We start from the raw sequence: 72,089 nt of genomic DNA on the forward strand, positions 1-72,089 counted from the left end.
TAATTAAAACAAAACAATAAATTATTAATACTTTTTCACAATTCCCAATACACTTTACAACCTTTTCTCCACTCTCAATACACTATACAACATTTTATTAAAACCCGTGCCACTCCCTCCTAGGAAGTTCTTTCATGGACGGAGGGAGTATAAAATACCATTAATAAAAGGGGTTACTGCCATAAAATACATCAAGTTTGTCAATTTTCTGGTTTATATCATCACCTTTTTTTTTGCCGAGAAAATACATGAATTTGTAATTTGTTCTGAATTGTCCCACCATTTATAATTTCGCCCAAATTAATCTGAAGTGGTAGTCGGATTGCCAATGTGACAGCCGGAACTGCCAACGTGGCTGTCGAAATTGCCAAATTACACGTACACACACTTTTCTCTCTCTCTCTCTCTCTCTCTCTCTCTCTCTCTTCTCACACACACACACACACACATACACAAACACACCCACTGCGCCTCACACACACACACACGCACAGCCCCACCCCCTTCTTCATCGCCGCCGCCCTCTCATCCCATAACCACTCCTTGTCTCTCTGTCTCTCTCACCGCTTCCGCTTCCCCCCCCCCTCTCTCTCTCTCTCTCTCTCGACCGACATGCATTAGGCACGATGGTAGAGCCGCCGCCGCGGCCGAGCCGCCTACAGTCACTGCGTCTCCCTATCTTTTTTGCCGCCATTCGTCGGAGACAGCAGCAGCGTCGCTGCCTTCTTCTTCCACTGACAGCAGCACCTCCCCCCTCTCTCTCGACCGACGGTAAGAGAAAATTCTCGACAACAACAGATAAGCCTCAATTATCATCCACATCAAATCCATTTTGGGCGAAATTAAACCCCAAATTGAAATAAAGAAACAGCAGCAGCAGGAGAAAAATATAACCTGAAAAACAAGGTGATAATGCAGCAGCTATTCTCTTTCTTGTCTTGCATTACTTCTTCCTCATTTCTCTCCAGTTTTCCCGCCGAGCCGTCACTGGAAATTTTGGGGAAAAGGGTGGCTGGATTTAGGGATCTAGGGTTTGGGAGCCTAGGGCTCGGCGGCGACGGCTCTACCGTCGTTTCGATCGAAGTAGGGAAGAGACGAGCGAGGGAGAGGGAGATGTGCAGCGGCGGTCGTCGCTTCGTCGGCGGCTGCTGCTATGGTTGTGTATGTGTGTGCAGAGGAGAGAGAGAGAGAGGCGGTGAGAGAGAGAGAGGGGGGTGGTTATGGGATGAGAGGGTGGCGGCGGCGCTGGCGGCGACGCTACCGTCGCCGGAGAAGGAAGAAGGGGCTGGGGGCTGTGCGCGTGTGTGTGTGTGAGGCGCAGTGGGTGTGTGTGTGTGTGTGTGTGTGTGTGTGTGTGAGAGAGAGAGAGAGAGAGAGAGAGAGAAGTGTGTGATTTGGCAATTCCAGTAGCCACATTGGCAATTCGACTGCCACCTCAGATTAATTTGGGCGAAATTATACATGGTGGGACAATTCAGAACAAATTACAAATTCATGTATTTTTTGGCAAAAAAAGTGGGGGGGGGGTAATTGCCCCTAAATACATTATCTTTCCTCATTTTCTGGAATTGCACATCACCTTTAAAATCCGCCTCATAATACATAACCTTTCTTTTTCTTCTGGAATTGCACATGGTCAGCCAACCACCAACCGTAAAATGACGTGAATGCCGGAAATGCCACATATACACGCCGAAAAAGAATTTAATTGATGCGGCATCCATGTAGGATTTTTTTTTTGCTATTGAATTCGAATTTCCAAAATATAGAATTAAAGCATTAATTTCTCAAATCTCCAATTTTCCCCAAAATTCCCTAGTTTTATAATTTACCACTTTTTACAATTGCTCTAGCGTCCAGACTTGAATTTCGATCTGCTCCACAATTGTCCTAGCGTCTAGCGATCTGCCCCACACTGCCCTAACTCCAGCGATTATGATGTGAACCTCGCCGGTAACCTCTTGAACTTCACCGGAATGAACAAATAAGTACGCGCAGACAGAACTTAGTTGGTATCAGTTTTCCAGATTTCGTAAGGGTCAAAATTTTCCAGGTTTCGTAAGGGTCGAAATTATCTAGGTTTCGTTCTGTCTTCTTTCAAGGGTAGACGTTGCTAGGGTTTCTGGTTTCCATATATATTCTTGTGAGTTTTCTAGGGTTTCTGCGTCTTTGTTTTTCAGTTCGCATGTGTCTGTTCATTCTAGGGTTAGGGTTTCAGTCTTTTCATCCTTGTCGTATGTCCATATACCTTCCTGTGAGAATTTTTTTCCGACCATGTCTAACAAGGAATTTCCATCCGACTGGAGTATTACCGACGCTGATTTGATGTATATGAAGGACGAGATGCAGAGAATGGTAAAGGATGCATTTAAGCCTCTCCATGAGAGGATGGACCAGTTTTTTGAGCAATCTCATTCCACTTCGACTCGAGGCGGCCGTGGTCGAAGTGGCGCAAGGGATCATGAGGATATCAAGTTGAACAATGTTTCTTGTGGAAGGGAGTGGGATGATTGGATCTATGAGAATCAGGGCACTTGGAGGCAGTGTCAACCATTTTCTAGTGGTTCCTCGTTTAAAGGGAATCAATGGACAAGTGAGGCGCTGCCACGTGATGACAAGAAGCAGTTCTTTCGGTCTCGGACCGAGGGTGTGAATTCAGCACATCAAGGTACTCCGACAGTTTCCGATGGTTGCCATCGAGTTACAACGTGGTTCATGTATCAGGGATTCGGACATCGTATGAGTGAGAGTTCGGGCTCACCAGTTATGATCATGAGAGATGATCGTGAGGTGGTGGTGACTGCGGGTAAGGAGGCCGATCCTGATATGCCAAAATTGGAGGAGACCGACGAAGAAGTGGCAGTTGTGGTGCAAGTCGATAGAGAGGTTGTTGCTATCAAAGATGAGGCATGTATGAATCTAACGGAGACGAAGGTTGCAGTGGAAGTTGTGGTGGATATCAAGGATGAGGATTCACGTGAGGAAGTGCTTGAGAAGTCTACTTCATCTATTTTCGACGCAACAGGCTTTGCCTGCAAGCTATGGGTATTGAACAGGAGCAGCGCTGTGATGGTGCAAATAAGTTCGAACTGACCTTTTTCACGCTACATCAGCTGCAATGGCAGAATAATTTTGGCGACACCATGCTGATGAAGTTGGTGAGGGGTCCTGAAAGGGAAATCTTTGGTGATGCAGCGCCGATGCTAACTACATGGCTGTTCGGAAGAGAGAAGAGGCATGGAGGTATTTTCAACAACACTTTCGGCATGTTCAAAGTTCAAGAAAATTCAGCGTTTGAGCCGAAGCATATGGTTTTTGATCCCGGCAAGATGAATGATGGACAAGAGAGAACAGCTAGGGTCCATCAATCGTTTCTTGCAATAATCGAAGATCTGATTTTTGATCCCGGCATTGGCATTCACGACTTGGATTTGAGGACAAATCCTCTTCAAGAAGAGGGGAATGATGCAGCCCGCGCAGAACTAAGTTCGCGCCAGAGCGGACTTTTCAGAGCAGCGAAGTCATGCACTCGCCAGAGAAATCAAAAGGCCAGAGCAGAGAAATCAAAAGGCCAGAGCAGCGAAGTCATGCACTCGCCAGAGAAATCAAAAGGCCAGAGCAGAGAAATCAAAAGGCCAGAGCAGCGAAGTCATGCACTCGCCAGAGAAATTAAAAGTGCCAGAGCAGAGGAGTCCGCAGAGCAGCGGAACCGAGCAGAGCAGCGGATCTGACAGAGGAATCGTCCCGACAGAGAAATTGTCCCGAGCAGAGGAATCATCCCGACATAGGAACCTCGGCTTTGCCAGAGCAGAGGAATCGTTCCGAGCAGAGGAATCGTCCCGACAGAGGAATCGTCCCGAGCAGAGGAATCATCCCGACAGAGGAACCTCGGCTTTGCCAGAGCAGAGGAACCGTCCCGACAAAGCGAACTTCCAGAACAGAGCAGACGGCACTAGAGCAGAGCGGACGTGCATAGCAGAGCGTACAGAGCTGGATTTCTAGCTAGGGTTATTTTAGCTTGCTGATCAAATTTCTTTGTTTCCTTGTTTTTAAGTTTCCTTGTTTGTAGTTTATTTCCTTCATTAGATTAGGGTTTTAGTTTGCCTATATATATGGCTACATGTGAACGAAAAACCTAACTAATTTTGATATATGATATTTGTGAGTTAATCTCTCTTGAGAACTACGAGTTCTTCCTGAATTTTGCCCAAGCAAATTCAATTTATCGGCGTATCGGCGAGTTCATCATCCCTCGTCGTGTGTCATTCAACGTCTTCGAGTTGCTGTACCGATCACATCGTTGGGGTTTAGAGACGTTCTCTAGGAAACTTCGTAGATTAGGTCAGGGGTTTTGGGACAAAATTCCACACTTTATCTTTACTTTATTTCTCGTTTCAAGTCTTCCGCGCGTATTTATTTGTTCATTCCGGTGAAGTTCAAGAGGTTACCGGCGAGGTTCACATCAGATTACACCAACACCAAGAAAGGCTACAGCTCCGATGATTACACTTGCTCTAGCGATTACACCAACACGAACCAGCGGCGACGGCTCCGGCGCACGCAACGAACCGACGACCAAGGCTCTGGCGCACGGGACGAACCAGGCATGGAGACGAACGTGTCGCCGTTGATTTAACTTAGATTGTGATCTTTTCCCTAACATCAACTGCTAATTTGCATAGATTCTACAAACTCAATTAAAGCGAACAAGCTGACAATTTGAATTATTCATTATGCATTTGGCGTGGGTTGCTTTCTTTATCCAGGGCCTACTATGCTGAAAATTTAATTGATATAATCCTTTTTTGGCTGGTTTAAATGCATTTATTGTTATCGTGTTGTTGATTATGGTAGAACTGCAGGGATGATGAGAAATTGCTGTTCTAGTGAGGGAAGGTTGCGATTAGCGATGTCAGGAGGCCAACCATCGGGTTCGGCGCAAGCCAATAAAGATCCATCCGTTCGACAATTTGTTGCGAATGGGGAAATTGTAAAACTAGGGGATTTAGGGGAAATTGGAGATTTGGGAAATTAATGCCTTAATTTTATACTCCTTCCGTCCCACGAATCTTGACACGTTTTCCTTTTTGGGCCGTCCCACGAATCTTGACACGTTTCCTTTTTTGGTAATAATTATTACATTCTCTCTCCTACTTTATCACCTTTATTATATTCTCTCTCTCATACTTTATCACTTTTATTACCTTCTCTCTCCTACTTTACAATTTTATACTTTATTAATTACACACTTAAAATACTAATCTACAACTCCTTAATTCCCGTGCCGAACCCAAACGTGTCAAGACTCGCGGGACGAAGGGAGTATTGTGGAAATTCAAATTTAATAGCAAAAAAAAATCTATATGGATGTCACATCAATTAATTTTTTATTTTTTTTTCCGACATGTATATATGGCGTTTTCGGCATTCATGTCATTTTTCGGTTGGTGGTTGGCTGACCATGTGCAATTCCAGAAGAAAAAGAAAGGTTATGTATTATGGGGCGGATTTTAAAGGTGATGTGCAATTCCAAAAAATGAGAAAAGGTAATATATTTATGGGCAATTACCCCAAAAAAAAAATTGATGATATAAACCAGAAAATTGACAAACTTGATTTATTTTACGGCAATAACCCCTAAATAAAATATACTAATATAAAATGCTCTAAATAAACTATTCTAGATAACAAAACGTAGCTCAATTGATAAAATGTTTCCCCTCCAATCAATAGATAAGGGGTTCGAATCATCAAAGGGGAAATGAGGAAGCATTGTTAATCCTCTTTTAAAAAAGAAGAAAAAAAAAACTATACTAACACTGTAATACATGATAAAATTTAAAGAGTCAAAGGGTAGATCGAATATACATGATACTACAGGAACATTTTTGATTGTGTTGCGTAAAAATTCTTAGCTCATTCCACGAATAGCTTCGTGCTCTTGTCCACTCGATGCTAGCAAGTTGCTTATCGATTTTGAATACTTCTCGAACTGCATAAACAATTACAATTCAAGGGGAAGAAAAAGACAACATTGAGCAGACACAAATTAACAAAAAGAATAAAGTTAATTCTTATATTATAGTTTGAACTTTGACTCCATGGTGACACCTGTTAGCTCAAATTTACTTAATGGCTCGACTCAAAATTTCTCGTTAATTGAAGGTGAAGTGCATCACTAAAAGTTTTTTTTGTTTTTTGAGAGGAAAAACTCAAATTTTATATATCGGAATGAGCAATATCTAGGAGCCATGACGGGAAGTCATTTCTCCAGATCATTACATTCGGAGAGGAAATATTGTCATTTTTTTCAATGGATACATCAGCTTCATTCCCATTCCATTATATGCCAAATCCGCTTCTAGAATTACATATCAGCTTTAGTTGGCCGGAAATTTTGACTTGGACTATTAAGTGAACAATGAAGATAAGTATATAGTATTATACTCACATATTTGTAAATTCGGGCTAAAGAGTCACCATATGTGAAAGTCCGAGCTATAAGTTAAGAATAACCCACAAAACATAACATAAATTGCAGAGTCTACTCCAAATCAGTGGCTAGTTGAGTTGCCCTATTCCACTAGGATTTCTATGTCTTCACTACAAAACTCTAAGTTCAAGATTCACTTGCAACATAAATTATCAGCAAAAGAAAGTTCACACTGATATTATTCTCACGAAAATAGTTTAAAATAATAAAATATAGACTGGTTGCATTCAGAATATGAACATAGTTATAGCAACTCACACAGTTAAGAGCATCTATGAAAATAAGTACCTCTGACAAAATTTCTTCTGATTTAAGGCCTAATTCTCGAATTTTAGTGTCTGCTTCCTCCCTCGTATTTTTTCTCTTCAAATTTATAGTATCCGACTGCAAAATGTTGACATACGTAAAATGTAAAACTGGTCACAAGTCCAAAACACAACACGAGCCACCAAAACAATTCATATATAAACCTACCTCAGCAACCACAGATTCCACCTGTTTCTGCCTCAATTCTAATGCACGCCTCTTTGATTCCACTTCAGATTCAACATTATTTACCTCCTTATCTGCCTCTTCTTGGCGTGCAGCTTTCTCTTTCTCCAGTTGCCTCTTGAAATCTTTTAGCTGGTCCGCTGAATAACGGTCCAAATTGAGGAATCAGATTGAAGAAACGATGATAACAGAAAACAGTTTAAAATATGTCCCACCTTTTGATTGCAATTCCACAAGTCTTGCTTCCAGTGATTTAACTAGAACATCTTCATCACTAAGCTTACTTTTGAGGACCTTCACGTCTTTCTCAACTGACTTTGCAGAACTTACCTGTTGGTAAGACGGCCATAACAATTCACGTAACAAACTTAAAATAGACCACTTGATTACATGGATAATTGTTTTAACATGTTCCAAATGCCAGTTGGGACGATATAATAATTTCAGAAAAATATGGAGTGTAGGTATTGGACAAACAGAAAAGCTAAAACCTGCTCTTGTACAGCCTGCATCTGACTAAAGTGCTTAGAGATTTTCTTACAAGCCTGAGGATCAGAAAAAAAGATCTCATCAATCTCACTGCAGTTCATAAAGAAAATACAATGAATAAATATATTTGTTTTTCAAATAATATCATAAATAGAACTGTAGTAATGCATCTACATGCTTCACAGTATGGTCCAGTCAGCATTTTTTCTATAGTTTCAACCATTAAGAACTCATTTGATACATGGTATGGGATACGGGATAAGATGTGATATATTTGATTGTCTTTTACAATATGTTATATTAATATCATGTTTGGTAGAATGCATTAAAATATAATTGTTGTTGATATGTGTTAAGATTATATAAAGCTAATAATGGTTATAATTATGATTTGTATGGTATATAGAATCACCCAAATCTGTATAATATTTTCGGACTTTTGATTTACAAAGGGCTGTGTGGTTTGTATCAAACAAGATATTAGGGTGTTATATATATGTATATATATATATATATATATATATATATATATGTATATTACCCTAATCATCCGTACCAAACCAACCATAAATGAGTAACATAGAAGTTCTTAACACAGAAGACCTTAGCATAGGCCTCAAGCTTGGCAGTCTTATCCTGAAATGATTGTGTTGCAGCTCTTTCAGCATCTTTTGCCTCAGCTAGGGCCAACTTTTTCTCCTCCAAAGCCCTCTGAAAATTTTTAAAAAGAAATAAAAAAGATAATCTAGGATTCAGTGCAGTCCTTACTATCATCAGTTCACCTACTAAGGATGAACATATTCAGGTATGAAATGCGATATGTAAATACAATTCCCAGACGGAAATTTAGAACTTCTTGTTCCTCTTTTGGAGTATGTAAAGATAACCCATTCAAACTCAACAGATGACAATGCACAAACAGAAAGAACATGAACAGCGAAGAAAATAAAGAACAACAAAAGGTGGAGACCATAAAGATCAGGCTCAGTCATAATGGAGAATTGACAAGTGCACCTACTTTGGTCACAAATTAACATCTGCTAATCTGAAAAAAAAACAAGACAATAGAAGTGTAATTCTTAAGGTGTAAGCTAATTCATAAAATCACACAGCAAGCATAATAGGACTTGTTTGTGCATATCAAAGTCAAAGACTAATAATAAACAATAGAAAACACACAAAATTCCTATGTGACCTAAAACCAATGATGATTCGTCCCTCATAATGTTACTGACCTATTAAGTAAGTAGACCACAAAAGCAAAACCCAATCAAGATTCATGTGAGGAAAATGACATTATTATTATGCTTAAATAGCTCTATCATGAACTACAACTTGTGGTTCATACAACTAAACTATGTCTGGCTGAAAAATCTGGCTTTCAAAGGTACAGCGTTGCCATGTAATATGATGCCAGGCAGCTTCCAATGGAAGCAGCATATAATCAAACGCAACTTAGCTAACTTTCGTTTGAAAATATTTTGAACATCTACAGATATAAATTATACTTCATCAAATTTAGTAGAGATTTAGACAACAAATGATATAGACATTACCTGGAGCTTGTCGGGTGATTGTACGATTTTAGAACGTAAACTAGCATTTTCTTGAACACTTTGAACCAGAGCAAATTCTGCATTAGAGATCTGATAAGAAAAGCATCCAATCAGAAGGATCCTGGTTTATTGTGTCCACATCAAGCCTTTAAATAAGATGGGGACAAGGTGAAAACTAAAGCATGTATTCCAAGAAAAAGCTAATAGGACTTTGCTCAAAATATGAAAATCACAAAGGCAACTGTAAAACTGTAAATGGATAAAGCAAAACCTTATAAAAAATGTATCGCTGATCAGAGTATTTCACATAAAAAAAAAACAAGTTAACAATAAAGAGACACACCAAGCAAGATGCCAAACCTTCTCATCAGTTTCTTTGCCTTTCTCCTTCAATTGTTTAATCGTAGTCCTCAAAGTTGCTTGATGCTTGTTGAGTTCATCAACAGTCTGATGCAGTTCCTTAATCTTGAAACTCACTTCTTGTACAAGCGGCAGCTCCTTCTCTCTCAACTCCTCAAGCTCTGCTATCTCCGCTTTCAGCTGAGATATATTAAGATAATTAACATATAAATCCAGTGTACCAATAAATTCCTGTTCAAACACCAGCATAAACGTCATAAAGTACCTGCAATATTCTAGCTTCAGCAGCTAGCTTCTGCTGCTCAAAATGCTCCAGATCATCGAAAACAGGCTTCAATTGCTCCATTTTTGCGTGCCTAAACAGATAATTAGTGCAAATTATGCACCACTCCAATTCCTAACAGTTATATCAGTACTGAATTATGATAACAAACTGGTTTCGTGATCACCGGGGATTAAAAAAAATGGGGGTAATTGCACATAAATACACGAACTTTCACCAAAATTCTGATTTCACACATGAACTAAAATTTTTGACTCCAAAAACACAAACTTTGAATTATCTGATTTTTCACAAGGTTTTTAATTTTTGGCGAATTATGTGATCGTGGCTAGCTAAAGTCGCAAATGAAATCTTCCGTGACTAGGTGAAGTGGCATAGACATCCAAAACTACGTCGGTTGTTTAAGCCATGTAAACATTTCAAGCATCCACCTCAGTATTATTTTTGAGGCAATTGACAGCCGTGTGTAAAACCAGAACAATTGACAGTTCATGTATTTAGAGGTACGATTTTTAGTTCATGAACAAAACTAGAATTTGGTAAGCGTTTGTTTATTTAGGTGCAATTACCCTTAAAAAAAAACAACAAAAAATATTTCCACCTGTGGAGGTGAAAATTGAGGAGGGCGCCGAGGAAGCATTCGGTGCGGTCGGGATCCGGCTTTATCAAGTCTTTCGGGGTGAAGGATTTGGGACATCTTATAGCCGCCAAAAGCTGTCGAAGTTTGACGAACAAATTCATGATCCGAACCGAGTGCATGTGGTGTTCGGGGTTTTCAAGATGCTCCAGCGCCTCGAATTCCATCTGCTCCTCATCGTCCCTGTAGATTCATAAACAATAACTTGAAAGCAAGAAATGTACAATTGATTGGAGATTTAGGGTTAGGATGTTCAGCTTACTTGAGAATGTCCATATAGATGAGTATATGAGAATAGAGTTTGCAGATGAAGTCGGGGTCGGGGCGGTGGAGGTCGGCCTCCGACACGGCGGCGATCTGGGACTCCGCCAGTACCACGACGATGTCGTGGCGGGGAAGCCTGGGGTAATCGAATTTCGACATTACTTACCAGAATTTCTCCTTCGTTACACCAACTGTTTGCGTTTAGAGCGGCAGCGATTATGGTGTGATGTGATTGGAAATCTGTAGCACAATTCAACTGTTCAAATTGAAATTCAGAAGTGCATTCAGAAGATCTAGTGGTTGTGCACCGGGAGAGACGGTCGGGGGCGGGGTTTTTCCCGCTTCTTCTAGAATGTGGATTTAAATTTGTTTTTGCAACTACTCCGTCCCTACTAGCATCAACCTTCCCTTGAATTCTACAATTCCACATCACCTTTAAAATTCGTCCCTAAATACACCATCTTTCCTTTAAATTCTACAATTGCACATCACTTTTAAATCCGTCCCAAAATACATCACCTTTATATTTTTTTCTATTCTTACACATGACTAAAAATTCCTCAAGAAATAAATTAAAGTGTTAATTTATAAATTTAAATATCTTTTTATATATAATTCTTTATAAAGTTTAAAATTATACTCCCTCCGTCCCAATAATGAAGTCTCCTTTGTTTTGGGCACGGGTATTTAGGAGAGGTAAAGTTGATGTTAAATTAGTAGGGACCACATAATTAGTGCTTTAATTAATGTTATTTTATTTCTTAATTAAATTGACTAATCAAGTCTAGAGCTATGCGCCTCTCTCTCTCTTTAGCCCCAAAACTTCCTCCTCCATCTGGAATCTGCCGCCGCCGCTACTGAGGGGCCGGCGAGTCGCCGCCCTTATTCTTTCTTCGGTCGGCGTCACAATTCCCCCTTCCTCTTCACTGTCATTCTCTCCATTTCTCTTCCTCACACTCAATTTCTCAAAATCGAGCCCAAAATCAAGCAGCATAAACCAAGAAAACCCAGATCCAGTGAAGCATTACCATCAAAATGTGGCCGAAAATTATGAGCGGAAAACGAAATATAGTTGTCCAAGATCCAATTTTTCTGCCCTCTCTCTCTCTCTCTCTCTCTCTGTAATTAGCTGTTGGCCTTGAGAGGAAATTTAAAGAAGACAACCAAGACGAGGAGAAGGTAGAGGAAATTGTGGTCGCAGAAGCCCTCCGGCGACTGGAAGTGGATGAGTCGCGGCGGAGTGGACGCTTGAACGGTGCGGCGGTGAAGCCCTCTGCGCTCGATTTCCGGCGAGGCAGCAGGACCTCCACCTTCGTCCCTATATTATTCGAGCAGATCTGCCGCGGTGCAGGCGGTAGAAGGCGGTGCTGGAGCATGGTGGAGGCGGCGGAGGCGTTGGCGTTGGAGTCGGTGCATTTCGCCTTTTGCAGAGGGCAGCGCCGCCGCTAGAAAAACGGGCGGCGGCTGGCTGCGCGGATGTGTCTGGGAGAGGGAGTCGGTGGAGGCGGAGAAGATCAGAGGCGAAGGCGGCGCGCCTTGTCGCTGCGGTCACCGGGAGAGAAGAGGAACGGTGGTGGTGACTGGTGAGGCGTCCGAGAGAAAGAAGAGGCGAAGAGAGAGAGAGAGTGTCAGATTTGGGAAAGAGAGTGAGAGAGAGAGAGAGAGAGATTAAAGTTAAGAAAGAGAGAGAATAGCTAATTAATTGAAGTAATTGTAGTGTAATTTATGCCAAAAAAGGAAAGAAGACTTGAATATTGGGACGGCCCAAAAAGGAATAGGAGACTTGAATATTGGGACGGAGGGAGTATATATATATATATATATATATATATATATATAGTTGGATTCTTGTAGTATCCAAGCTTATAATAAATCTGTAGGTCCAAATCTAGACCACACATTTATGACATTTGGCGCATCAAGATGGTTACACGTGGCAAAGAGCTTCCAAGCATTTCAAGGCAAAATCTGGAGATGAGCTTACATAGTATACTTAGTGTGGAACATGCAATTATTGTCCACGTTAATAAAATGGTAACACATACGATCATAACATTCAAAACGACACAGTTTTGCAAATCTGGAAGCCACGTCATATAAAGTGGTAACACCTAATCTAATTAAAGTGTTAAATATAAATTTAAATATCTTTTTAGCAGCGGAAATATAATAAAATAAAATTCTTTATAAAAATAAATAAAGAATTTTATTTTATTATATTTCCACTGCTATAAAGATATTTAAATTTATAAATTAACACTTTAATTTATTTCTTGAGGATTTTTTAGTCATGTGCAAAAATAGAAAAAATATAAAAGTGATGTATTTTAGGGCGGATTTAAAGGTGATGTGCAATTGTAGAATTCAAGGAAAGGTTGTGTATTTAGGGGCGGATTTTAAAGGTGATGTGCAATTGTAGAATTCAAGGAAAGGTGGTGTATTTAGGGACAATTAACCGTTATTATTATTATTAGGTGCTCTCTATTCCATTATTATTATTGTCTTATTTTTCTTTTTGGAGTATCCCATTAATATTAACTTATTTTTATTTTTAGTATTCCCTCCATCCCAGTTCATTAGTCCAATTTCATTTGGGCACGGAGATTAAGAAACTTGGTTTTTGAGTGTAAAAGTGAGTAAAGGTGTGTTGGACCACATTATTTATAGTGTAAAATCATTACCAAAAATAGAAATGAGACTATTGGAGTGGGACGTCCCCAAAAGGAAAATGGGTGATGAGAGGTAAGAATCTATCAGCAGCACAGGATATATGACAAGCGTTTACTTACATATATATGCCTATAAATTGCAGAGTTGTACTAACTGCGCAGGCATGATAGTGGAACTTGAAGACCAGTCTTTGAGAGAGAGAGTCTGCGCTGGCGAGACTCCCTACACGAACAAGTATAACTTAATAGCGTAGACTTGATTGAAGACCGGCTAAAAAGGCACATAAGTGGAACTCTGAGATTATTACCTAAGAGAGCAAGCCTGCGCAGCCAGAGTCACTCACATGAACAAAGAGAATGAGAGAACGAAACTCCAGCGCAGATATCTAATGGCCCGACCAGCGCAGCGCCGACCCGCAACACCTCAATCATAAAGCTGCAAGTTAGTTAGGATTGAGTAACTTTTTGGATAGTGACCGCCGCCAATGTTAGTACGTGCAGAATACGTGAGAAATGTGAGAAAACCATTGTACCATTTGCCCTTGTAATTCTTATATATACTCCATGTAATCCTCTTTGGAGGCTGGCTGACAATTTGAATAGAAATATCTGATATTCTCCAAGTGTTTAGAAGTTCTAGTTCATATTAAGAATTCTCGAGCTCACAGGTCGATTTTCTACCCCATCTTTGCGTGTTTAAATTAGGTGTTGGTTTCATGTTTTACCAACTGGCACCGTCTATGGGAATTTGGGCTAAGGCGTGAGTTTTATGCGTTTCTGGGTTGTGTTATTCTTGTTCCCTGAATTTTATAGGTTCTCAACGTAGATCTGTGGTGTAAAAGTGAGTTTTGGGATCAATCTCTAAATAGGTGTTCAAATCTGAATTTCTTCGATGTTTTGCATGATAAACCCTTAAAGGAATGAAATTTTTTTGCTCTCTGTTGGGTACACAGAATGTCTGCTATGCCTCTTGTAAATCAGTCGTTGGGTCATCGTTGGGTCTATGTGATTTCTGACGTGTTTCTTATGAGTTAGCTGACCGTTTCCTTGCTTTCCTGTTGTGGGTGAGTTTTTCTTGTGTTTGAGGAATTTTTTCTCGATTTTTGCACTACGATGTGGTTGTGAATCATCTTTGGTGTTGTGCTCTGTTCTGTAAGTCGTTTTGTTTTAACTAATGATCGTTTTTTATGTGGGTTATATGAATGATGCTATTATTTTGGAGCTAATGATAATGGTTATTTTGGTGATTGATACTGTTCTCTTTGGAAAGAAGAGGCGATTATGGCTTTTCTGGGTTTATTTTCCAGAAAAGTTCGATGATCTTCATGACTGTTCTTCAGAATGGTTTTTCTTGTGTATCTATTTCTTTGACAAGTCCGTACTTTTGATCTTGAAATCATCTTGTGGGCCGGAGTTCGTGAGTTTTCTAAGAAAGTTTGTTATTATCTAGAGGGTTCTATGTGGGTTTTATGAGCTTCATGATCGCAGAGAATAATTATTGCAGACAACGAAGGAGTTCGGCGTGGGAATGTTGCACAAACTCTTTTCTGCGTACAATTAACTCTATTTTTTCTGTTTATTATTTCTGCACACAAGTACTAAGCATGGGGACTAATGATCCTCATCGAGATCTTGTCAAAGATTTCGAGGCGGTTGCGGATAATCCAGGCAGTAAGAAGGCAGGGATTTCTTCAACCAAAGGATTTGATTTTTCAGAACTAACACCACCAGATTTCGCTACGACCAACAACCTCATCCCAGGAACAGCACAGTCTCTTATTGGAACGACAACCCTGACTAATACGGCAACTATGCCTACACCAGGACTTCTCAACGTCACTATGACAGAGCAAGTGATGGCAATGCTGAACTATGCTGCTTTGCGTCAATTCATGGGAATGCCACCTGCTTCTATCACACCAATAACTCCTCCGGAAGAGGGACCGATCGCCCACAACAAAACCACCATCACGCCTGCGCGGGGAAAAGGGGTTGAAGATCCCAATATTTCAAAACTAGTCACCCAGAAGGGGGCGGAAAATGTCGAGAAAGAGAAGGAAAAAATTAGCCAGAAATTCATTGCCGATAGTGTTCAGCTAGAAGATGTGGGTGATTCTACCAGCCGAACCACTCCACAACGTGGTTTGGGAGCTCAAAGGGAGAACTCTAAGTTGAAAGAGAAGGTATCATTCTTGAAGAGCTAGTTGAAAACCCTGGAAACTGAGTTAAAGGGACATGATCAAGAGACCGAATTAAATAAAAATTCTGACCAAGAGGAGGGGACATTGGAGGAACGAAGAAGGGAACCTTGGAAGAAAATCTGGCGCAGACCGGAAAAGACCTTCACGGTTTCACCATAAGGGGAAGTGAAGGACGTAAGGACACCCACCGCATGATACTGCGGCTTAATGCCAGCTCTTTTTCTGATGAGATTTTGCTGGAACCCTTGTCGATCAACTATAGGCCGATTACACTGGATTATGATGGAACTACAGACCCTGAGGTGCACATAGCCCGTTTTGAAGGCTTAGCCACTCTACACCAATATGGAGAGGGGATTAAGTGCAGAATCTTCACAACCACTTTGTCAGGAATGGCTCAGAGATGGTTTCATAACCTCAAAAGTGACTCTATCCATTCATTTGGTGATCTCTACCTCATTTTTATGAGACAATTTGCCAGTTCAAGGCAGGTAGGAAAGGCAGCAATCTCCCTAATGGATATCAAGCAAGAACCACAAGAAACACTGAGAGAGTATGTCGCCAGGTTTAACATGGTTGCACTGGACATACCTGAGGCGGAGTCGCAAATCAAATGGTATGCATTTGTTCGGGGGTTAAAACATGGGCCTCTTTTTGAAGCATTACAGATAAAGGGATTTTGATGATATTATGGCAATACTACCTGGGTACTTACAGTTAGAGGAAGCGAAAGTTACGCGAAGAGCGGAATTAGAAAAACATAGGTCGAAAAAGAGTGAGGGCAACACAAACCGCAATGACAAATATTCACTATGTGAATTATCATTCATCCAAGTCAAATATTATGCTTCAAGAAATTGAAGGCAATAGACAGACGTTTCCATAACCCAAGCCAAGTGTGTAAGAGTTTGTACCACAAGACACTGCACACACTGTTGACATATACGTGCCACCACAACTCCATTGTAGTGGGAGGGTTGTGGGATAACCCGATCGATTTATGTTCTTGGGAGAATCTTTAGATTCGGTCCCTGATAGTGAATATAAGAAAATCGACCCAGATATCTACTTGGAATTAATGGGAGACGAGAATGTAGATTCCTGGCATACCTCAATGTAGCAATCCATTAATATTATAGGTTGTATACTAGAAAAATCTTGCTACTAGAATGTCGTAAAGCCATAGGTTGCAAGTGAGTATACAAGAGAATGATAAAGTCCGAATGAGCATGGCCGTAGCTTTTAAGGCTAGACTGGTGGCAAAAGGTTATACCCAGTATGAGGGTATAGATTATGATGATGTTCTTTCGCCAGTTTCTATGCTCAGAAATTCGGATCATTTTACCCATAACAGCTCACTTAAACCATCAAGGTCTGGCAAATGGATGTCAATTTTTTTTTTCTAAAACTGTTACCTTGGAGAAGGTAGGGACATCTATGTGCAGCAGCCTTAAGGTTACATGGGGGAGGAAGAGAAGCATCTCGTGCCATCGGTGATGTGGTTTACCTTGCATTTTATGAGATAGTACCATCCTAATTGGCGACAATATGGAGTTATTATCAGACATAAAGTAGTGGTTATCCGAATAGTTTCAGATGAAAGACTAAGGAGGTATAGTATACATCTTTGTGATCAAGGTTATAAGGGATCATTAGAAAAAGATGTTGGACTTATCTCGAGTGTCTTACATTGATACTGAGAATACTCGTTTTAATATGCATACTGCCAAGAAAATATTACAACCTTTGAGCTATGGCATTTCTTTATCTAAAGACATATGTCTTAAGATGCCTATTGAGGTTGAGGAAATGAAGACAGTATTCTACGTTTCCGTAGTGGATAGCCTCATGTATGGATTGTTATGTACGAGATCTGATATTTGCTATGCAGTTAGCGTGATTGTAAGATATCAGTATAGTCCTAGTTAAGGACACTGAACTGTGGTGAATTATATTCTCAAGTCCCTGACTAGAGAATAAGGATAGTTTACCAGGTTAGACAGTTTAGTTCTTTTTTGGATTATACGGTTTCGGATTTCCAAGCTGACCAGAACAAAGAATAATTACCTCGAGCTATGTGTTTTCCTTGGGAGGTAAAAACCATTTGGTTTGACCACTACCTCCAGGATCTAAGGGTGATTCCTAGTTTGCGTGAGAGCATCACCTTCGTAATACCTCAAGTGCAGTTGCAAACTTTAAGGAATCCAAGAACCACAAGGGGTCAAACACATGGAGAGTAAGTACCAATTTATGTGATTATTCGTAAATCGAGGTTATGTGCTCATAGAATAAATTCTCACATATTGGAGAAACCTACTAATCTTTTCACAAAAGGCTTATCGCAAATGGTCATTGAAAGATGGGAATGCGATTGATGCCACCCACTTAGGAGACTTTAAGTATAAGTGGGAGAAGTGTTAGGTGATTGGTAGATAGACGTATTGTATACTAAAAGTTTGCTTTAGTATAAGTGGGAGATTGTTGGATTTGTATACTGAAAGCAAGAACGTTTTATGCTTGTATACAATGTTTCCTAAGTTCACTATTTAATCTCTTATCTGATTGTGTTCATGATTGCATATGTATGTCATTTGTCTCTATATAAGTTGATTATATGGTGTGTTGTATATCACAGAAGACCATATAATTGGAATAACCTTAAGAGATATAAATTGATCACAGCCGAGATGACTCTAGGACGAGTCGTTGGTTTAGGCTGCAGTATAGATGGAATGAGTTTGTCTTGACTACTTGTCTATACTGGTACGTCGTAACGTATTGATAGGATCACAGTGAGATGTATTCTTCTATCTGACATATGTGAAGAATCAAGATCTTGGTGACTTAATAAGATCTTAATACTAATAAGGTTTCAAATATATATGTTGATTCGTGTATCACTTTGATTTACTATGGGTGAGAGTTATATATTAACTTGAGTACTCTATCTCTTGGGTGATAGCGGTTAATATATGATATTTGGTTATCTGTATTATTACCCGTATCCGGTATAGGATAATGACATCCCCTTAAGGAGCTCAAAAGGTTTATTACGTTAAACCCTGCTGGTTGATTAAGTTCATACGCAATAATAAGGGTTGTGTCACACCCCAATTTCTGAAGGAATAACTATAACTGAGGTGCAACTAAATCATTGAAATGAACAAGGGAATAACCTTATGAAATCCGAATACCAGGGATAACAATCGGGCATCGCCCATTTGGATAAAAAAAAAAGACAGATATCCAATTGATACAACACAACAAACTTCAGGATCACAAGTTTAGTTTCATGCTTCAAATAACCAACATTCATTAATCAAAATACTTGAGAGTCAAAAGTCTAGGCTCAACAAAAGATATCGTTTAGAGTCATAACATAAAGGTCTTATGTCAAGGAAACGAAAGATAAATAAAGGTTAATACTACAGCGAAAGTCAAAACACGGAGTTGAACCCTAGCCTCAGCTCTCCACGTCAACACCAGCTATCAACCTGAAAAATATTTAAAAATATTTGGGGCTAAGTACTAATGTACTTAGTGGGCTACAACTTTTTAAACATTTCACAATTCATTAGAGCAGTTTATCCAATAATTCATAACATAACTTAGAAGGTTTTAAAACAAAAAGAACTTCGAAGCATGTTAAAGCATTTCATTTTATTAGCACGCCATTGTCAAACTCTGTTTAGTTACTCACTGTGATACCGGACCTTTTAGCCACCGACGTATCGCTTACTCCCATGACACTTGCCCTGAGGACGTAACTCAGACAAGTTGAATTGACCTCGGGACGAAACCCAGGCAGGCCTTACATGATACATGCTCCGGAACACATCCAGCCAAGCACCCTTATAACGCCTCTTACATGAATTAGTGCCCGATGGAGATCAACCCACCGAAACAACTAACAAGTGTACACAATTCTCAAACAACGTGTTCGGTCATAAGAGAACCTCGATCGATCCATGAATTGCGACCCTTAAACATAACAGAGCACACAAAAATATTATTGGATAAACAGTTTTCAATTCATGAAACATTTAGAGCTTAATAACTCAAGCATACATTTGAAAAATAAGCCCACCTGATTAGGCAAAGCCTGTCGTTTATCTTATCTCTGAACCGGAATAGCTGTCTTAGTCCTCACGATCCACAAAGCCTACAAGAAGTCTATAATCTTAATAGGCAAAATAAAGAACTTGCCGACCATTAAATGCCTCTTCATGAAATGCAGATTCTCGCAGGGGATTATACCAACCGAAAAAGATCAAACCAGTAATCGCAAAGTATTCCATTGGCCCTCATTCCACAATTGTATTATTCAAGTTAAATGCAAGCTTCCTATGTTCTAAGCTACCAGGGTCAATATTACTATACAAAATATATAACAGTTGTCCTTGAAATTGCATATTTTTCAAACTCAAAAAATGACCGAAGCAAGAGTTACGAAACAATTCCTGATTCGAACCATCTAATTGTTCCTCAATTAATTTTACATAATTAGATTGACAACGACCGGAGACAACAGCCTTCCTTCCACCTACGGAAAAACAAGTGATTCACGTTCACGTGAAAATCATCCAGACACTATAGATTACGGTGATCCAAAACAAAATTGGCAAACACAAATACTACATAACATAATATAATAAAATCGGCAAGTTTGGAACCGGCAAATGAAGAATCCAAAAACAAATCGGCAAACAACAAAACATAAGAAAACTAAAATAACCATTGCATGTGTGAAAAATAGACAAACAAAAATACTACATTGTACAAAACCTGAAGCACTGTCCACCTTCTTCTTCCTCTGAGTTTTAATCTTTCCCATTGTTTCACTGCCAAAATATTTTCAAAAAAAATCTATAGAATTAAACAAAGACAAAAACTTGAAAGTAAAAACATAAAAAGCAAATTGACGGACAAAATATGTTCGTACCATGCGAAAGAACAGCGCTCCACCACAAGATTCACCGAAATGAAGAGCGATATCGAAAAGAGTAAGGAATTAACGACGAGAGTCACCGAATTGAAGCCGAAAATCGAAAGGACACGGGAGAAAATGAGGAAGAAGACAAGAAAGAACAAGCGGGAAAATGATAAAGTAAAACAAGAAAAAAGATAATTAAGGAAGAAAACTGTTCATATTCCGAACTGCTTAAAAAAACCGATCCTCTTACAAAAAAACCGGTCCTAGTGCAGTTATTTTTTAAAAAAATAAAACCGCTTGTATTTAAAAATATTAAAATACGAAATAAAATGAAAATTTTTAAATAGATTAAAATTATTTAACTACAACTGTGATGCTAAATCAAAAGAGCTATTGCCAGGAATAAAATATAGATTGCCAAATCTTATAGCCGAACTAAAGTAATGTTTGCCAAGCATTAAAATTGTGTTACCAAATATGATATGCCGAAACCATACAAATTCAATATAAGTATTATTACGTATTTCACATTCAATATATGTATTATTACGTATTTCAGAGGAACAAAATTAAAAATATAAATTATTTTAAAATAAAAGTTAATTTATTGAAATTTAAATAGAATGTATTTATTTCACATGATAAACTTACTCCCAAAATTAATATTTTCCAGAATTCCAAGTTTAATATATATTTAATTTAAAAATTATATCCGCCAAGAATATTTCACATAATATACATACTTCGAAATTTAATATTTTCAATAATTGCAATTTTGGTTATATATTTGAATTTGAAAATATGTTTGCCAAACTAAATTCATCGCAAAAACTTGTGTGCGGGTGGCTGCATACCATGCGGTCACCCGCATATTAAACGCGTATATACATATTATGAGGGATCATAATCATAATTTTAAGCTTGGTGTAGTGGTGAGAGTCCAATAGTGCTCACTTCCTAAGAGCATCCGCATCGCATGGAGCGAAGGGAGCGTCGATCCGGCGTGAAGAAACGTCCGCCGCGCTGGAGACCCGGCCAAGTGCGAGGCCGAGGCGAAGCCTAGACACGGGTGAAGGCGGAGGCGTGTGTGGCGCGTCCTGTGGACGCGCCATTTTTTTTTTTTTTTTTAAATTCTAAATTCCTTTTTTTTTAAATATGACCGTTTAAATTTTTTTTTTTAAAGATGGACCGTTGGAGGCCAACGGCCGAATTTCAATCTTTTTTCTTTTTTTTATTCCCCTTTTATCTATATATATCACAACTCTTCTCCATTCATTTCATTATCTAAAAATCATCTCCACATAAAAAAAAATTCTAAAAAAAATGTCTTCCTCCTCATCAAGCCACGAGGACGAGCGACGTGCTGAAGAATTTTCCTAATCTTGTACAACAATTTAACCAAATTGTTCAAGATATTGGTGATCCAGAAGAGCAACCTCGTCGTCGGCGACGAAGCGAGCGGAAGAAGGCTTTCATTCGTCGGGACCGTGAAGCCGGCGCTGTACGTTTGCACGCGAATTACTTTGATGAAAATTCGGTCTTCCCCGACAACATCTTCCGCCGCCGTTTTCGAATGTGTCGTGCGTTGTTTTTGCGCATCGTTAATGCCATCGCAGCCGATCCATACTTCCAACAACGCACGGATGCACTTGGGAGGCCCGGCTTCACGCCATTGCAAAAATGCACTGTCACTGTTCGTATGCACGGATGCACTTGCAAAAATTATGTCTTTAAATTATTGTAATGTAGAATTTTAAGTTTAATAAAATTTGAATTTTAAAAATAAAAGTGTAGAAATATGAATTTTGTGGAAATGGGGATCTAAGCACCCACCTAAGACACAATGCATTGGAGAGGGGTGTGTCTTAGGTGGGGCCCACTCCTAAGACACCCCTCTAAGCAACAAGCATTGTGGATGCTCTAAAGGTCACAAGTTCGACTTCTCCTATCTCCATTTTTTGCGATTTTTCCTTTCTTTGTTTTTTTTTTACACTTTTTGGGTTTTGTTTTTCAGTCTCCATTTTTGCAATTTTTTTCCTATTTTTTTTCTTTTTCTCTACACTTTTTGGGTCTTGTTTTTCTGGTTTTTTTTACGCTTTTTTCCTTTTCCTATTTTATTTTTTTATTTTTATTTTAAATTTTTTGCATTTTTTTTATATTTTGTTTTTTGTATTTTCTTTTTCTTTTTTTTACTGCTTTTCTATTGCATTTTTTTTATTTTACTGTTTTTCTTTTGCATTATTTTATATATTTTGGTTTTTTTCGTTTGTTTTTTATTTATTGTTTTTCTTTTGACTTTTTTATACATTTTTATGAAAAATATAATATTTTTAAACTATTACATTCCTTTATAACAATAATTACTTTTTATGACAACAATAATTACTTGAGGAAAATAACTAAAAGTATAAGATCTCGTGAGTAAAAATAACAATTATCGTGAACAAATGTTTCAAAATTATTACATTTGTTTATGATAATTATTACTTTTATTTATTAGAACTTGTACTTTTAATTATTTGGTTAAGTAATTATTATAGTAAGAAAAAGCAATTATTGATATGAATAAAAGTAGTGCTTATTTTTACTCATTAGAACTTATATTTTTAGTTATTTAGTCAAGTGAAAATCGTCCAAATAAAAGTAAACATCAATATGATTAAAGGTAATGTTTTAACAATATTACATGTATTCGCAATAATGTTTATAAAAATAAGGTACCCAATTTATACTTTTAGTTATTTAATCAAATAATATTATTGTAAAAAAAATAATCAGGGTATTAGTATTCATTATTTAGGGTTTAGTATTCAATATTTAGGGTTTAGTATTCACTATTTAGGGTTTAGTATTCAGTGTTTAGGTAATTACAAAATGTAGAATGATAGAAAATACTTATAGAAACATAAGTATACATTTGTACAAAGAAATGTATATACTAGGCTAAATAAAAGCAAATATTTCCGTTAGGGTTTAGCATTCAAGGGTTAGGGTTTAATATTCATTATTTAGGGTTTAATATTCAGTGTTTAGGTAATTACAAAATATAGAATGACAGGAAATACTTATAGAAACATAAGTATACATTTGTACAAAGAAATGTATATGTTAGACTACATAAAAGTAAATATTTCCATTAAGGTTTAGCATTCAAGGATTAGGGTTTGGTATTCATTATTTAGGGTTTAGTATTCAATGTTTAGGGTTTAGTATTCACTATTTAAGGTTTAGTATTCAGTGCTCAGGTAATTACAAAATATAGAATGACATGAAATACTTATAGAAACATAAGTATACATAAAAGTAAATATTTCCGTTAGGGTTTAGAATTCAAGGGTTAGGGTTTAGTATTCATTATTTAGGGTTTAGTATTCAAGGTTTAGGGTTTAGTATTCACTATTTAGGGTTTAGTATTCAGTGTTCAGGTAATTACAAAATATAGAATGACAGGGAATACTTATAGAAACATAAGTATGCATTTGTACAAAGAAATGTATATGTTAGACTACATAAAAGTAAATATTTTCATTAGGGTTTAGCATTCAAGGATTAGAGATTAGTATTCAAGGTTTAAGGTTTAGTATTCACTATTTAGGGTTTAGTAGTCAGTGTTAAGGTAATTACAAAATATAGAATGATAGGAAATACTTATATTAACTTCTTAATATGTAGAGTCATACTTATTTTCAAATGTAATAGTTATACCTAACAAATGTATACATTATTGAAAAAAAATGTAAATGTTAGATCTACTTAAAGTACATATTCCTGTATGAACAGTAAGATAAAAATAATTGTATTACTTTCATAGTAATATGATTATCCACAACAAATAATTATCCATAGTAATAATTTATACTTTTAGTTATTTAATCAAATAATTATTATTGTAAGAAAAAATAATCATTGATATGTATAAAAGTAATGTTATTTTTACTTATTAGAACTTGTAATTTTGTATATTTGGCCAAATAATCATTGTCGTAATAAAAGGTAACTATTGATGTGTTGAAAAGTAATGTTTCAAAATTATTACATTTGTTCACGATAATGTTACTTTTATTTATGCGAATTTGTACTTTTAGTTATTTGCTCAAATAAATATTTTTGTAAGAAAAAGTAGTTATTGATGTGAAGAAAAGTAATGTTATTTTCACCCATTAATACATTTGTGCTAACAAATGTATATTTTATACTTATTAAAAGTATATATTGTCTTAATAAAAAGTAATTATTTATATGAAGAAATGTATTATTTCAAAGTTATTACTTTTTACACGAAAATTGTTGATATAAAGAAAGGTATGTTTTAAAAATATTACTTTTCTTCATTGAGATAATTACTTTTTATCATAACAATATTTACTTTGAAATAACTTAGACATAAATATATACATTTAAAAAAGCAAAAAGCATAAATGTATATTTTATACTTATTAAAAGTAAATATTCCTATTAAAATTAAATATTATGGCTCATGATTTACTGTTCAGAGTTTAGGGTTTAGGATTTTAGTATATATAATACTTTATATTGAATGAAAGTAAATACTTATATCATAAGTATATATTTGTGTTAACAAATGTATATTTTAGATTTATTACAAGTAACTATTGTCTTAATAAAAAGTAATTATGCATATGAAGAAATGTAATATTTTAAAATTATTACTTATTTTTACGAAAAATTTTATTTTTACTTACGAAAATTTGTAATTTTAATTATTTGGTTAAGTAATTATAGTTGTAAGAAAAAATAATCATTGATGTGAATAACGGTAATATTAAAAAAGCATATATAAATGGAAAAAAAATAGAAAAAAGTGTTGAAAATAAAAAATTAAACAAAAAAGCCATAAAAAATTGAAAAAAAAAATGAAAGACAAAAAACTAAAAAAAAAAAGAAGCAAAAAGGAAAAAAGAAAAAGAGAAAAAACGATAAAGCTAAAAAAGGAACAAAAAAACAAAAGAAAAAACGAAAAAGACAAAAAACTGAAAAAAAATAAAAAAGCAAAAAATGAAACCAAGAAAAAGGAACAAAAAAACCAAGAAAAATGGACAAAGGGGTTTCGAACCCTGTCCCTTAGAAGTAAGAGGCGCCGTCTTTACCAGTGCACTAGAAACTGCACTAAAATCATTTATATAACTGTTTGATCTGGGTCGGGGCCGCATAGCATGCGGGCCACCGCACCCAAGTCTAACTCTAAATTCATAGTATATGCCTACCATAAAAAGTTACTCGCCGAAAGTTAATTTGCCGAAACCATGGAAACTATAAATTATTTTAAAATAAAAGATAATTTATTGAAATTTAAATAGTTGTATTTATTTCACATGATAAACTTACTCTCAAAATTAATATTTTTCAGAATTACAAGTTTAATATATATTTAAATTTAAAAATTATATCTGCCAAGAATATTTCACATACTTCGAAATTTAATATTTTCAATAATTACAATTTTGGTTATATAATTAAATTTGAAAATATTTTTGCCGAACTAAATTCATATCTGCCTACCATAAAAAGTTACTCCCCAAAAGTTACTTTGCCGAAACCATAGAAACTATAAATTATTTTAAAATAAAAGATAATTTATTGAAATTTAAATAGATTGTATTTATTTCACATGATAAACTTACTCCCAAAATTAATACTTTCCAGAATAACAAGTTTAATATATTTAAATTTAAAAATTATATCTGTCAAGAATATTTCACATAATAAACATACTTTGAAATTTAATATTTTCAATAATTACAATTTTGGTTATTTATTTAAATTTGAAAATATGTTTGCCAAACTAAATTCATATCTGTCTACCATAAAAAGTTACTTGCCGAAAGTTACTTTGCCGAAACCATAGAAACGCGTGATGGAAATGACCACTGCACCTTGATCAAACAAACGTTGAAAATTGGGGTTACTACTTACTACAAATCATTACGTAAACTGTAGTTAACACAGGTTATGTTTAATTTGAATTTAAATTTATTCAAGGCTATAAAGTTAATCGGGACACATGACACGCATCGGGTGTAGCATAGAATTTATCCCCATACACTCAACAACTTTGTCTTAAAACCCGTGCCCCTTTCTCCTAAAAAGTTATTTGGGGACGGAGAGAGTATTAATTACTTTTTATAACAAATAAAGGTAATTAGTACTTAATACAATTATTGCTAATTAAAATATAAATTGTACCTAATCATAATAATTTCAAATTAAATTACTTAACAAGCTTATTCACGAACCATCAAGCCAAATACTACCATGTTGAGCTTAATTTGTTTAATTGATGAGCTTCACTAAATTAGCTCGCATGAACTTTTCTTGAATCAAGCTCCAAATAACTTACAAATAACTTGATTTGTTTACAGATAAATATTGAATGCTATTTTATTAAATGAGGTGGAAAAAAACTAAAAATTCAAGAGGGATGACTCATTATTTTATCAATGAATTTTGTACGAGAGCACATATTTTGAAAAATATTGAAAGTTGAGAATTTTTAAGTTGAAAATGAAAATTTAAGACATATCTTGAAAAATGATGAAAATTAGGAACACAAAACATAACTAACCAATAGTGAGATACAGGAAATGTTGGGACACTAGATCTGAACCACTGCTGGTCATGCAAGTTTGGCATGTTGACGAACACTTTAAAACTCCAATCTAACTATTTATTATATTCATTTCAAAAAGCTTTCCATTTTGATACGAAATGCCAAACAGGTTTGATAAATTTCAAGATTTTGCTTGCTTGACGCATACTCTTACCAGACAAGAAGCCGAAATGCATGATGCAAAACAAGCTCCAGCTTTGATGCATGCAATATTCATGATCAAAGTAGTAAATCCCACTTCTTCCCGCAACAAATTTATAACACAAGGCCAAATGCAACCTGCAGAAAAATTAAGAATTTTACATCTAAGAAAATGTCGATTAACTCTGCAAATACAAGCTGGGCCAAAATTATCACCCCCTTTGCCTTCTCTCAATGTGGAGTAGCCATTGCAGTCGCTATCGCCTCTCTGTTACTTGTATACTTCTTCTCTTCTTCCAAATCCCGTCCCATTTACCTGATAGACTTCTGCTGCTACCTACCGCCTCCAGATCTTCGTGCCACACCGGCTAACTACATAGAACACTTTGAGTTATGTGCTGCTCACGACAGGGAAGCTATCGATTTCCAAGCTAAGATGATCAAGAGGTCAGGCATCGGTGATGAGGCCTGTCTTCCTGTTTCAGTACATCAAATCCCACCTGATAAATCTCTCAGCTGCACCCGAGTGGAAACGGAGACCGTTCTTTTCTCAGTCGTGAAAGACCTCCTCAGCAAGCACAGCATCAACGCGAAAAGTGTTGACATTCTAGTGACCAACTGCAGCATCTTCTGCCCCACACCATCTATCACGGCTATGATCATAAACAAGTTTGGGTTCAGAAGCAATATCAAGAGCGTCAGCCTTAGTGGGATGGGATGCAGTGCCGGCCTCGTGGCCATTAGTCTAGCAAAAGATCTCTTGAGAGTGCAAGGAAACTCACTGGCTCTGGTTCTCAGCATGGAGGCAGTGACCCCTAGTGGCTATGATGGTAGCATCAAGTCCATGCTTTTAGCCAACACGTTGTTTCGTATGGGAGGCGTTGCTGTGTTGTTGTCGAACAAGAAGCAAGACAGGTTGAGAGCCAAATACAAGCTTCGATATCTCTTGCGAACACATATGGGGTCGGATGATCAGTCATACCACTCCGTCATCCAGAAAGACGATGGAGCGGGATCTGTGGGTGTTGCGCTATCGAGATCTCTTCTACATGTCGCAGCAAATGCCCTGAAAATAAATTTAACAGAATTAGGCCCTTCTTGCTTACCACTTTCCGAGCAGCTTCTCTATGGATGGTCAGTCTTTCTAGGAAAATTTCGGAATGCAGCAAGGAAACAGGAAATATACGTACCAAACTTCAAGAAGGCGTTTGAGCATTTCTGCATACATGCAGGTGGAAGGGCAATCATTGATGCTGTGGAGGAAGGGCTGAGGCTGAACAAAGAAGATGGAGAAGCATCCAGGATGACGCTCCATAGATTCGGCAACACTTCATCTTCTTCAGTTTGGTACGAGCTGAGCTATCTGGAGGCGAAAGGCAGGATTAGGAAGGGAGACCGGGTGTGGCAAATTGCATTTGGCAGCGGCTTCAAATGCAATAGCGCGGTGTGGGAGTGCATATCAGAACTCGACCATAACATCCGAAATGCCTGGTCGAGTAACATACATTTGTACCCAGTTCAGATCCTTGATGTAGCAGATCACTAATGAGCCCTTGATGCGTGCTAATTTCTTAATCTTACGATGTTTCATTATTCATAGATGCCACATCAATACAGCCAAGAAACACAAGCATGCCTTACAGAAACTAAATCAATGATAGACAATTCCTTTCCAGAAGTTATATCAAGCATTTTATTGGGGAATCAATGTATCACTAGATACTTATCAGGTCATTACTTTGAGTGCTCTAATCCAAAAATTGTATGTATGCACGCACACACACATATACACAGTTGTGCACACATCACCATTTAATGGTACATAGATGCACACAAATAATGTAATAGTGCAAATATGACGTGGATACTGTACCTGGTCCAAGTAAAACATTAACTCTTATACCAAAATCTATTATATACCACAGACGCATCAGAGAGAGAGAGAGAGATGTTGAATGAATCGAGGTCGATTCTGGTTATTGGACTTGATGCAATAATAACATCAACTTTACCAAAATATATGATATAAAACAGATATTTGAGTGACAGAAAGATGCTGAAGTGGAACAGTGCCAATTCTGCTTATTCAACTTGAGCGCATATACATTCAGTACCTATAGACAAATAGCAACAAAGGGAGGCACCAAGCCACCAGATAACCATCGACACCATGAGACACAAAGAAAATGTGTGTGCGTGTGTTAGTCTAGTGGTTGAGTGGTCAATACCTAAGACCAAAGGTCTCAAAGTTCGAGTCCACGGTCATGTGATCTTTAAAATTATTTGTCCAACTACCAAAAAATAATGTAAGAAAATTTACTGCAGATATTATCAGAACCTTAGTGCAATTCAATCTTAGTTTCAGAGAAAATTTTGACAATCTCATCGGCATTGAGTTTTGAAAGATTTTTCCAGCTGGCATTACTAAAATGGAAACTGCAGTTGTGAAAGTGGAATCAATATTACTCCTTAAAAGTGAATAAAGTAGGCCTAAAACAAGTGCAATATATAAACAGACCATTCTTTTATGCAGCAACTGTTAGAAGTATCACCAAAATATGGAGTCTGTTTTATTCTCCAACTTGGTGTAAATCCTAATATATCAAGTTTATCTTCAGCATCTAGTTCAAGTTGCAAAATTTGAATGAATTCTTGGGTTTAAGTACTTCTATGCATAACGAGATCAGGAGGAAGACATGTCTTAGTTGTCCTTGCAGAGACCAAAAGCTTGACAGATGTAAAGGAAACTGTACTATTTCAGCCAGTTAAGCGTGCTTCTGGCTTCCTTTTTCTGGAACCCAATTAAGCCTACAAAACCAACTTTTTATCATGTACTCCCTGAGAAAACTCAATAACGACGAACCGGAAGACTACATTTAGAGATATAACTGAAAAAATGTAGACTCTATATGGTTAATTGAGTTTCATTGGGCGTGCTCAAATTTATTATTCAAGGGAGAAACTCCAGTCAACATAAATAAGATATTAGAAAACAATTACTATTGCATAGTAGACAACCGGTTCCAAGGTTTCCTTGAAAACACAATAGAAAAAGATGCCAGTAATGCTGAAAAAATAATTTTTCACAGGCAGAAACTAAATGGGAAAGTCTATAATTGCTATCATAAATCTTAAGAGACAATGATTCTTTAAGTTACTACTCCTTCCGTCCCAATTCAACAGGCCATATTTCCTTATTCGGACATCCCAATTCAATAGGCCACTTCCAAAAATGGAAAGTCAACACATAACAAATATCCCCATATAACCCATTATTTACACCAAATATCATTGTACTTCATACATAATTATCTTTTCTTTATTTCTCTCTCCTACTTTTTGGAAACATATATCCTCAACAAAAGTTACTTTCTCTCTCCTATTTTATTATAAATTATTCGTTTCTTAATATCCGTGTCCAAGGCTTGTGGCCTATTGAATCGGGACGGAGGGAGTATATTTTAAGCTAAACTTATTTGGAAGATCTTATGCCCCCTAATTACAACTTGTCCATGAGCCTGATGTTAGATTCCAAGTGTCTTGAATAAAAATAGGTCATGGAGCTTTAAGATCTTAGTGATGATTTAAAATTAGAGAGTTACGCTTAAGATTTGTTTAAAGAATAAGTAAAGATTTAACTAAGCAACTTTTGTCCTCCACAAAACAAAAACCAACCTTACTTTTGTCCATCCTGTTGCAGAATATTTAGCATTTAGTATTTTGTATATACGTTTCCTTTTTTATCTTATAGCCCTAGTTTTTCTTATTTATCTTGTAGCCCTATTTCCCCCATATATATGTGGGAGGTCTCTTGTATTTTGTAGACTTAACATAATATACAATTATTTCCCTCTCCTATGTCTCCATGTTTTACCATTATACATGGTATCGGAGCGGGTATGAATTCTTCGGAATTTTTTGCCCTATTTTTTTCTGTGCGCCGCTGCTTAGAGTTTCGTTTTCTGCCACTACTGCTGTTCTTGCTTTGCCTTTGTCTAGGGTTTTGCTTTCGGCCCTTCCCTTATCATGTCTGATACTAAATCTGATGCCTTAGGAACCACCATTAAATTGAATGGTTCCAATTCTTCTATTATGGCTGCCTCTACCACTGCAGGTGCATTTGCCATGTCTTACGGTAAGTCTTGGATGTTGGATTCCCATGCTTCTGCCCATATTGCTGGTACCAAGTCACTTTTAACATCTTTTTCTTCCTCATCTCCACCACCTACATCATCTTCGCCTATAGCTTCTGAAGGTGTTCCACCTACCACTGCCCATAGCTCTCCGCAAAACGTACTTGCACTAAACATCCCATGTCTAATCATATTTCTTTTGCTCGTTTGAGTCCTCCTTTTCATGCCTTTGCTCTGTCTTCTGTAGATGTCTGCAGTAATTCCAACTTCTTACCATGAAGCACTTAAACACCCTCTCTGGCGGGCTGCTATGAATGAAGAGATGCGTGCTTTACTCCGTAGAGGGACATGGGTTCCGATGAGAGGAATATTTTAAAATTATAATCTTTAAATAAATACTAACTTTTACATTTTAAATCAAATATTTATATTAAACTAAAACTTTTATCGATATGTATATTAAATATTTTATAATTTTAGAAAGAAATAAAATAAAAAATATAAGAAGATAAAGAAAAATATTAAAAAGAAAAAAATAAATTACAAATAAACCTTCAATTTTATTATAATTATAAAATTTCCACTCAATTTAGAAATTGATTTTTAATTTTTTTTTAATATATTGTTATAGATTATAGATTTGCATGTATATGCGTTTCTCTTTTTTGTCTTTCGCCTCGCTGATGGTACTATTGATCGATACAAAGCTCGTCTTGTGGCCAAAGGGTTTACCCAGACCTATGGTGTTGATTGCTTTGAGACGTTCTCTCCCACTACTCGTCTGAGTTCGATTCGAATCTTATTTTTCCCTTGCTGTCAATCTTTCTTAACCAATGTATCAGTTGGATGTGAAGAACGCCTTTTTCTACGATGATTTGACTCTGACTGTCTATATGGAGCAAGGGGGGATGCTACTAAGGTCTGTTGCCTCAAAAAGGCAATTTTTATGGGATTAAGCAAAGTCCGAAAACTTGGTTTGATAAATTTAGTAGCGTACTTGAAAATATTGGATTCAAGCAATGCAAGTCGGATCACTCTGTCTTTGTGCGCCTGGAATTGTCATTGCAGTGATGTACAGGGGATTGATGAGACAAAGAAGTACTTGCAGCAACAATTTGATATTAAGGATATGGGATGACCTAAGTATTTCTTAGAGATTGATATTGCTCACAAGAAGTTTGGAGTTTCTCTGTCTTAGTAAAAGTATGCTACATATTTTCTTAGAGAAACCGGATTGCTTGGAACGAAGCCCGTTGATACTCCTATGGATGTTGATCCTAGTGTTTGGGATGAGTGTGGAGACTTCTTTGAGGACAAAGCTAAGTATAGACAACTTGTTGGGAAACTTATCTACTAGACTTGACAGTAACACGGCCTGACATTTCTTTTGTTGTTTTCTTGGTCAGTCGTTTGTTGTTGGCTTGGTCAGTCGTTTCCTAGATAAGCCTAAGCAAAGTTCTTTGGGATGCTGCTATTCGGATTCTTCTATATATCAAGAAATCTCAGGGAAAAGGATTGCTATTCAAGAAGAATGGTCATCTAAAGATGGAAGGATATTCTGATGCTGATTATGCTGGCTCTAAAAGTGACAAGAAGTCTACTTCAGGATACTACACCTATTTGGGAGGAAATTTGGTAACTTGGCGAAGTAAGAAACAATAGAATGTTGCTAGATCCTCTGCCGAGGCTGAGTGTAGAGCTATGGCTCACACTGCTTCTAAGATGATTGGAGTGAAGAATCTACTTGAGGAATTGAGGTTCACTTTCAATGAACCTTTACCTGTACATTGTGATAACCAAGCAGCTCTCTACATTGCTATTGATAATCCCGTGTTTCATGAGAGGACTAAACATATTAAGGTTGACTGCCATTTCATTCGTGAATGTGTCTTGAGTAAAACTATTGCTACTCCTTTCACTTCTTCATCAAATCAGATTGCTGATATTTTTACTAAACCATTGGGCAGAAAATGGTTTTTTGAACTTTGCACCAAGCTGGACATGATCGATATATATGCTCCATCTTGAAGGGGAGTGTTGCAGGATATACGTTTTCTTTTTTATCTTGTAGCCCTAGTTTTCCTTATTTATCTTGTAGCCCTATTTTGCCCTATATCATGTGGGAGGTCTCTTATATTTTGTACACTGAACATAATAAACTATTCTTCTCCTCTCCTATGTCTCCATGTTATACCATTCTACACTACCCAACCTTGTTCTTGTCTTGTTTCATTCTCAATCAGTTTCTGCTACTTTTTATCGAATAAAGTTATAACAAACATAGGACTAATATCTTGTAGTAAGAGCTTACAAGTACTTCGTTCAGAGACTTTACTAATACTTCACAGATATTTTGTGCTCTTTAAGAGCTCATAAATTAGTAGAACAGTATCTTAAACATTTGTCTATGACGAGGACATAATTGGACTGTTTATAACTACGTCTTATATAGTGTAAAAGGAGAAAACCGACTAGGGGAAAATATAAATACAAAGAAATGTTTTTCCCGGAAATTATTCAAGTCAATAACAAAATCGACAGCTATGAGAACTATAATCCTGAAAATACAAAAGTGTGTTTCTGTATGAAATACAATAAACATTAAACAATCTAACTTGCTAACAAGTGAGAGGATACATCCATTAAAAATCTTATGCAGTGAATTGTTTACAATAGCAAATCAAATTTCTAATATGACCAGCACCATTTCTTAAAATTTAACATCGCAAGAGTAGTAATTTTAAACCGTATCAAGAAGTTACAGCAGTCAGGAATACAAAACTGGTAAGTTGTTTCAAGCCATTACTAGTGTTATCCTACTTGAATCATGCCATATAGTTCAACTTTTCTAGTAGCATTTCTTAAACTTCTTCAGGAACAAGAAAATTGTACCTCATGCAGATTCAGCGAGAAAACAAGCTACATCAGAGACCCAGCCATTTTTGGCATGACGAGAACTCAAGAAAAGGTCAGACTTCCAACTGCAAGCAAATTCACTGAGGTTGGGGCCACTACTTTTCATACCATTATACATATATCCGCCGCATTCACCAGGTGAAAACTTTGCATCATTTCCAGTAAGGAACTATTAGTATATATTGTGACAGCTCAACAATATGCAGCTGTAAGAACAAGATATAAAAGTAAAACATCAGTGATGACAGATGAAAGGAGCTATAGTCATCAGAATGCAAAATGTAAACCAAGCTAAGTCCCAAAATTGAAGGTTTTGTGTGGGAATTAGTTTTAAGTACCAATTGATTAAGTCAACATTTTCATTCATCTAAAAAAGGAATCTTAAAATTAAAGCATACCTAAAACGCTTCGAACTCATAATTATCCTTTGCTCCTCTCATGTGATTTATTTGTCTTCAACACTGTATGATGCTTATACAATAATTCAGCAATTGAATGGTCCCCAAACAAGTGTGAATGCTTGAGTATCAAATCACTTGTAGCTGAATTAACAGCATAACCTTGACTAGGCATCCACTTTAGCAAATGTAGAAGCAGGTCTTTCTTTTCAGGTTGCTCAATGTAACGGAAAATGGCCAAGTGAAATATATCCTGAACAGATAGTGCAACAAATGACTGAATCTTAATTCTAATAGGGACAGATGGTAAAAGTGAAACAGACAATGAATAACAAAAGCATATGTTCCTTCTTCGAAATCCAGAAATCAATGTTGCTTAAGCAAAATAGATGCCAAGGTTAACTAAACACTATGTAGCATAGAATTAAGAACTGTATTATACGCAAGTAGGAGATGAAGTATTGTACTACAGGCTTATGAGAAGTATGAACAGGTAGTGGAGCAGACCTAGAAGCACATTTTTCATGTTTAACATTGAAGTACCATAATCATATATGACTACCTGATCAATCTTGTAGTTTGAATTGTGAATAGACTTGATCACATCATTTACTAAGTTTATGTTGCCGTTCCTCATAAAGGAGATTGCAAACTTCTTAATGGCTGGCTTAGGGATTAACTCTGCATTATCCTGAAGAAAGTGGAGAGAAATAAACACATAGACCACAAAGAACAATAATCTATTTAGATACTCAAAACATAATTCATTACCTTGACCACTACATATGCATCTTTAAGAAGTCCACCTGAAAGTAAAATGTGTAAAACTTTTCCATGAAGGGCCTTATTCATCGTTCTCTTGCTATAATTCAGCATACTGTATACTGAAAATGCTTCTGAATATGCACCCGTTGAACCAAGAGATTTCATCAAAGAGACACAAAGATCCTGCAAAGATAAATAAGTAAATGTGGAGCTAATTCATTGAGTTAACTGGTGTTAGCATGCCTATCCCAATAGCTGGAATTAATTCCATCGTCTTTACATTACTTGCTGAAACTTTGAGCAGTTACTGCAGGAATATATTTATGAATTCATGAGACAACAGTTACCAGAGAAGGACTACCTAATTCAACCAAATGGTGGGGAAAGACTAAAGGAATTATGGAAACATTAAGGCTATATAAACCAGAAGAAATGCACAAGCTATTAGAATGTAAATTTAGAGTATTCTCATGATATTATACTGAAGATCAAACCTCTTAAAGTAATGAGCAAATTACAAGATCCACCAAAAACAATATTTGCTACATAAAATTATCCTTCTAATAACTGCATACTCTACTATTAGTCTCCCAAGCCTGTATCTGAATCACAGGCCCCATGGACAAGCAAAATAAAGGAAATAAATTTCATTCATATAGAAATTGGTCTTGGAGATTTGGATTTGATGTGACAATTTAGAGGAAATGACTCTTTATAATATATAAAATCCAGAAAAATCACCAAAAACTAATTGAAAATAAGAGATCAAACTCATCGCAAACAAGTTCAATGAGTTTGTTGTTGTGATTCAAATCCTCAAGTCTAACTCTATTATAATCTTACAAGATGTTAAGGACAAAACCAAAAAAAAATCACCAATTGATCAAAAAACACCAGTCCCTAACAACAGTGGCTCCTAAATAGATGAGAGCAAGTAGCAGACATATATAAGGAAGAACATGCACATCAGGTGATCGTATTGAATGTCTCAAGCAAAAGCTACAAGAGCAAATACAACTACTTGGGGCTCAGAATACTGTAAGGACATGCTTGGTATGGGGGAATGGAATGGTGATTCCTACCTCCATTCCATTCCTTTCCTTGGTATAATATTTTGTTAGAAATCACCATTCCCACTACATTAGGCATAGCCATTCATTCCTCAACCCATGGGAATAGTCATTCCATTCCATCATACCAAGCACCCCCTAAGTCTGCCACATAAACTCTTCCAACTATTACCTCCAGAGGCTGGTGACCTTTCCTGTGCATATCCTCCATAGTACGATAGGCAAGTAAATACAGCTGCTCCTTGCAGAAATATTTTATTAAAATTTTAAAGGTGCTCCAATCAGGACTAATTTCCAACTCGTCCATTTTCTTCATCATCTTCATTACGTTCTCCATATCACCTGATCTACAATAGGCGCATAGCATTGAATTCAAAATAACCACATCATACTTGTCATACTTCATCTCGAATTCACTAGCCAACTGCTTTGCTTCATCAACAAGTTTGCTACGGCAAAGGGCTGAAATCATAATGCTGTAGGAGTAACCATCTACACGTATTTTGAGCCAACATTGTAATTAGTATGATAAGTAAGATCCGGAAATGTAAAATTAAAAAATTTAAAAAAAAATACATGTCCGCATCGTGAAATTTTTCTGCATTTCAAACTGCACAAAAACAAATAGAGAATGCTACAAACCTTTCCTCTGATCAATTGAGTGAAAACGAATGCTAATTTCCTGAAACACACTTATACTACTGGTGCTCAACAACAGAAGCTCAATATTCCAGATACAACTTTGTGCATCAATTGCTACTATAAGTACCTACAACTAGTTTAATTGTCACTGTGAAAAAAATCAGACATTATAATGGGATGCAAGAAGATGCCTTAAAATGTATCTGAAACAGTACCTTCCTTTGTAATGAAACTACATCTTCTAATCAATACGGTAACACTCCCTAAACTGTTGCATTCTCAATACATTTATAAAATTTCAGTAATGGATGTATTCATCATTGCAGCGAAGTTGTTAAGTAATAATGTTTAATTTAAATTCTTTTATGTATATGTGGGATAAATATATTTGACCAAGTTATTAGTAGAGGATTAGTAGAATTGTTAAAGAAAAAAGGAAAGAAATGACCACCATACGAAAATATTAAAATAAATTATGGTATTATTTCCTGATCTGTACTCATTAAACTTTCCATTCACTAGACTAACTAGAATATTTATCTCTTTTGCTCTCTACCCAATTTGATTTAAAATAACATTCTCCTTCAATCTACATTTAATATTAGCCTCTCAATAAGCTAGCAAAAGAAATATAAAAGAAACTTAACAGTTAAAGCTTACAAATTTGCTATCAAGGAATAGATTTAGGTATTAATGGGATGAGATTTCTTACAATTGGTATGCCCAAGGAACGCACGACAGAAAGAAAATCAATTTATATTTTTATCTTATAAACTAATCTTTGAATGATCAAATTTTCTTGTAACTAAATAAAGTGGTGGCTAATATTATCAATGATAGCAAAATTACCCTTACATGTTTAAAATACATTATTTATGTAATTGTACAAAAAATATAGACCCTATTAGGCTGTTGAACTATTCGATCCGGCCAATCAGGCTAGATCTTTTTCGGGCTAGAAAATTTTTACCCTAACCGCAAATTTTTGTTTTTGGGGTAGCCCGTCGGGCCAGCAAAATTAGGATAATATTTTGACATGTATAGATTGCATATTGATGATCTCATAAACGATGATCTCTCTTACTCCCTCCATCCCGGCTATCTTGAGACCTTTTTTTTGGGAATGAGAATTAAGAAAGTAGTGTTTTGTGTGTAGGTGAAAAAGTAAAAAGGTGAATAAAGGGTAAAACTTTTGCCAAATAAGGAAATGTCTCAAGATAGGTGGGACGCCCAAAAAGGAAAGTGTCTCAAGATAGGTGGGACGGAGGGAGTATTTGTTATGAATACACACAACATAGATAATAAAAAAATAAGAAAATATAACATAATGGTCCTCATCTGTCTTGAAAATAAAACATAATGGTCCTCATCTGTCTTAAATACTCCCTCCGTCCCAGTTTTTAGTATCCAACTTTCCTTTTTTGGCCGTCCCACATTTTAATATCCATTTCTATTTTTGGTAAAAGTAAGTGGGGCCCTTACTCCACTTTAATTATTTTAACTCTCACATAAAATGTGGGACCCTTATTCCACTCACAACACATCAATTACTTTATTAAAACCCGTGCCGTTCTCAACTGGATACCAAAAGCCGGAACGGAGGGAGTAATAAATATAAAATCATTTAAACAACATAAGAATGAATTAGATTAATTTAACGTAATTTGATATATATTACAATGAAACCAAACGTTCACCCTCTTTGATAAGAAAAAATATATATTAATAATTACTCCGTCCGTCCACGAAGATTGTAGTTTTATTACTACTTTTATCCGTCCACGAAAATTGTTTTTGTTTCCTTTTTGGAAAATCATCCCTTATATTTTAAACCTTGTTCACACTTAATATTTACAAAAAACTCACCCCTTACTTTTCCATTTTGGTGGGCCCAACACCGCTAAAGGACAAGAATAACTACTCTTTTATCCTAAAAAATACATCTCCCAACCATTTTATTAAAACTTGTGCCCTCCATTTCACCATACAATTTTTGTGGACGGAGGGAGTAAAACTTTTGAGATTCTTTTCTAATTTCAAATTATACTCCCTCAATCTTACAAAAACACGAATATTTTGCCATTTTGGAGTGTCTCACAAAAACATGAACATTTTCATTTTTGTACGTTATCCCCTTATTTTTTCTCTCATTTTCATACTTATTCTAAAAAAAACCATCATGCCCCACCACTACTTTTCCTCAATTAAATCATTACTATCACAACACTTTATAAAGTAGGACCCATTTTCCACTCACGATAACTTTCAACTAATATTTCTAAAGATCCGTGTCACTCCCAATTGTTCATGTTTTCGTGAGACGGAGGGAGTAGTTTTTATCATTTTACTATGAACGCTAATGCAAAATTTTATTCTACGATAGTAAATTTTTAGTTAAAAATATACATAATTTGTATAAGCTATTAATCTTATTCTTACTTTATAGAAAAAGATATGGTTTCAGTTCTTCATTTGGGTATGATAAATAATTTATTTAAACTAATTGTAAATGATTATTCAAACCATAAAAAATTAAATATGAAACATTCTATTGTAAGAAAATCATATATTAGTTTTGTATTGTAAGAATGGGTGCACTTGCTTCCCTGATTTCTCGAAACCTAGGTGGGTATATCTATTCTTGTAGGGTTGGTCTTGCATGCACCCGGTCGCATAGTATGCGATGCGACCGGTTACTTTTAATAGCATAAGATATACATTTATTCGCACAAATGTATACTTATGTAATAGTACAAGTTCTCATGAATAAAGGTAACACTTATCGTGAATAAATGTAATACTTTATAAATATTACATTTCATTGTAACAATAATTACTTTTTGTTACGACAATGATTACTTGACCAAATAGTTGAGAATATAAGTATTAATGAGTGAAAATAACTAAAAGTAAAAGTTCTTATGAATAAAAGTAAACATTATTGTGAAGAAATGTAAACTTTCAAACCGGTCGCATAGTATGCGACCGGGTGTACCCAATAATTTGCAATTCTTGTATTAGAGAAAAGGTGTCTGGGTGAGGGGGTTCTTTATATGGGCCATTCATTTTGTTCAAGTGGAACTTTATCGAATATGTTCAAATTAACAAACATGGGAAAAAAGATAAAATGGGTTTGACCCATCATTTTAGCATATACTGAGATAAAAGACAACAATATTAGAAAACTCTTTTAACACCATTTAGGTCGCCTAGGGTGCCAAGCATGAATGATGATCCAGTTAACTTTAATTTTTTTTCAGGCAATCCTTACACAATCTACAAATATTTGATTGCGCATCAAACTTCCGTGGGACCCTAAAGAATGATTTAGATGGAAATAAATTATGAATCGCGATGCCATGACAAGTAGGATACATGCATAAGTTTTAGTTCACGCTTCACAGAGCTTTAGCTCATTAGATTCTTTTGATGTATAGGAGATACATGGAGGATAATGTTTACTCCAGATGATTAGACAAAGATTATTTCATATATCATGCAATCTTCTTTTGTAATATTTTTAAATTGTCTCTGGACAATAAAACCATTACTAGAGAATTTGCCACTGACTGCTATTCTAATCTGTGCGTTAAATCTTGTGTTCATAAAGGTTGAACATGCTGTTCCTATTTCTTTTCTGGTGAACAAGAAACCACCATGCTGAAGCTCTAGTAAAGATAAAAGGTCTCAATGAAATTTTCTAAAATTATTGGTTTCAGGCTGTGAGGTTAGGGGGTGTTACAAATATAATTTTGTTTCCATTTATTAGACATAAAGTTTTCTAAATTTCTAGGTACTTACCATTTTTTACATCCTTTCGCCTCATTTCATCAAAAACTGATTTAGCCTCTTCAAGTTTCCCAGACTTAGCAAGGCCATCCATCAGTAAACAGTATGGCATCTGCAAAAAACAGTGTCAGATAAGTTAGTAAGGATGGAAACTCCCCAATTTGATCAAATTGAAGCATAAAGCAATTGCCGTGAGAACAAAAGTAAACATTTCAAATAAAAGGACAAACTGTAAGGGGTGTAATTGAGATGAGCCAAGCCGAATACTGCCCTGCTCAAGCTTGACTCATTTATCACCAAATCGAGCTTGAGCTTATTTACTGAATACTTCTCACAAGCTTATTCAAGCCTAAATGAAATTTCTACATTTAGATTTACATTTAATAAATAATAATATTAATTATTTTCTTACAAAAATAAATTATTTTTTTCTAAAAGCAATAAAAATAAATTATGTTATTCACTATAAAATAATATACTTCCTCCGTCCACCAAAAAAGTACTCAGTTCAAAATGGCACGGGTTTAAATAAAATGGTTGAGTGTGTTGTGAGTGGAATAAGGGTCCCACTTTATTGTGAGTGGTAAATTTAGGAAAAATAAAATGGGTACATTTTTCGTGCATGGACGAAAATGGCAAACTGGGTACTTAATACAAGTTATACAACTATTACTTAAAGTATAAAAATATAAGTTGTATCTACTAAATAATTATACAACTTCAAGTTAAATCACTTAACGAGCTTGCTCACGAGCTGTTGAGTTCGAGTATTGCCAAGCTCATACATTGGCCATAAGGCCCTAAATTGATCAAATTAAAAGATAAAAACATCATACACTAACCCACGTTTCACCTAGAACTTCCCTACTGTCCTAATTCAACAGTCCCCTTACTAGTTTGGCCCGAACTGAATGTTCTTTTTTATTTAAATAGATAACCTTTCCAACTTGCTAGCATCTCTCAACTTAAAACAAGATTAAACACAGGATTTATTTTCCCTTAGAAAGATACAGCCGCTTTTCTCATTGCTTACCCACCCATCACCTCCAAAAGAATGCAAAGGGTAAAATATTTTGATCTGATCACACCTGCCAGCCACCTCTGTAGCCTCTCCAGCAAAAAATAACAAGAATATTTGCACAGGAGTCGCAAGATGTCTCTGATGGTGGCCAGGATCAATTTAGAGTAGAGATTTCCCAATAAAGAAGACTTTTGAGATAGATGAAGTAGATTAATTGATTTCAGCCTAGAAATGTCAAAGCACCAAATCTTCATACTAATTTGAATTTGGAATAGAGTGTCTAGGCCAATGGAGTTTTATTCTAGATTAATAGGGAAATAAGGGAAGATTAGTTGAGTTGCTGATGGTCCAAATAACTTATTCATTAGAAAACGATGTTAGGAGGACTCTCCATGAGAGTAAGGCCCACCATGCCTGATAGTAGCATGCTGTTTATTATTAGGCACCGCGCATGTTTTTTTTGTTTGTTTTTGTTTTTTTTTTAATTATTATTATTATTATTATTATTATTTTCCTATTCTTGATATATTATCTCCATCGATATAATTTATCTTTTCTTTACAACTTTATGTCTTAGATCCGTCAAAATGTATTTATATACAATTAATGAACATCCCTACATAAAACTAGTTTTATCTTTTTCACTGCATGAAGTAGTTTTATACTTATTTCATAACCAATATTACAAACTAACAGAGAACTAAATTATTAATGATCACTTATAGAAGAATCATTGCATGAAACTACAAAACTGTATAAAGTAAAAACCAGAGATGCATCAATTAAAAAGGAAACTAACAGAAGATGATGGGAAAAAGGAAAGACAAAAAGTTCAAAAGGTTGCTGAGTCTCTCCTCCCCCTCCACCACTCCCAAATTCAAAAATTACAAACCAACCAATCTCCCCTTCTCCATCCAGAAAATACATAAATCATCCAATCTCCTTCATCATCCCATGCAGCATTCCCAGACCCACAAACCATAAATCTTCGTTTGTGTCTATGTGAGAATACGTTGATGAGGAAAGATGAAGATGGGGAAAAATGAAAAAGCTTTTCAGATCTGGACGAGCCTCAGTTTGGGAAGAAAAGATTCAAATTTTGGCTGAAGCTTTATATAGGCCAAACTAACTTTGGATTTGTGGAGTTTCAAGATCAATGGCTGATGCCCTCTACTCTTAAGGTCAAGATTCTACATTTTCTTAAATATTTCTGTAAAAATTAATGTAAGGAGTTCTCATCAGGTCTGCCCAAATCCCCACTCTGGCCTGTTTTTCCAGTTTTGGCCAGGTTGCTCCAATCTAGATTTTTGGTTATATGTGCATCATTAGACCGACAAAGAGTCCAGTGCCCTGTCGAACAGGCCAAATGGCTCACTCTTGCCTGTCCCTACTAACACAGTATGATACACCATTTTAGTATATAAACTTCTCAATTTATAAAATCGTGGTCTTGATTATCAAAAGTGTATATATAATAATATATATTTTTTTTAATGTACGAATTTTATCCAACAGGGTTACGAATTCATCAAACATGGTTACGAATTGTGATACATAATTTTTTGCTACCTTTGGGATTCGAACTCGAGACCACGAATTCATCCAACAGGGTTACGAATCAACCGTAGATCTTGATGATCTAAGGGCTGAAAATCATTTATATTTTATACACTTAATAGTGTTTTTATTCTAGCCCTCCCCTATATATATATATATATATATATATATATATATGGGTTGGGATCTATGGAGAAGTAAATATAGTTCGTTCTGAATAAGTCAATAAATTTACCGAATAAATCACGCGACCGCACGAATAGTTATTTACTGAATAAACACGTACATTTTTCGTTCATGCGGTCGCGTGATTTATTCGGTAAATGTATTGAATTATTCAGCCTTTGTTGTTTCGTTGCATATTTAGCATTCTTCATTGATCCTTTCCCTATATATATATATATGTATTTATGTATATATGTATGTATATTCGATAAGCAGTAAGTCGCATGCACGCACATACATGACTGAAGATCATTTAGAATTTCAGCAGAAACACAAAATGGATGCAAAAAGTAGATTCAAGGTAACCTCATCTTCAGCATAGCCTAAAGCTTGCAGTTCATCCAGCAGTTCTCTTGATTTCTCAAATAGCCCTGCTCTAACATATACTTTTAGCAGAGTTGTTAGAATAACCTGAAAAAAGAAAATCACACAATTTAACTTGGTGATTGAGATGTGAAATAGTTGCAAGCAGATATTGTTCCCCAACTTCAAACAATCAGCATTGGACACTAATGAGCTGTATTTCAAAGATGCATTGCCACTCAGTAGAATTACACGCCTAAACCTGATAAGTATGCCTAGAGTCCATTGATGCTGATTCAACAAGTCAATTAGGAAGAAATATCACGATCATAGTACATTTATATCGAAAGCTTACTGTGCACCACATATGACTAAGGATAACAATAGGGGCTTGTTTGGTAGATAAGATAAGTCCAAGATATGATACGTATCTAGACTAATACAGTTGTTTGGTATCCTAGATAGCAATCGTGAAGGCCCGAGATATAGACCAAGCCTGTGCTTAACACTGTTCCTCTTCAGCTTAGCAATCGGTCCAAACCCCTCCTATAGCTAGTGTACGAGTGAACAATGTTCCAGATAGTGAGGGTGTCTTCCCAGCTTATCCTTTGCTCGACCCCTTTGCTCCATGATTTCATTTTGTGATTTTGGTGAAGAACGGAGGAGAAACCGACGACATCATGGCCGTCGATTTGGTGTTCTTCGGCGCGGAGGTGGTTCCTTCGGGGGCGCCTTGGAGCCTGAATTAGGTAGGGCTTCGATTTGGGTGTGGATCTGCTCACCCATGAGAATCTAGAACAATTGCGAGAACGAGGATGGAAGTGAAGGCGTGTGTGTTGGCGTCGACTGCGGTGGATGTGGGAGAAAAGTTATCCACTAATTTTCACAGAGACGAGGCCCAAATTGACACAAATTGCGGCAGAAATAGTGACATATAAAGAAGATTGGGTGTTGGGGGGGGGGGGGTGTGCTGCGGTAGATTACAATTGACTTTATTAATTTATATAAGGTTAAAATTGTAATTTCTTAACTTAATCTAAGATACCAAACAATTAATTCATGTTATCTCTATTTCATATCTTAACTAACAGACATAAATATACAATAACAATCTTGGTTTATCTGCGAATAAACATGCCCTAAAGGTTTAAGAAATGAAGGCCGCCAATAAGTGAAGGATAGTAAATGAGCACATAAAATTAACAATCCTTATAACCTTCAAAGCATAGCTATCCCCCTGAAAATGCAACTGAGATGATATAGCTTTATAGTTACAGATATCTCTAGTAAACTTCTGTTATTGCAATTACTATATAAGAGTCCCTTGTATTACTAAGATAAGATATCTGCTAAAAGAAGGATGAAATTTATGACGTGCTCACCGCTAAATGAGCAGGTTAATTACTCAGTTTTGCTGTATGAACAAATGTATCACAATGCTAACTCTTATGGTACATACAAATATATCACCTGATGGGTGTGTATATCCAAACATGGAATGACCTGACATCTATTTTGCTACCCCATCATTAGATAACATGCTATAGCTATCAACCAAAATAAATTGTGTAATGTTATGTTCTCAAAGTTTCTGAATCGTGTGAAATGTCCCATCTCTTTTTTGAATTGACAACATTATTTCCCTAAGAGAACAAAAAGATACGTAAAAAGGACAACTTCAGCCTGCCTAATAACAAATGCAAAGCTAGATTAAACAAATAACAGCTGCAACCTGCCCTAATGGTAACAAAATAAATTCAATCCCTTGAACTTGAAGTTGTTAATGACATTGGAACTTATATAATCTATCCAGCATGTGAATGAAGTCAACTCTATCATAATATGATGTCACGGATTTACTAGTTCAGGAACCCAAGCCTCAGGTGTAAAGCCATCAACGTTCAAGTAGGACCAAACTTGCCAAGGGCAGCGCATACAAGAGCAAGTTATAAAAAGAGTTTTGAGAATCTGCAGGAAATTTGGAACCACATTAATCTTGTGTAAATAAGCAAAGATGGAGTTTAGGAATACAAATAATATGCTCAAGTTACCTGCAAAGGCTGATCATGATTAGAGTTTGCTACTTCAACGGATGTTATTAGAACAAAGACCAAGTATGGCACTCAGCTTTTGTTACGATATCCCACATCGGTTCCACATGAAAGTGTGGAATGGTATATAAGAGGGGCTGAGGGGGTCAACCCTTTACCCTTGACCATGGTTTTGGGTTAACTTAGGGCTCCCTAACTTATATGTCTAACAATTTGGTCCGACCTGCCGGATCCGGAAGTTTACGGGAGAGGGCTACCTGGGGAGAGTGTCGCACGACTCCAGGGGCTCGAAGGCGACCTGCCTGGTTAGATCGAAGGCTCCCCAGAGTGAGAGCCGTCCGTGGACGTCCGGTCTTAATGGGGGATGGATTGTTACGATATCCCACATCAGTTCCACATGAAAGTGTGGAATGGTATATAAGAGGGGGTCAACCCTTTACCCTTGACCATGGTTTTGGGTTAAGTTAGGGCTCCCTAACTTATATGTCTAACAGCTTTAGCGAGACGAGAATGAGTAAGAAAATATGTTAGTGCTTTCTACCTTGCTTTGGGGTTTAGGGTTTAGAAGAAAGACTAAGTTTAGTCCTCAGCTTTAGCGAGGATAAGAGCAATAAATTATGTTAGTGCTTTCTACCTTGCTTGCTGGTACCAACTTTTTTTTCTTCCCTGTATATCCAAACCTAAGGCTAAAATGTGCACAAATATACTCTATAGAATTTTTCTACATCAATTACTTGAAGACATGAACTTAGATTTATGCTCCACAATAAATAATATAATCAGTACTTAATAATAGAAATGGATAACGTTGCAGCTGCACGAAAAGCTTGGAATTCGGAAATACACCTTGTTTAAAGTTAACCCTGCAGATCTCATGTCTTGAATCATTTTATCTGCCTTCCTGTAATTCCCATCAATAGCATATGCATTTAACAAAGAGCTGTAGTGAAAGACATTAGGTGAATGGCCTTCAGACTTCATCTCGTCAAAGTATTTTTCCGCTTCCTCGCATTGATTATTAGAAGCACAAACTGATATAAGATGTTCCGTACAGTACATCATCCATACTCAACCCCCTGGACTTCATTTCAGCGACCAGCTCCATTGCCTTAAAGTAACCACCTTTGACCTTGGCACAGCCCAAAAGTAGCTAAAATGCAGAAAATTAAAATTGTAAGGTCATATGAAAACCGATAAACTCCACAAACAGCCATTTGAAGAAACAAGAAACTATTGTATCATATTTTACAAGAAGCTACAATATTAAACTATTTTGCATGTGAGCTAAGAATATGAGATTTTAATTAATTTATTGGGTACTTGCACAATGTGAATAACAACATCTGCAAAAGTGGTTGGTTGCATATGATTATTCAATCCACAATGCCTTCTACTTTATCCGTGAGATTAGAGTAACATACCGTACTATAAGTTATAATATCAGGTACCAGACCAGCATGCTTCATTTGATTAAATAGCTTGAGGCTGCTGTTGAACTTGCCACTTTTAATTAGACAACATAATGTGGAATTACAAACAGATACATTGCTCCTTGTGGAGTCATCTTTGATGCTATTATATATCTCCAAGGCCTTCCCAGAATTAGAATCCCTCCCTACAAACTTTATATAACTGCTGTAGGAAGCAATATTAGTTTTTCCATGATGCTGCATCCAATCAAAAAGCTGCAAACAATGTCAAGTAACATATTACAACAACAAATGATGAGTTTTTCCATTTTTGAAAACCATTTTGATCAGGAAAGAATTTAAAGAAAAGAGTGTATGTATGAGAAAGCTCTCATAAAAGAACAAAAAAACTGATCTAGCATAACATTCGACCATCACCATGCTATATCTATCGAGTAGAAAATGCTACAAGATACCCATAAATCAGGAAAGCAAAATCTCCACAGCCTCAATTTTCAAGGGTAAAATGAAAAGCTGAATGACAACGTACAACTACAACATTTTAATCATTTTATAGACAAAAAGGGAATATCTCAAAGGCCAAAGCTATAAATAGGTATTAAATGGTGCATACTATTTTGCATATGTTTTGTTTAGTTGTTCAACCATATCAATTGATTTGACTACTAGAAAGTATTTATGATCCCAATCGGCTGTCTGATTTAAGCCAAAAGACTCCTTCTTTTGTAGTCTAGATTCACAGTATCTACATACTCCACACCAAGTGCACTTACAAATTTTATGCACGGGGTGGGTTAAGTATAACATATATACCATCACAATATAATGTTGAAGCTATTGCCTATCAGCAGAAGTTTGTGCACAGAGTTTGTGTAATTCTTCAAAAAGTTAAAAAGAACAATTTATCTCACTACAACACACTAACTAATAAAGAAAATGGGTAAATGTTTTAATGACAACAGTAATCACTAATCGAACAAACAATAAACTCAGCAAGTTCATTACTAAATCCCGATGTCCACAGACCATGGTGAGAGAAACATTTGACAAGAACATGTATCGATATCCAATGTCCAAGATATCCCAAAAAGAGAAAAGAAAGAAATAACGGTACAGTTGCAATCCATTAGAACCTGACAGACATCCTTCCATCTGTTAAGCTTCCCAAAATAACGCAATATGATATTCAGATCTTGCACTTTCAACACTTCTCCTGATCTGCAAGAAGAATGGTATGTTATCTTTCTGATTTTCTTTAGTGTTAAGTTGAACATTCACTTAATGAGCAGAGCCAAGGGAATGCTTCCCACCATGATACACCAATTTGGTCCAACTTATTGCCCAAAATACAGAAAGAGGTTAACTAAACATGGTGACTGTAGTGAGACGGATGAAAGGAGGGAGAAAAATTGACATTCCACGCGGTATCTAGGCCTAGCATATGAAAAAGATTTAAGTGAATGTTGTATGAATCGCCTGATAGTACTAAGCTAAGGATACTCGTCAATAATTTATGAATATGCAAAATTATTTAGGGGGTGTTCGGCTGAGCTTATAGGCTCCTTAAAGCAGGCTTATAGGTTGTGGCAAAATAAGCGCCTAAACAACTTATAAGTTGTAAATAAGCTCCAGCTTATAAGCTCTCCAAAGAATAAGTTCCTCAACCCTCTTCAAATGTTATAAGCAATAATCATTTTACAAAAGTAACTCTACTATGATTTGTTATTTTCATCATAATATACCCTTCCAATTTATCTCTCCTCAATTTTCTATCTAACTTACAATTCTCTCACTAACTTATAAGCTCTAATATCTAGACCACTTTAACAACGTATAAGGTCTTGAGACATTACATCATCTTATAAACTCTTGAAACATCAACTTGTTGGAGCTTATAAACTCTTTAAAATAAGCTTAGCCAAAAACCCACTTAGTTACTCAGGACTGATCATGTAATAAACATGTAAACATTGATAAATCAGTTTACAGTTCAAAATGCTTATCGGCAAACTGAGCATAGGGAGCCGTTGGGAATACCATGGACTAAATACCCAGTATGCTACTTCTACAAAAACAAGACTACCTCTTATGTTCAAATGCAGTTCGAATTAAAGCTTCATAAAACCAAAATTAATCACAATCCAACATAATTTCTCAAGAGGGGCAACTGGCGAGAAATGTTTGCAGATTTCGAGTACAGAGACCAACAACTACGTGAAAATTTTGCTGCAACGGACAGCTACATATTCAGTCACCAAAAAAATACTAAAAAACAACGATGACAAACTTCGATAAACAAACACCTTGAGAGGGCAGATTCCAAATTAGAAGAATGCTGAATATCGTGAATTGCAGATTCTCTTGTTTTCTGCGAAGCCACGAGACTCTTGGATACCGTTTTGGATGCGTAATTTGATTTGCTCCGAACTTCGGTATGCATTGGGGTAGCGTTAGAACAACTTGGAGTGGTAATTCTCCCCAGCTGCTTAGGCAACAGCGGCGCGGTGGCCGCAATTTGGCCGGAGTTATTGATGGTTGAATGGAAGCGAAATACGGGTTGAAAGCCGTTCCCCAACACCGATGACAACTCCATGGAAATGGGATGATGGAGGAGAACCGAAAAAGCAAATGGAGAAAAATAGGTAAATGGATATCATCTAATCACTGACGGTGCCTCCAATCATAACCTCCATTTTCAATTTTCAAAGTGTCACGTCATTGCCACATCAGCTTGAAATTCATCAACCTTTTTCACGTACATCTCTTTCTAAGGATCCCACTATAATATATACTCCATTTATATATCTATATGTACATTAATTTTATTTAAATTATAATTTTTATAGTATTTACATATTTTAATTATATATTTAAATTAAATTTTATATTTAAATTATCTAATATAATAAAATAAAATGATTTTATAATTCGATATAATAATTAAAATTATATTAATAAAATTTGAATTACATTACTAGGGGGGTGTATGCGTTTAGAATTTCTGTAGATTTCTAATATATCTGGATTTTAGAAATCTACCGATTTCACACAGAGTATTCATGATTTTTAGAATTCTAAACAGGAATCTGCAAAGATTTTGGACGGATTTTAACAAGAATTGCTCGTGATTTTTCCGGATTTGAAACCAAAAAACAAGCGGTCGTTGCGAGCCCGTGAGCGGTGGACCGAGTCCCAGCGATCGTTGGATACCCAGCGCTCGATGGGTGCCAGCGACCGCTGGCGTAGGGAATGCAGCCCGCTGGCTTCTCCGAGCGGCCGCTAGGGCCTAGCCATCGTTGGATTTGTGAGCATCGACCGTTGAGTGCCAGCCGGCGCTGGCTTCTTAAGCTGCGTCCGCTGGAACCCAGCGAGCGCTGGATAATCTGAAGAATTTCGAATTTTCGTGGTTTGTGGTCGGATATGTTCATATGTATTTTTTGAACGAAATCAATGAAAATCATTGCAATTTCAAAGTCCATAAATTTTTAAATACCTCTAGATTTTCATAGACTTTTAAAAATCTGAAACGAATACCTCTGAATTTTTATAGACTTTTAAAAGTCTTGAATGAATACACCCAGATTTTCATGCACTTTTAAAAGTTTTGAATGAATACACCCAGATTTTAAAAGTCTGCAGGAATCTATTAAAGTCCTGAACGAATACACCCCCCCCTAAAATTAAAATTACATTAATTGAAGAGTTAATATATGGAACTAGCCTATTTTCTATTGAAAATTTAAAAAATAGTCTATGAAATAAAAAAATTAAAAATTTATCACTTTTTGTGTAAAAGTACAAAATTACCCCTAACATAAAAAATAAAAATTTGGCCACTCTACTTCTCTCCCTCCTTCACACCATCATCTACTTCATTCTCTCTTCCCCCTCACAGGTGCGTCTCTCTTTCTCTCCCCCTTGCAATTGCCACAGCAGATGCTCTGATGACGATGAATGTTACTCCAAGCTATCCATTCCAATTCCATAATCGGTCACACTTGTTTTAGTAATTAGCAAAATAGAATTGCGTGTCAGGATACAAGAAATAAGATAATAGATTGAAAGTGTTACTTCACTTGTAAAAGCGCATAGCGCATTGTTCAAGCCACGTCAGCAGCGGGGCTAGAGTAGTTAGGCAGTTAGAGCTCGAGCTAAAATGAGCTCAGCGTATAAAGAGGGGAAAAACCCATTTTGTAAGGCATCTCAAATCTGAATCAAATATAGTTACCATTGTTTTTATTCAATCTCTCTCAACACAATAGCACACGCGCACTATTTTGCATGTAGATTCTTGTGAAATTGTTGTGGAATTGCTAAGTTTTAGAGTGAGAATGTTAAAGGTTGTTGAATCCTGCGTGTCTGACTAACAATTGGTATCAAAGCAAGGCTTTCCTATCCACGATCTGCGCATGCCGCCGAAATACGCCGCAAAAAAATTTCTGCAAATGGAAGGGAAAATCGAGAGCCTGGAGGCACAGATTGGTCAAATCAGGCAGCAACAGACAGAATTGGGCCAATCATTAATGGCAGTTTTCAAAAAGCAGTTTGAAGAATTGAGAAAAGAATTGAGGACAGAGGGCAAACGAGCAGAAGCAAAAGAAATGGAGATGATTCATCATCTTCTCAATCTAGAGAGGAACACAATCAAGGTAACCCTACTCATTCCCGTTCTAAAGTACCTAAGTTTGATTTCCCCAAATTCGTAGGTGATCAACCTAGACAGTGGATTAGGAAGTGTGAAAAGTACTTCATGTTTAATTCCTATGAGTGATACTGATAAGATCCTTACTGCTGCAATGCATATAGAAGGGCAGGCTGATGTATGGTACTTAGAATATGTGGAGGGGAAAGACGATTTAACATGGGAAGGGTTTAAGGAGTTGGTATTGGACAGGTTTTCGAACATAGAAGAAAAGAATCTGGTTGCACAATTTAACAAATTGAAACAAGAGACTGATGTGCTAAGCTACACATTGAAATTTGAGGCTTTAAAAGCATTCACGGTGAGTAATAATAGGGGTTTATCTGAGGAATACTTTGTGCAAAGTTATATTAGTGGATTGAAGGACGAGATAGCTAGGATGATTGAAATGTTTAATCTTACAACCTACAAATCTGCAGTACAACTAGCAAAGAAACAAGAACTTTTGATCGGGTCATTGGGTAGAGGCTCGAAACATTTCAGTAAAATAGGGGGAAATAGTTTTGATAGTGGATGGAAGAAAAGCCATGAAGAAGTAGGAGGTAAATGAGGAGTTCAGATTAACCATAATCCTACCAACACATCTAATTTCAAAAAATTAACCCCAGAAGAGATTGAGGCCAGAAGAAAAAAGAATTTATGCTTTTAACTGTGATGAGGCTTACTTTGTGGGACACAAATGTAAAAAGTGTTCACCATAATATGTGAACCGGGTGGGAGGAAAATACTGAGTTGATATTGGAAGAAGTGGGGTCGAAATCGGAGGAATACCATAATTCAGTCAATACATTAGTAGGATAAACAGCTACCGATACCATGCATCATGGTCGAATGAAGGGTGGAGAAACAAAAACTAATAATGTTGATTGATACTGTTCAACCTAAAGTGTACTTCTAGATTGCTCGCAAGAGAACGAGGTCAATCGTAGAGTAGTAAGTTGCCCAAGTCGTATCCACGTAGAAGGCTTAACAGGGCTAGTAATCTATATGTCACACACTGAAAACAAATAAATACATTCTAAACAGTCTAACTAGGTAGTTCAGTATTTCTTCTAGAGAATTAAAAGTAAATTCAAAGCAAAAGATAAAAATGACTTTAAATCGAATAACAAGGGAAAAACGAGTCTAAGGTTCAGGGATATTCGCCTCAAGAGTTTAAAACGTTAGCAAAAGATAAACACAATCTATCAACTCTAATAATGTATTCACGTAGGAGCTCAAGCAATAACTTTCGTATTCATGCTATTAGACTAAGCAAATTAATTAATTAGAATTAACAAATCTAACATTGATTAAACCATGATCCAACAACAAATTCATCTCTCGATCTCATTCATTATTTACAAAGATAAATCAATGGCCAATTGATAATCATAACAAGAACAATTCAATCAACTAGCACAAATCAATCACAAACAATTAAAACTCATCAATTTGAATATCCTAAACCCTAGAATAGGAATTTAGTTCATAATGCTGGAGAAATCAAAGTAGGAGAAAAAGTGAACCAATGAATTAAAGCAAAGAAGAAAGATAAAGAAATAATTGTGAAATTGAAAGTGCAATTCTGTTCCAATGCGTAAAGAAAGTGAAATTAAATGATAATCTAATACTCCCTCCGTCCATGAAAGAACTTCCTAGGAGGGAGTGTCACAGGTTTTAAGAAAAAATATTATTGAGTGTATTTAGAGTGGATAAAAGGTAGTTGAGTGTATTGGGAGTGGTGAAAATGTGTTATAATTAATATTGGGAGTTGTGAAAAGTGAAAAGTAAGAGGATTATAAGTGGTGGGGTATAGTCCAAAAATAGGTAGGAAGTTCTTTTGTGGACATCCCAAAAAGGAAAGATAGGAAGTTCTTTCGTGGACGGAGGAAGTATTTTCCTATTGTTCTTGCTTCAAAAGAGAGAAAAAAAAATGGAAGTTCTAAGTGGGGGGCCCTTTTTGAATGCCTAAAAACTTCCTTTCATATGAAAAATCCCGTCAGAAAACTGTCAGGGTCAGCCCGATTGACTAGTGCGCCGCGGCTCACTTCATATTCTGCCCATTTTCCTTCAAGCAGTCAACCCGGTTGACTAGTGTGCCGCGGCTCACTGTCTTCTCTTCCCAATCTTCTTCTAATCACCTCCGGTTCATTGTGAGCCATGGTTAGCAAGGCTTAAACACTCTCTTTTGCATCGTTGTGAGCTTACTTCACAATCTTCAAATGCTTTAACATCGACATTATTCATTTAACACCTAAAGCATCACAATTAACCATTAAGCTCAAATTAACACAAAATCACCACTACTCTACACAACTTTTGCAATCAAATATTACTAAACTAATAATAAACAACGATACAAACATGACTAAACAGATACGAGAAGTACACATAGCTTCCTGGATATGGTGATAGCAAAGAGAATAGGGTGTAAGATGGAGCACACCAATCCACTTTGTGTAACAGTGGCTGATGGATGAAAACAGGAGTGTAAAACCAAGTGTCTACAATTGGAATCGGAGATGGGCGATTGTAAGTTTCAGTCCACTATTCGAATTCTGAAGTTTGGAGGAAGTGACATGGTGATTAGGGTGGATCTACTTAAACAGTTGGGGCCTATCACATTTGACTTTGAGGAACAAAATGTGAAATTTAAAAGAGGAGATCGGGAGGTGACTTAACAGAGTGCGCAACCAAGGATATCACTCTCCATGATAACTGGGAAGCAATTCAAAAAGGCTTACAAGAAAGGGAAGGGAGCAATGTTTGGGTGTCTATGCATGATCACGGCAGAAAATGTGATCGAGGAGACACAACCACCGCTTGAAATCCATCCACCAATAGCTAAATACACACAGATTTTTGACACACCCACAGACCTACCCCCAAATAGGTCACATGATCACCACATCAAGCTGAAACCAGATGCTGCACCCTTTAAGCAAAATCCTTACAAATATCCGTACATACAGAGATTGGAGATTGAGAAGTTGGTGCAAGAAATGCTTCAGACAGGAGTAATTCAACCCATCATCAGTTCATTTTCCTCTCCAGTGCTGCTAGTCAAGAAAAAAGATGGGACGTGGCGCTTTTGTATTGACTATAGAAAGTTGAACTCTATCACAATTAAGGATAACTTCCCTATTCCCTTGATCGATGATCTATTGGATGAATTAGGGGGCGCATCTATATTTTCCAAGGTAGATCTGAGGGCTGGTTACCATCAAATAAGAATGGCTACTGACGATATACGCAAAACGACATTTGTAACTACCAGTGGCTTGTATGAATTCAAGGTGATGCCTTTTGAACTCACCAATGCCCCAGCTACTTTTCAAGCGCTTATGAATTCGGTGTTCAAACATGTTGGGAATCTTGTGGAATATCCTAATCCTTGTTTTGATGATACCAAAATTCATAGGTCTTAATTGTAATAGACTAGAACAGTTTTTGAACTCAAGTGTTAGAGTTCGTTTCTAGTTTAGTATGTTGTTCTGAAGACTGAAGACTGAAGACTGAAGGACGAATGACTGAAGACTGAAGACTGAAGATACCAACTGAAGTATCAGTTTGGAACTGATTACTTAATGCGTGCCACAGACTGATACTAAAGACAAGTATCAGTTTATCAGTCTTCCTCGGACTGATCTTCCAACGTTCAAAGGAAGTCACGTACTCACAAAGTACAACCGCATTAAATGCAGAGATCTCAGGATCTTATCTCTGCAGAGGTCATTCCTATTTGGTGGTTACTTTATCAGAGACGTCACATCTCCTGTTCATCAAGAGAGCCGTTTCCACCAGACAAGGAACCTCGAAGATTGAAGCCTCAGCCCAAATTCGAATTGCTCTCCAACGGAAGAAATCTTGAGGACATTCTACGCCAACGGATCTATTCAAGAGTTTTCCTACAAATAGCGCTCGAGGATCAACTTCAATCTTCACCGATTCAACGACATAAGCTGAAGCTCTGCCGAAATTGCTACTCAGCCTAAAGCTTAATCTCCCCAAAGCTTGAATCAAAGAAGAGAATTCCAAAGCCAAAATCAGTCACTGCTGATTACATACATTCTCTTAGACCTTAGGCAAACCTCTGTTTACCCAGAAGCCAAGGTCAAACTTGCTACAAAGAACTTGTTCTTTGCAGTGTAGTTGGCACTCGTTCAAACCTCCTTTCCAAAAGAAAGATTTGAGTATTTTGAGTGATTCAGAGGTCAGAAGGGTTTTCTGTCTCTGAGAGTCTTAGCACGAGTTGTGCTAAGCAAGAGAAATCCGATGCGAGTGAAGCGTGGGTACTGAAGAAGGGTTTTCTTCAGTGGTACGGTTGTGTGCACCCGGCAAGCACACGGTTTGGTTTGCAGTGCACCTGTTAAGCACTTACGGAGTGGATTGTTGGTCTGATCAACCGATCGTGGATGTAGGAAAGGGTTTTTCCGAACTACGTAAAAGTATCAGTGTTGTTTACAACTTTCAGTTTTACATTCTTACTTGTGTTGTTTCAATTGATAAACTGAATACTGATTAACTGTAAAGAGAAACCTAAGACCAACAACGTGCTCAACCGAGGCTATTGCGAAACTAAGTTTAATTTCCGCTGCGTATGATATCAGTCTGACTGATCTATCTTTTGATAGTCAGGAAGAGTGTTATCATCTCTGTTTTAGCAAACTCGACTGAAGCCCATAAGTGCATCAGTTAAGTTCTAGTAACTTAACTGATAACTCCTTACTGAAGAGCATTCAGTATCAATCGTCAACCTTGTTTGGTCAAAACTGTTTTCAGTCAACAGGTGTCTTTGTTTGCGTGCAAAGTTTCGTTTAGATCTCTATCTTGAGATCCCTCTGATTGAGGATTTTGTAAAAATAGCCCATAGGTGTATTCCCCTCCCCCCATACACCTATTCGAGACCCCCCGGGACCTAACAATTGGTATCAGAGCAGGTTGTTCGCAAGAACACTCTGTATCTGATTAGGTTCTAATTGAACTAGTTCCTTTTTCTCAAGGGTCTCGAAAAAGTTTTCTCTTTCTTTTTGTGCTTGCTGTTTGTTCTATCTGTTGTTATCTGTTCTCTCTTTTTGATGGAGACTAACCACAACAGATTATCTTCTCTACCTATGTTCAGTATTGAAAAATACGACATATGGAAGTTTCGGCTTGAAAGCTTCCTCACCGCCCAACATTGCCGAATGTGGGAAGTCATCACCAAAGGACCAATCATCATCATCGAAACCGTCAAACGGATCCCTGTTGATCCACATCAGGATCCTTACGATGAGGTCCGGCCAAAGCAAAAGGCAGACTTCACCACCGAAGAAAAGAAGCAAGATGAGCTAGACAACCTCGCCAAAAGTATCATCTCCGACACCGTTCCCGACAAGCATGTCATGAAGATCATCAAGTGCGGAACTGCAAAGGAGATGTGGGACATTCTTGGAAGAATGTGCGTAGGTTCTGAGGAAATCAAGGAGAATAAGCTATCCATAGCTTGCCAAAAGTTCGACTCCTTCCTCATGCTCAAGAATGAATCTGTCGAAGAAATGGAACTTAGATTCAATCAAATCTTGAATGAAGTTCAATCCATTTCTAAAGACAAATACACTCAACGAGAAATCAACCTGAAGATTCTTCGAGCACTGCCACGAGGAGAATGGCAGATCTACTCAGTCGCTCATCAACATAAGCCAGGATTCAGTCAGCTCCCGACAAACAAGCTTTTCTCCGATCTCATGGCAAATGAGTTCGACCTTCAGAGAAATCTTGGAATCAAGAAGGTTGGAGGATCAGACGAAGATGGTCATTCAACCTCAAGAGGAGTAGCACTGAAAGCCTTAACAAGAGAAGGCAATAAGCAAATCAAGGAACCAGCGGAACTCAACCCTGAGGACTTCTTCAGTCAATATGCTTTGTTGACTGAAAGATTCAACAAAATGGAGTCCAAGTTCCGGAAGTACAGAAGGTTCCACAAGCAGCACTTCAAAGGAAAGGAAAGAGAAAGCAACTCCAGACATTCCACTGATCGAAGTGAAGAAAGGAAGTCAGCCGCTTACGACATCAAAGACATGGAATGCTTTGGATGCAGAAAGAAAGGGCACTTTCGAAATGAATGCCCTGAACTGACTCAATCTGAGTGCAAAGAGCTGAAAGCCAAGAAAGATCGCAGCTTCTCAAGGAAGAAAGCGATGGTTGCTGACGATGCTGATTCTTCCAAAGACACATCAGAATCATCCGACTTTGACAGCACCAGCTTAGACGATGAGAGCCGAGCCCTGATGGCCAATGAATCTGAAAGCGTGGCTGACAACAGCTACGACAATGGAATGAATGGCTCAGAGGTAATCTCTCATTCTAAAACTCCTTATATAGATAATTTCCTGATGCTTTCAGGAGACCTCTCAGAATCAGAAGAAAGCTCATCCAATGAAACTGACGAGTTTGATCAACTCATGACTGATCACTGTCAGTTGAGGAAAATGTTCGAAGATCTCCTCAAGAAGAATCAGAAATTGGACAAGGAGATCAATGATGAACGAGCTAGGAATCAAACAATCATCTACTTTCCGGATGAAACTTGTCTTGATCAGCTAATCATGGAGAACAGTCGACTGGAAGAAAAGCTCAGAATCTCCAACTTGGAACGTGATAGAGCATCTCATGAGATCAAGAGGCTCAATCACAAGCTGGAAGAAACAGTCAAGAACTGCATGATGCAGTCACCCATGATGAGCAACTTTTCATCGAAAGGCCTTGTTAAAAGCATTGGATGAAAGGTTGCAGCTGACAAAGGAAAGAATATCATGATCATTTCAAAGGACGATACTTCTGAAATCACAACATCAGAAGAATCAAAAGATCATGATATGGATGAAGTTCGCAAACGCAAACTGATGGCAAGATCAAATGTTCCACCTCCACGGAGCTACAGACGAGCAAAGGAGGCCCCCAACCAGATCATCCTACTGAGAAGACTGGAATGCAGATTTCAGTCAAAGATCGGGGAAGGAACATCAGGAATCAAGAAGAATCTTCCTCACCAGTTCAGGGGGAAGAAAGCCCACATCAGTCAGAGACTGACATCAGTTCAGTTTCAGAAGGAACAACATCCATGGAGACAAAACAATGTTGAGTCCAGTCGAGCCAAGCGACATCCACGACGACAAGCAACTGGACATCAAACGACTCATGTTCCACGACATCAGTCAAGTCTCCATCAGTCTGGAAAGACTCGAGTATCTCAAGGAAGATACTTCGCCGAACAAAGAAGACCTCAACCACTCATCAGATAGAACTCCTACAAGAGTGAGGCCTTCAAAAGGAATTCTCAACAGAAGAATGCTCGTGTGCCAACTGAAGTGCCAACAACGTCAGTCAGACGATCAACAAAGCGCAAGAGATCAGCCAGACCAATTCTGAAGCAAATATGGGTTCCAAAGGAAACTCGAGCTAACATCGAAGGACCCAAATCTTGATTGGGTACCTGAAGTAACTCTTCCTTGCAGGTCAATGTCATGAAACACAAAAAGAAGGAAGAAGTTAAAGCTTCAATCAGAACATGGTATCTGGACAGCGGCTGCTCCAAGCACATGATGGGCTACAAAGAATATCTATCTCAGTATGTTGAGAAAGCTGGATCCAAAGTTGCATTCAGAGACAACTCACTTGGATAAACAAAAGGCTATGGGGTGCTCAACATGGGTAACGCCAGTATCAGTAATGTTAGCTTTGTTTCTGGTCTTAAACATAATCTGTTGTCTGTGAGTCAATTTTGTGACAGCGGTTTCACAGTGAAGATCAAAAAGGATGAATTCACTGTTAGAAACAATCAAAAGAAGGTGGTTCTGAAAGGTTTCAGACAAGGAAGTCTCTACGTAGTTTCATGGGAAGACAGCCCACCAGAAACATGCCTCATCAGCAAAAGCAGCTCGGAGCTCAACTGGCTGTGGCATAGGAGACTCAACCATCTCAACTTCAAGACGATCAACAAGCTTGCTAAATATCAACTGGTAGAAGGTCTGCCTTCTATTGTATTCCAGAAGAAGCAAGAATGTGAAGCATGTCAAAGAGGAAAGCAGACGCGAATGTCATTCAAGTCAAAGTCAGGACACTCCTTTGGAAGAATCCTTCAACTACTTCACATGGATCTGTTTGGCCCAATCTCTCCAAGAAGCTACAACGGTAGGAAGTACACCTTAGTAGTTGTGGATGATTATTCACAATATACTTGGGTTATCTTTCTCTTCAAGAAGAAAGAGACACTGGAGGAACTGCCAAAGCTGCTGAAGAGACTGAGCGTGGAAAAGGAAGTCAACATCATCAGCATCAGATCAGATCGTGTGACTGAGTTCCTCAATACTGTCATTCGTGAGTATTGTGATGAACAAGGAATCAGTCATCAAACTTCTGCAGCAAGAACTCCTCAACAAAATGGAGTTGCAGAAAGAAGAAACCGGTCTTTAAAGGAAGCAGCAAGGACGATGCTAGCCGAATCAAAACTCCCCTTGAAGTTTTGGGCCGAAGCAGTCAACAACGCATGCCACACGCAGAATCGCTCATTTCTCACTCAAAGACATGGAAAAACTCCTTATGAGTTATGGAAGAACAAAAAGCCCTCAATTGCCTATTTTCATGCTTTCGGTTCTAAGTGTTTCATCCACAACAATGAAAAGAAGGGGTTAAACACGTTTGATAGTAAGGCTGATCCAGGAGTTTTTCTTGGATACTCTGGAACAGACCGTTCGAGCAAAGCCTATCGAGTGTTTAATTCTCAAACTCTTTGTGTTGAAGAAACACCTCATGTGGTCTTTGATGAGTCTACAGATAATTTCAGGGAACAGGAAACTAAAAGGCGTGATCAGAACACTGAAGGTTCCAAAGCTGAAATCCACAACACCGAGCCCTCGACTGTCTTGGTGTGGGGACCAGGAAAATATGAAGATACTGAAAGGCTTCAGTATCAAAAGATCAGTCAAAGGTCTGAAGTTCAGACTGGAGCCAATACAGATGGAATCAGTCAAGGGGGAACTCCAGTTACTAAAGATCGAGTTGAACGTGCCGAAGCAGCTCCAGCTCAACTCTCCCCTGCTCCAGAAGGTGCTCAACACTTCAGAACCATTCTGACTGAAGAAGCCCCACCCTCTCCAGAAGAAATCAAGAAGTATCGAAGATGGATGAACTCCACTCAAAGGAGAACATCATTGGAGAACCATCAGATGGCGTCAAGACTCGAAGATCAATGTGCAACCTCGTCTTTGACATCAATCAGAACTGTATCAACTGAAGATAAGAATTTCAATTGTTTCTTATCATCTACAGAGCCTAAGGATGTTGAAGAAGCTCTGAAGTCCACTCAATGGGTCATCGCAATGCAAGAAGAACTCAATGAATTCAACAGGAATTCAGTTTGGGAGCTTGTGGATTGACCAGACGATGCAAAAGTGATTGGTTTGAAATGGATTTTCAAAAACAAGAAAGACGAAGAAGGAAACGTTGTGAGAAACAAAGCAAGGCTTGTAGCAAAAGGATACAGTCAAGAAGAAGGAATCGACTACGATGAAACGTTCGCTCCAGTTGCCATATTGGAAGCAGTCAGACTCTTCTTAGCCTTCGCAGCACACAAAGGTTTCAAGGTACACCAAATGGATGTCAAGTGTGCATTTCTAAATGGAGTGCTCACCGATGAAGTCTATGTGGAACAACCTCCAGGCTTTGAGGTTGCTGGACCAGAAAAGGTGTACAAGCTGAAGAAAGCGCTCTATGGCTTGAAGCAAGCTCCAAGGGCGTGGTATGATACTCTCTCGGAGTATCTTGTTGAACAAGGTTTCAAGAAAGGATCTGTGGACAGAACTCTGTTCACTCTCAAAGAAGGAGAAGATCTCTTACTTGTTCAGATTTATGTCGATGACATAATCTTCAGATCCAAATCCGAACGCATGTGCAAAAAGTTTGCTGACATCATGACCAACAAGTTCCAAATGTCCATGATGGGAGAAATGAATTTCTTTCTCGGATTGCAAGTCAAGCAGACCAGCGAATGAATACTGATCAGTCAGTCCAAGTATGCCAAGGAACTGATAGCCAAGTTCGGTATTCAGCACATGAAATCAGTCAAGATCCCAATGAACACAAACTGGAAAGTTGATCCAGGCTCAGAAGGAAAATCTGTCTCTTCTACGAAGTACAGAGAAATCATTGGATCATTGCTGTATTTGACTGCGAGCAGACCAGACATCGCATTTGCAGTCGGAGTATGTGTAAGATATCAGTCAGATCCAAAGGAAGCTCATTTGGATGCAGCAAAGCGAATTCTACGATATCTTAAAGGCACACCCAACTTAGGATTGTGGTACCCAGCAGACGACGACATCAAGCTCACTGGATACTCAGACTCAGACTTCGGTGGATGCAAGCTTGATCGCAAATCAACCTCCGGAACCTGTCAATTCCTAGGCAACAAGCTCATTTCTTAGGTTTTCAAAGAAGCAGACTTCAGTCGCCACCTCCACAACTGAAGCTGAATATGTTGCTGCCGGAAGCTGCTGCTCACAACTCCTGTGGTTAGTCCAACAGTTGAAGGACTATGGGATAGACGAAAAGGAAGTCTCAATCTATTGTGACAGCTCCAGTGCTATTGCAATCTCCCAGAATCCAGTTCATCACACCAGAGTCAAGCATATTGCTATTCGACATCACTTCATCCGTGATCACATCGAAAAGAAGAATATCTCTGTGGAATAGGATTCCCACTGCTGTTCAGAGAGCGGACCTGCTGACCAAGGCTCTTCCAGAAGAGAGGTTCAACGATCTGTGTGGAAGGATCGGCCTCATCAACCCTGAAGAGTGATGTTGTGTTTGAAGATTTCCTCAAACAGTCATGCTGACTGGTGGTCAACCAACTGCTGTTCTACGATCGCTGAAGTGGAAAGCAATGAAGTCAGAACGCTCATCTGAAGAAGAAGTCATCATGATGATTCATCCAGGATCAAGTGGTATCGACTGACTACAATGATCAGTCGATCAGTAAGTATTTTTAAAAAAGCTTACCTTTTAAATCAGTTATTTCAGTTGAGAGCACTGTGTTTTAAATTCAAAATCTTTCTCTAACTGATCAGTTTCTTTCAAAAACTTTAACTGATTGTTGGAAAATGGAATATCCGAGAAGGACAAGTGTTAGGGGAAAATCTGTTTTGATTGAACCTGTCAATATCTTCTCTAAAAATCTTTCCAACCTGTTGCCTCTGTATAAAATTTCTTGAGAACCTCATTGACATGACATAATGCAATGATACCTCTCACCTTTTTGAAGTTTCAGTCCCCTGCAGTGACGTCGGACTTGAAAATTTCTTCAAAAACATTTTTAGGCACAGTCGTTCGAAAAACTTTTCATCTTCTTACTTGGTAAAAATTTTGTCTATTTAATACCATGTTGTCTTCACCCTTTTTCTGCATCAACTAACAACTCTCCACAGCCTTCACTGTGAGAAAAACTTTCAAACCTTCCAAAGTTGCAGAGAAATTTTGTTCCGACTAAAGGAAAAATCTATGACTGCAAAGTCATGGAGTGGGAGAATGACGCTCACATACTTGGTCTTCACCGGACCCTTCCATTGGATCTCAACGTCTCTCCGACGTCAAAGTTTGCTCTACCCTCACTTGTATCCAGCCAAGCGAGTGTCTTCCATCCTCATGCCCGGACCATATGGCTTGAAGTACCTGTCTCAAGCAGACGGACTTCACCTGTTCTTCAGGCGAGCTTCTCACCTTTTCGTAAAGCTTCCATGTGGTGCAACAACAATGAGCAGGAGCTCGTTGTCAACCGGCGCAATATTGACAGTGCTAGTCCTCACAACTACCACTGATTCGATTTTTCATCCTCACCTTCTCTTTCCTCCATGTATGCCGAGGCGCGTTTTGATCTACTTCTTTCATCAAAGCCTCGCCATGCATTTCCTTCACTTCTCCCCCCCACTTCTCGCACCCCTTTAATTCTTCTCTTCTCATCTGTCTATTCGCCCTCCGGATTGTATGCATAGCTGCATCTCATGTTTATCTCTAACATGCTATGCATACTTTCCTTTCCTACACCCTGCTCTTCTTCATCTCTCCGTCTCCATCACTTCTCCGTCTCCCTTCTCATCTCTCCACCTCTCCACTGGCGTCCTCTTCTTTCTGCATCTCGGGATGTCTTCTCCCTTTTCAAGTTCTCTCACGAGTGCTTGAGAATCGGAGTTGAAGTCCCATCCGATCATAGCTTTCATCATCAGCTCTCTTTTTTATGTTGCCAAAAAGGGGGAAAGTCAGAAGTCAGAGAGAAACCTTCCCTAAGGTTGCTCCTGTCCCTTCTTTCTTGACTGAAGATGAGACAGCAAGGATCACCAGAAGTTGTAAGGACGACGTTCCAGTAAAGACCTCAATTCAACGGAAAACAAGTGAGAGTGGAACAAGCTTAGGAACATGAAGACACGAAGACAGAAGATGAAGATCAAGAAGTTCAAAGGCGCAGCCAAGCAGACTGCTGGAGTCCATGGGTTTCCCATGATGTTTTTGTTATTATTTTTACTCCTATGTAAGTCTTGCTCTGTACCTCGACTGATGGCTTATCAGTCCGTTATTAATGAAAAGAACTTCTTTTTGATCTCAACCTGAAGACAATGACTTTTTGTCCAGGCTCTGATTATGTTTTTTTGTCTTCTCCTGTTCTGTTTTAGAACTGTTTCGTTCTTAACTCTAAGTACAAGTTTTTAGGTTCTATTGTTAAGGGGGAACTGTTTTCACCCCAGTTTTAGAACTTGTGCTGTGAGTTCAGTCTTTTTGTTGTCTAGAACTGCTATATGGTTTTGGCATCATCAAAAAGGGGGAAATTGTTAGGAATCTTGTGGAATATCCTAATCCTTGTTTTGATGATACCAAAATTCATAGGTCTTAATTGTAATAGACTAGAACAGTTTTTGAACTCAAGTGTTAGAGTTCGTTTCTAGTTTAGTATGTTGTTCTAAAGACTGAAGACTGAAGACTGAAGGACGAATGACTGAAGACTGAAGACTGAAGATACCAACTGAAGTATCAGTTTGGAACTGATTACTTAATGCGTGCCACAGACTGATACTAAAGACAAGTATCAGTTTATCAGTCTTCCTCGGACTGATCTTCCAACGTTCAAAGGAAGTCACGTACTCACAAAGTACAACCGCATTAAATGCAGAGATCTCAGGATCTTATCTCTGCAGAGGTCATTCCTATTTGGTGGTTACTTTATCAGAGACGTCACATCTCCTGTTCATCAAGAGAGCCGTTTCCACCAGACAAGGAACCTCGAAGATTGAAGCCTCAGCCCAAATTCGAATTGCTCTCCAACGGAAGAAATCTTGAGGACATTCTACGCCAACGGATCTATTCAAGAGTTCTCCTACAAATAGCGCTCGAGGATCAACTTCAATCTTCACCGATTCAACGACATAAGCTGAAGCTCTGCCGAAATTGCTACTCAGCCTAAAGCTTAATCTCCCCAAATCTTGAATCGAAGAAGAGAATTCCAAAGCCAAAATCAGTCACTGCTGATTACATACATTCTCTTAGACCTTAGGCAAACCTCTGTTTACCCAGAAGCCAAGGTCAAACTTGCTACAAAGAACTTGTTCTTTGCAGTATAATTGGCACTCGTTCAAACCTCCTTTCCAAAAGAAAGATTTGAGTATTTTGAGTGATTCGGAGGTCAGAAGGGTTTTCTGTCTCTGAGAGTCTTAGCGCGGGTTGTGCTAAGCAAGAGAAATCCGACGCGAGTGAAGCGTGGGTACTGAAGAAGGGTTTTCTTCAGTGGTACGGTTGTGTGCACCCGGCAAGCACACGGTTTAGTTTGCAGTGCACCTGTTAAGCATTTGCGGAGTGGATTGTTGGTCTGATCAACCGATCGTGGATGTAGGAAAGGGTTTTTCCGAACAACGTAAAAGTCTCTGTGTTGTTTACAGCTTTCAGTTTTACATTCCTACTTGTGTTGTTTCAATTGATAAACTGAATACTGATTAACTGCAAAGAGAAACCTAAAACCAACAACGTGCTCAATCGAGGCTATTGCGAAACTAAGTTTAATTTCCGCTGCGTATGATATCAATCTGACTGATCTATCTTTTGATAGTCTGGAAGAGTGTTATCATCTCTGTTTTAGCAAACTCGACTGAAGCCCATAAGTGCATCAGTTAAGTTCTAGTAACTTAACTGATAACTCCTTACTGAAGAGCGTTCAGTATCAGTCGTCAACCCTGTTTGGTCAAAACTAATTTCAGTCAACAGGTGTCTTTGTTTGCGTGCAAAGTTTCGTTTAGATCTCTATCTTGAGATCCCTCTGATTGAGGATTTTGTAAAAATAGCCCATAGGTGTATTCCCCCCCATACACCTATTCGAGACCCCCCGGGACCTAACAAAGCATTTTTTGAGTCGATTTGTACTGGTATTTTTTGACGACATACTAATATACAGCCCAGACATGACTACTCATATTGAGCAGTTGGAGATAGTTTTTCAAACATTAGCAAAGCACCAATTATATGCTAAAGCATCCAAATGTTTGTTTGGACAAAAGCAAGTGGAATATCTCGGACACATTATCAGTGCACAAGGGGTAGCAGCAGACCAAGGGAAGATCCAGGCAATGAAAGAGTGGCTAAACCAAAAAATGTTAAGGCGTTGAGGTACTTCTTGGCACTCACAGGTTACTACAGAAAATCTATCAGGCACTATGGAATGATTGCAAAGCCTTTAACTGACATGACTAGATTGGGTCAGTTTGTATGAAGCCCAACAGCAGAGGAAGCCTTTGAGAAACTCAAGCAAGCTATGGTTAGTGCTCCTGTACTCATACTCCCAGATTTCAGCATTCCTTTTGTATTGGAAACAGATGCATGCTATAATGGAATAGGAGCGGTGTTGATGCAAAGTTCTCACCCTCTAGCCTTTATTAGTAAGGCTTTAGCACCAAAGAATTTGGGCTTATCTATATATGAAAAAGAGTTCTTAGCTATTATCCATGCTGTAGAGAAATGGAGATCCTACCTCCTCCATAGCCAATTCGTTATCAAAACAGATCACCAAAGCTTAAAGTTTCTGTTGGAGCAAAAAATTTCTACTCCGGTGCAACATAAGTATCTCACCAAACTTTTGGGATTTGACTACAAGATTGAGTATAAAAAAAGGTGTGGAGAATAGAGTAGCTGATGCTCTATCAAGAAGAGTGCAAGAGGAAAGTCAATCTTGTACTTTAACAGTGGTGAAACCTGCTTGGATGATAGAAATACAAGCAAGTTATGAAGGGGATGAGGAAGCACAAAATTCCATGATTGAGTGTAGTACCACTCCTTATAATATGTCCCTGTTCTCTTACACAGAAGGGTTATTGAAGTATAAGGGCAAGTTGTATGTGGGGCGATATGGAGACATCAGGAAGAATATCTTGAACTTTATGCACTCTTCGGGTTATGGAGGACATTCAGGTATCAATGCTACATATCAAAGAGTAAAGTCTATATTCTGGTGGTCGGAGTTGAGGAGGGAAATCCAAGAACTTGTAGCAGCCTGTCACCTTTGTCAGTTAAGTAAGCATGAGACAGCCAGAACACCAGGACTTCTACAACCTTTACCAATTCCCACTCAAGCGTGGCAACATCTAATAATGGATTTCATTGAGGGCATGCCTATGTCCAATGGTAAAGATTCAGTTTGGGTAGTAGTAGATAGGTTCACTAAATATGCTCACTTCACACCACTGCACCACCCTTATACTGCTTCTCAAATTGCGCAATTGTTCATCGATATCATTTATAAATTGCATGGTTTACCTATTAGTATAATTTCAGATCGTGACAAAATATTCACTAGTCTGTTTTGGAAGGAAATGTTGTCTATTCTAGGTGTGCAGCATCATCTCAGCACCGCTTACCATCCACAGACCGACGGCCAAACGGAACGTGTTAATCAATGTCTTGAAACTTATTTGCGATGCATGTGTAGCCAAAATCCAAGGAAATGGGCGCAGTGGAATATTCCTTTAGCAGAATTTTGGTACAATACTTCATTCCATTCATCCATTGCACTGACACATTTTCAAGCTCTATATGGCTATGTTCCTACTCCATTAGCTTTGTCTACATACACTCAACCATAAGTGATCGGCGTGGAAGCATCAGTTCAAGAAAAGAGGGAGATCCAGATCCAGCTCAAGAAGTTCCTACAAAAAGCTCAGGATCGCATGAGATACTTTGCTGACAAGAAGAGAAGTCCAAGGGAATTTACAGTCAATGATTGGGTATATTTGAAGTTGAAACCGTATCGGCAGCTCTCATTACGAATCCACAAAGATTGGAAACTCAGTCCACATTATGCAGGGCCTTTCCGAATACTTACACGAGTAGGGGCGACAGCTTATCAGTTGAAACTACCAGCAACCGCAAAAATTCATCCAGTGTTCCATGTTAGTCAACTCAAGAAGAGTGTTCAGTCAGCTGATCATGTTGTACCTACTATTCCAGAATTTAATGAAGAAGGGACCACGATGTTACAGCCAGTTGCAGTTCTTGATCGCCGGATTATCAAACGTCATAACAACCCGCAGACACAATTACTGATACAGTGGGCGCACCTACCAGCTGAGGAGGCCACATATGAAGATTATCATGAAATCACAACACGATTCCCACATCTGGTAGCTTAAGGTCAAGCCGTTTGTTAAGGGGGAGGGGGGGTAATTGTTAAGATACAAGAAATAAGAGAATAGATTGAAAGTGTTACTTCACTTGTAAAATCGCATAGCGCATTGTTCAAGCCACGTCAGCAGCGAGGCTAGAGTAGTTAGGCAGTTAGAGCTCGAGCTAAAATGAGCTCAGCGTATAAAGAGGGGAAAAATCCATTTTGTAAGGCATCTCAAATCTGAATCAAATATGTTACCATTGTTTTTCTTCAATCTCTCTCAACACAATAGCACACGCGCACTATTTTGCAGGTAGATTCTTGTGAAATTGTTGTGGAATTGCTAAGTTTTAGAGTGAGAATGTTAAAGGTTGTTGAATCCTGCGTGTTCGGCTAACATTGCGCCGCTGCACGCAAACCATTCATTCCATATACATGTTTGGTCACACTTTTTTTATTAGCAAAATAAAATTGCTTTGTCTTAAATGAAGCATAGCTTTTAAAATTGTGATTTTAAAATAAAATCTGTTGAATATAACAAAAGGAAGATTTAAAATTAGTTGTGATTTTTCTGTACGACTTGATTCAATAAAATTGTGGATTATTTGGTGATGTTTTTTCAAGGATTAGAAGTCGATTTTCAAGACTTGAGAAATGAAAAGTAAAAAAAAAATGATTAATGTTCTTGAATTCACAACCAAATCTATGAATTCAGAACTTAGTGTTCCTGAATTCACAACTTAATGTTTTTGAATGCACAACCAGATCTATGAATTCACAACTAAAACTAGAATTCACAACCAGCTCGATGAATTCACAACTGAATCGTTAGTGTTGATTGTGAATTCGAATTTAAAAGCTCAAATTCACAACTAGTGGTTTTGGTTGTGAATTCGAGTTTTAAAACTAAAATTCGCAATCAGATTGATGAATTCACAATTGAATTGCAAGTGTTAGTTGTGAATTCGAGTTTTAAAACTCTAATTCACAACCAATTCTATTGTTAGTTGTGAATTCAAATTTTAAAGTTTAAATTCACAACTAGAATTAGTGGAAGTTGTGAATTTGAGTTTTAAAGCTTGAATTCACAACTCCAAATAATGTTGGTCGTGAATTTGAGTTTTAAACATTGAATTCACGATCAACATTTTATTTAATTGTGAATTCGACTTTGTTGTGAATTCGACTGGGTGTGAATTCGCTGATAATTTTTAAATTTTTAATGTAAGGGGTAAAATGGTAAGTGTGGTCAATTTTTAATTTTTTTTATCTTAGTGGCCAATTTTTAAATTTACTATTCAAAAGCGGCTATTTTCAAAATCCACACTTAATTGAAAGTACGTAAACATAATTATTCAAACTAATCATACTTAATTGTAAGCATCATTCGTATCGAATTGTACCCAAATATGTTGCGTCAAATCATGTTGAAGTTCGAGATGAGCTTGTTTATTTGTTAAATCGTTGTGGTTTTTGAGATAATTTTCAAAAGTTTCCAATTATTAGTACTCATTGGTATTGGTTGCTGAGGAGTTTGATGAGCCCAGGTTTGTGCTCTTTTTTTGTGTTGTTTTAGGTCTAGATCGAGTCTTTTTTCCTTTGGTTTGTGTTGTTTGGTGGCCTGGGAGGGCGTAATTCTTGTGGCAGGACCAGCTTGTGGGCAAAAGGTACCCCAGGGGTCAAAGCTGCTGCCACCTTTCGTGAAAGAGGTAATGCACCGGACGCAAAGGGGAATTGGAGGCAAAACCATTCCTTATGCCCATAAGTACCGCACGAAAGCTGGCAGGCAAGAGGAGGAAGGCGAAGGAAGAAGTCAGAGGCACAACAGGCGGGCGAGGCAGGACTGCAAGTAGGAGCTTGATATGGGCCGAAGGTGGCAGCTATCCAAAAGAGACCGATAAGGCCAAACCACCGCCTTATCCAAAAGGAAACAAATCTTCAAGATATTAGGTCTGAAAAGGGATAGCATCTCCATGTCTTGCATGGATCCGGCCGCAACACCATGGGCTGGGCCTTACGTTGCTCTAATCGCACCTATAAATACCCGAAGAGCTTTTGAAGCCAAGGGTGCTGAAAAACCGACCTATTGTGCAGTTTATTGTGAAGTTCAAGCTTGCCTGGGTTGTGGGCATAGTCTAGGTTATTCGGTACATGTTTTGCACGGCACTTTTGGCCGTAGGTACTCATATTCCTCTTTAAGTAATTTCAGTTTTTACTTTATGTTTTCCTTTATGTCTTTTGCCTTTGTTATTTACTTTATGTTCGGCTAAGTTTTATATTCTGATTTGGGCAAGATGATCTAAGCATGAGCACTTAACTCGAGAGGTCTAATTTGGGCATAACAACTGTATGAACATATTCCCGATACACTAGGTTTGATTCCAATAAGGTTGTAACAACTTGGTTAATTAATTGATCACTAGTTAACTGGGAAGTTTTGGCCACAAGTAATACTTTGGGCACAAGGCGAAACACCATCTACCTCCAAAATAGTACAACGAGTGTTGGAGCCGTGACTGCTGTGAAATATCGGCGTAAGAGTCAAGTGGGTCTATCTAAATCTTAAAGTAAAGCACAACTAGCGATAGGCCATCGCAGAGAGTGTGGATGTTGCCCGGGGTAGTTGATTTCCATTAGCTGAACCTTCTAAGGGATCATAAACTGAAAGGATAGATTGGGCAAGGGGTTTTTTGCGTGCGTGACGAGTGACAATAGGGGCGCAACAATTCTTATGCCTATAACCCCTGGTATGCGAGTATAGTGATTATCTTTGCATCAATGATCGAGTGTCTAGTTCATGTTTAGTGATTCAAACCCAAGTCAGAATTATTTTGTTATTTGATTTATCTACCTTTGTTATTTCAGTTTAGGTTGGAAACCCCGTTCTGCCCATAAGCACGTTGTGGTCAGAACACTGCAGGATACAAACCTCTTTTTAGTGACACCCTTGCAGGAGGAGTTACTGCTCAGTTTCCTGTGGATTCGACTCTGGACTTACCACTAGCTAGTCTAGTTGTGGGCACATGATATTTTATTTGCACAAAGCTCAAACGATAGCTTCGTCAAATTGGCGCCGTTGCCGGGGAACTGAGAGCGCTAGTAATTTCTTTTGTAATTTAAGTGTGAGTTTTGCCTTAATGTATGATTCGTCGTACCAGGAGTGCAGGTAACGAAGATCTTTTGTTCAACGCGGAGATTGAGCGACTTGTCCGATTGAACAACGGTAATAGACGCAGGGCAGAACAAGAAGCACAAGCAAGAGAGAGGCAATTAGAAGCGGAGAGAGAGAT

At 37.6% G+C, this 72,089-nt stretch overlaps 4 protein-coding genes across 5 annotated transcripts; 2 read left to right on the plus strand and 2 right to left on the minus strand.

Annotated features, from left to right (window-relative positions):
• Positions 1-5,685: 5,685 nt before the first annotated feature.
• Positions 5,686-10,971, minus strand: LOC131021078 (kinetochore protein NUF2 homolog). Of its 2 annotated transcripts, XM_057950169.1 has the most exons (11): positions 10,573-10,971; positions 10,275-10,493; positions 9,656-9,746; positions 9,391-9,570; positions 9,031-9,120; positions 8,078-8,185; positions 7,477-7,530; positions 7,201-7,315; positions 6,968-7,125; positions 6,782-6,877; positions 5,686-5,992 (listed from the first exon to the last, which is right to left on the minus strand). In XM_057950169.1, exons 1-11 carry the CDS (start codon positions 10,731-10,733, stop codon positions 5,912-5,914), a joined length of 1,353 nt encoding a protein of 450 aa, XP_057806152.1. In that variant the 5' UTR covers positions 10,734-10,971; the 3' UTR covers positions 5,686-5,911. The 2 variants fall into 2 exon arrangements, with proteins under 2 accessions (XP_057806152.1, XP_057806151.1); XM_057950168.1 differs by lacking the exon at positions 5,686-5,992 and having other exon boundaries at positions 6,600-6,877; positions 10,573-10,942.
• Positions 10,972-26,510: 15,539 nt separating this feature from the next.
• LOC131021081 (3-ketoacyl-CoA synthase 7) lies at positions 26,511-28,739 on the plus strand. The gene has a single exon (XM_057950171.1). It carries the CDS (start codon positions 27,319-27,321, stop codon positions 28,690-28,692), a length of 1,374 nt encoding a protein of 457 aa, XP_057806154.1. The 5' UTR covers positions 26,511-27,318; the 3' UTR covers positions 28,693-28,739.
• Positions 28,740-33,874: 5,135 nt separating this feature from the next.
• On the minus strand, positions 33,875-50,154 carry LOC131021079 (pentatricopeptide repeat-containing protein At1g10910, chloroplastic). Its single transcript, XM_057950170.1, is given in 12 exon segments — positions 33,875-34,401; positions 34,594-34,846; positions 35,156-35,284; positions 35,365-35,541; positions 36,601-36,920; positions 40,872-40,971; positions 43,969-44,073; positions 46,863-47,057; positions 47,059-47,166; positions 47,438-47,701; positions 48,580-48,664; positions 49,750-50,154. Coding segments are annotated over 11 exon segments (2,004 nt in total). The 5' UTR covers positions 50,040-50,154; the 3' UTR covers positions 33,875-34,401; positions 34,594-34,615.
• Positions 50,155-51,891: 1,737 nt separating this feature from the next.
• Positions 51,892-52,698, plus strand: LOC131023124 (uncharacterized). The gene is made up of 2 exons (XM_057952666.1): positions 51,892-52,095; positions 52,153-52,698. Exons 1-2 carry the CDS (start codon positions 51,892-51,894, stop codon positions 52,696-52,698), a joined length of 750 nt encoding a protein of 249 aa, XP_057808649.1.
• The last annotated feature ends 19,391 nt before the right edge of the window (positions 52,699-72,089 follow it).

This window comes from Salvia miltiorrhiza, chromosome 4 (genome assembly GCF_028751815.1).
Source record: "Salvia miltiorrhiza cultivar Shanhuang (shh) chromosome 4, IMPLAD_Smil_shh, whole genome shotgun sequence".
Lineage (NCBI taxonomy): Eukaryota > Viridiplantae > Streptophyta > Magnoliopsida > Lamiales > Lamiaceae > Salvia > Salvia miltiorrhiza.

Bases quoted from the DNA above. Each gene is read 5' to 3' on its own strand.
- LOC131021078 (XM_057950168.1), bottom strand. From the start codon at position 10,733: ATGTCGAAATTCGATTACCCCAGGCTTCCCCGCCACGACATCGTCGTG. The intron at 9,571-9,655 runs GTACTTTATGAC...AATATATCTCAG, and splicing joins CTGAAGCTAGAATATTGCAG to CTGAAAGCGGAGATAGCAGA. The intron at 6,878-6,967 runs GTAGGTTTATAT...AACATTTTGCAG, and splicing joins TGGAATCTGTGGTTGCTGAG to TCGGATACTATAAATTTGAA.
- LOC131021081 (XM_057950171.1), top strand. From the start codon at position 27,319: ATGTCGATTAACTCTGCAAATACAAGCTGGGCCAAAATTATCACCCCC.
- LOC131023124 (XM_057952666.1), top strand. From the start codon at position 51,892: ATGGAAGGGAAAATCGAGAGCCTGGAGGCACAGATTGGTCAAATCAGG. The intron at 52,096-52,152 runs GTAACCCTACTC...CCAAATTCGTAG, and splicing joins TAGAGAGGAACACAATCAAG to GTGATCAACCTAGACAGTGG.